Source organism: Neopelma chrysocephalum, unplaced genomic scaffold (genome assembly GCF_003984885.1).
Source record: "Neopelma chrysocephalum unplaced genomic scaffold, ASM398488v2 Primary Assembly neopelma1_59, whole genome shotgun sequence".
Taxonomy (NCBI): Eukaryota; Metazoa; Chordata; class Aves; order Passeriformes; family Pipridae; genus Neopelma; species Neopelma chrysocephalum.
In genome coordinates, this window is record NW_020897714.1 from 232,830 (window position 1) to 304,918 (window position 72,089).

Consider the following 72,089-nt stretch of genomic DNA (forward strand, 5'->3'; position numbering starts at 1 on the left):
AAACCAAAAAAGAGAGCAGTAGTACAGGGGAAAAACCTAAATCAAATATTTAATGAAAGGCTGGGCGAGCTGGAGTTATTCAGTCTGGAGAAGAGAAGACTCCAAGGAGACCTTATTGCAGTCTTCCCATATATAAAGTAGGCTTATAAGAAAGATAGAAAAATTTTTTACCAGGTCCTGCAATGACAGGACAAGGGGCAATGCTTTTAAAATGAAAGAGGGTAGGTTTATATTGAATATAAGGAAGAAATTCTTTACTGTGAAGTGGTGAGGCATTGGAGCGGGTTGCCCAGAGAAGGTGTAGATGCCCCATCCCTGGAAGTGTTTAAAGGCAGGTTGGATGGGGCTTTGAGCAACCTGGTCTAGTGGAAGATGTCCCTGCCCATGGCAGGGGGAGTTGGAACTCGCTGATCTTTAAGGTCCTTTCCAACCCAAACCATTCTGTGGTTCAACATTGCTCAATCATATTGTAAAGATGTTCAGGAACAGGTACAGAGACCCACAGAGCTTATGGTGGTCCCATAATTCAACAAAAATGCACTTGCTTCCAGAGGGTCAGTGTGCCCACCTCACTGGGGTTGCTGCCCACTCTCTAACACCAACTAGTGGGGCTCCTCTGGTCTTGGGGAAGTTCCTACTCTCACTGATATCAAAGCCACACAGAAATGAATAAAAATCCCAAACCTACCTCTCCCTGGAAATCCCTCACATCTCTTTTTCGAGTGGATTGCTGTAACTTGTGACATCTAAAGCACTCAGGACCCCTAAAGTGTCAAACTAGTTTAATTTCAAATACTATTGATTCCTTTTAAGAATAAACCTTGGAGGTTGAACCAGTACTACTGAATCAGTCTTGTATGTAATAAATACAATGAAAAATACAGTGAAGCAGTACAGTCAATTCCAAGTTTCTGGTTCAGAAAATACCCTCTTTATTGTGGCTGTAAAAAGGGAGAAATCTTTACTCCTTTACATAAAAAAGTGGTTTAAAAATTGGATTGTGCTGAACATTCACTCAACTTTTTTTGAAGTGGCATCATCTGGGAGATGTATAGGTGTGGCAATTACACTCCAGATAGACCAAGAGGTGATACCCACAGTGGCCACCCCCTTGCTGAAGGATGGAATTGTGCATGCTGAAATTGAGCACTCTGACATTCAGCAGGATTAGCCTAATTTGAAGCAAGCCAGAGTCCAGCCCACAAGAAGCTCCCACAGTAGCCAAGTCTGTCCAACAAAGTCTGGCAATTAGTAGTAGGAGGACTGGGGAAAATGCCAGCCCAGGGTCATGGCGGGGTCTGTTTGGGCAAGGCTGCTGCAAGCTAGAGATGATGGGTAACACAGAAACACGATGCATGAGGTATAAACCCTGTGGGATGGCCTTTCCAAATACTGCCTGCTGGAGAATTTGTGGAGTTCCACTGGTCCTTGCCTAGGTGTGAGGCTCACAGGGATCTCTGGGCAGGTAGGATGCAGTACAACTGGACCGTGCTGATTAAGGGATGTATATGATTAAAGGGTGTGTATTGGCTTAGGAACAGTGCACCAAGCACTTTGCATGTGATGAGCAAGTTTCTGACTTTTATTGGAACTGCTGGTAGGAAGAACTGTAATGAAATGGAATGGAAACTAGGAAACAGCAAGTGAAAGGAAGAAACTGGGTGTGCTGTTGTGGATTATAAATCAGCAATAATGAACAGTTGGGCACTCAACAATGTCCTTCATTTTTTTCTAGACCCTTATCAGTTTAACGAGACGATTCTCATGAAACTGATGGGGAATATGGGAGGAGATAAAGAATATGTATTTGTTTGTCCCAGAGTAGTGGTGAACATGCCAGAGAAGGGAGTGTGGACAGAATGTGGAGGCTGCATGCAGAAGACCATGCAGAGGTCTGAGGAGCTACACTGTCATGGTGTGCACAGACAGAAGCTGACAGCCTTCAGGGACACATGGGTCCTTGTATAGTAGGGACACCACTGGGGCACTGTATAGGATTTACGGAGCCAGTTGCCTCTGGCTGCTCTGTGTGTTTGACTTTAAAATGCAAGTGATGTTCTTCCAGTGCAAGGATTTACGTGTAAAATGTTGTAACCTAGGGCACAGAATTGGCAGGAGGATGGGTAGGAGCACCTTCCTTGCAGGCCAAAGATGCCACTCCAAAAGCGGGGGGTCTGCATGTGGAGAGTGGGCATGGCTAGAAGGAGTCTGGGGAAGAGTGGTGCCTGTGTGCAGTGACTTTGGACCTGCATCCTTAATCTTGCAGTTGCAATGGGTGGAGTGTACTAAAAAACATTCATTGAAGGAGTGCAGACACTGCAGGCTGATAGGATGCCACATTGGCCAGAGCAGGAGGAGGCAAAGACAGAGGTGTGACTCAAATTAAATACATCCTTTGCAGTACCCAGTGGTACAAGAAACATGAACCTGCGTTTTCCAGTCAAGTAGATCTTCAGTACAAGCGGTCAGTGTGCTGCTCCCCTGTAATGTCCATTATTTGTGGGATTTATATAAACAGGGTCCTAGAGCGAAGGGATCTGAAAACTCATCACTGTGCTGAGTGGGTTTAGGAGCTGGTGTACGAACTGAATCTGATGTTAGCATGACACACTGGTTTCCTGTTCTGCTTTTCAGGCACAGTGAGGTATGTTGAGTCAACAGGCAACATGAACTGCCACTGCAAGTTCAAGTAGTACCTTGTTCACCCAATAAAATCTGCTTGGACTTCAAATAGCTGAAATCTGCCTTGGAAGCACAGCTTCTCTTGAGCACAGACCTTTTTCCTTCTCTTGAGACATTTAGGTTTTTGATTTAGACGCCCTGACAAATATTTAAATGGTTCTAAAGAAAAGCAAGCTTTTCACCACAAACACCAAGAGGTGTTTGTCTTCCATTTCTCTTTTTGGGTACTGTGGGGCCTCATTCACTGCCATCTGTGGGCAGCCTCACCTACTCCTCTGCCCAGGCTGTCCCCAGGTAGCACCAGCAAGGCCAGACACTGAAGCCAGCACTATGTTTGACAATTTCTCTGTTGTTTTGGGGCACATGTGCCCAGGTGCAGCTGGTCACCACGTGTGCCTGACATTTAAGCTTATCCCTGTAGACTGTGTTGTTCCCTTTGCAAAATATGTGCTTAAAGCACAGACTGGCCTCTCCTCCCTCCCCAGCCGTAAGATCCCTCAAGGATATACCAAGAAAGAAAGTGTTAGAAAGGACCTGCGAGAATGTCCCTTGTAAGCACTTGAACTACTTATGACCTGTGGCTTGGCCAGAGAGGGTATGTGCGTTAAATCGTCTGAAAAATTCACATTTCCATGGAAAGATTTGTGCAATGAGGCTGTTCCTCTCTTCTGATGGGCTATGTGGAAAAAGATTAAAATGCAATTTCTGTAACTAATAAGAATAATAGAATAAGTCGCTCTAAGCCAAAAAATACAGTGGATTTTTTGTTTAACTTAAAATTGTGATGGTCCATTTAAATTAATATTGTCTGAATGTTGTTAATTTTAAAGACCCACAGATATAAGCAATAAATCTTCTCAGATGTGCATTCCTTCCTTTTTCCAAACTTTGCTGTACTCCTAACTCGTTTGTTCTGTGCCCAGCTCAGCTTTGCACTGTTGCTAAGTGTGGGTGAACTTGCTTGGCTGGAACTGGGCTGCTGCCTCCAGCCAACACCAAGGAGTGTGCACTCAGCTGTGCCCCAGGAGGAGCACCATCAGGAGCTGGGTGACTGGTTTGTAGCTCCACAGCCATCCCGTCAGAGAGCTGAAAGAAAAAATTAAAAACAACTGGGACTCATTTAACTTGAGATTTTTTTTAACTAGATGCTTTTTATAGCATCATGTGAGCTTGCAGGCTCATTTTAGGGCTGGAGAGGGTGTCACTGATTTAATCATAATCTTAAGGTTTGGCTATGCCCTGGCTAATCATAGCACCTTGCTGCCTCACTGAACATAAAGTCATATTCACACTGCAAGATCTGTGGGATTTAGTAAAATTAAATCCCTGTTATGCATGAGAGCACTTTTGGCTGATGCAGTTTCTCTAGGCTTGAGATGAAATGACTGCAAGACCTGGAGCTGCCATGAAGCTGTGGCTATGAGGGATGCCTCAACCCCCCTCAAAACCACCCTGAGATTAGCTCAGTTGGTTAAAGCATGGTACTAATAAAGCCAAGGTTGTGGATTTGATCCCTGTATGGGCTATTCACGTAAGAGTTGGACTTGATGATCCTTGTGGGTATCCGCCACCTCTCCCTGTCTCAATGCAATGCTGTGGGCAGTGCAGGCACCAGAAGAATCCTGACATAATTTCAGGCAGCTCCCACTCTGCCGCTGCCAGATCCCCCTTTAGTATCTGAAAGCAGGAATGTTTTTCTGTAGTAGGCAATCTCAGTAGAACAGGTGATGTAGAGAAGTGAAAAGAAGGGGAAGGTAACAAATCTGTCCAGCAGAAACAAAGCTGCCATTTCTGAATTAATAGCAGTAGGTCTGGCCAAATCTTTGAGCTTGGCATTTGGAGTTTGAATCTTAAAGGCAGCAAGTCATCTGGAACAACTCCAATTTTTTTATCATTTTTTCCCTTAATATTCCTTGAAATGCAGCTGAAGCTGGAAGAAGAACAGCTGGAGCATGCATTCACACCACATGGGAAAAGAGTGCTGAGTCCCAGCAGCCAGTGCTGCCTCCTGGTCAGAAAGACCCTGTGAGCTGCACCCAGTGTGTGCCGTGGTGCTGTCCCTGCTACTCCCCTTCTACCTCTGCTTTACAGGTTGTAACCAAGTCAGGCTGCTAATTCATGCATAGCACAAACAAAAAGGAAAAAATTCTCTCCAGCTCTGAAACAGTCAAGTGAAGAGGCACAGACAGAGCCAAGGGGATTATAACCTAAACTGCAAATTGCCAAAAAAAAAAAAAAAAAGCATGTGCCTCACTAATGGCAGCAGTACAAAAAAAAGGCAGTTTGCCCTTAGGGTATCTGCCTCTTCTTTCTTTCTGTACCTCATGTACTTGTTCTTTGAACTGTTGTGCACACATGGACATAGCAGGATGCCAATATTAGATATCCAAATTATCGAGCACTATTAGAAGAACTTTGTAAAGCTGTAATTTTGTCAGTTGCTTAAACCAGGATTTCTTGGGTAGTGCTATAGTAATTTAACACGTTTGCTCATTTTGATCACCTTACAGCTGCTGCTCACAAATAAAATGTTTGGCATCTCACTCTGGCTAACTACAAACTCTTCATATATTGTTAAAAAGGCAGTTTCTGTCTGACCTATTATAGTGGATTGGTAGTTTGACTTTTCTTGTTATTTTTCTTTGACTAATTTTCATCTCTGGTGTATAATTTTGGGTTTTTTAATGTGTACGTCCTGTCCAGTGAGAGACTGTGAAAAATTCTGTAGCTTATTTTCTAAAGGCAAAATTGCTTCCAACTTTCTACTGGACTTTTTCTGGAGAATTAATGTTTTCCTTTAGCATTGTCAGATATCATGGACTTTGACTTAAAACCTCTCGTACATCAAGGACTGCCTCTACACAGGAACCTTTGTGCTCACACTGGCAAAGCAGAGGAGATTTTGCATGTAGAAAGCTGGCGCTGTTTTAGAAAGAGTTGTGTTATAGTGTTCACCTTCTGACACTACTCTTCTCATGATTGATGTTACTTACAAAAATCAATGTTGAAACTGTGAAAACAAAACAGCAGCATTTAGTGTCTTTGGAACACTATTAAAAAAATTTACTTCATATAAAAATACACTTGCTATTTTTAAGGAAATGCTTTCTAATACATTTACAGGAACAGAAAAAGTTCAGCCAAAATATCTGAGGAATTTTAAGTAAGAAATTTCTGTGGTTTTTAGTGTAGTGTGTGACCAGTTACCTGAGTCAATCTTTCCAAAAGAAAGAGCAAAAAGCTAGCAAATGTGATATCTGTGTTTGTACACAGCTCCTGGGGCATCCCTGGAAATACAGAGAAGATACACATTTAATCTCAGCCTAATATTAATCTCCTTATTTCATAACTTTTAAGAAAAATATCAAAAATGTTTCCTTCATCAACACCTCCCCCCAGGTTTTCATCACCCAAGTGTTTTCTTCTGTGTCTTGGGCTGCCTGTTTTCTATCCGTTTTTGATCTGAAGAGGGTGCTTTTGGGACAGCACCAACTGTGGTCAGAGGCTGAGCACCTTTCCTGCCCACAGCTCCCCTTGCTGGCCCCAGTAAATGGAAAAGCCCCACTTTTCCCACCAGCGGCTGGTATTTGCCACCCAAAGGCCCCATGCCCCAGGCTCCTTACAGGCCCTTGGCTGGTCAGAGAGGTGCCAGGGGTCCCCTGGGAGACACAAACCTGAGAGCTGGGGACCATCACTTTGGAGCCCACCAGCCATAGGTGTTACACATCCATGCTAAGCAAGCTCCCCCTTCAGCAAGCCTGAGCTCTTTTACTACCATCATCCCAGAGAAGGGTATCAGGACAGGGAACAAACCACCTTGTTCAGGCTGTTTCTCATTACTGCCCTGGGTGCAGTGGGGACGGCCTGGCCCTGCTCCTCCTTCCCCAGTGGTGTTTCTCCCAACAACAGACCCAGAAGGCTGCAGACATGGGTGGTGATGGGGATCTGTCTCCTGTCGGATCAGGATTGCTGGGCAGTATCCACAGTCCCACTGCACAAAGGACAACAAAAGAATGGGTCCTTAAAGAGCTGTCCTCCCCTCTCTGGCCTAAGCAAGTCTTAGCTTAAGGGTCCATTGACTAAATAGACCACGAAGGTCAGTTTAATACACTGGACTTCTTCTTTGTAACTCAAAACTTCTCACTCATTAATTTTATGCTTACAATTATGTGTTATTTATTTATTTATTTATTGTCTCCCAGATAATAGGGTTGCCAGAACTGTAGTAGCAAGGGTCTGTAATAATCTGTTGTATATTTATTGCTCTTCTGTGCAAACATGGCTTCCAAGCCATGTCACATTACAAATTGTGTGACTCTCGACTGTCACAACAAGCAGCACCCAAAAACTTCTACAGTCCGATCACAACACAACATGGGAGCATCACCCTTGAACAGGAAACACAGCCAGGGCTGGACTATTGCCTGCTTGGACAGAGGCTCTGAGAAGAATATCTCGAGTACCTGAGGCATCATGAACAGGGCACACCAGCTTGGCATGGCTGACTGGCAGTGCCAGGATAAAAGGAGGATATGGTGGATGGCAAGGACAGGGAGAGAAACACCTGGCCTTCAGTGCTATCCCCTCCTTGGCAAAGGCACAAGAAGTTGCTCTTCTGAAATATTTTTAAGAACTGTGGTAAAAGCAGAGACAGGGAAACCAATCCCACTGTGCCACTGTTTGATGAGGGTGCTCTAGAAAAGCCATAGTCCCAACCCAGTGCTGATGAGACTGCAGCAGGCCACAGTGAGCAGTACTCGAAAAACTAAAGCAGCATCTTTATTTTATATATAACTGCCAGTATAAAAAGTTTATTACATAAAAGCTGTTTTCTTTACAATATATTATATTGCTTCAAGCTGATGCAGAAAGTTCATACATTACAGTTCTACTTTGTTTACAATATATTCTGTTGGTTAAATGGCACCACTACAGTGTATTTTTAATACACAGTATTTCACAAAACTGTAAGGCCAAAAATAACATTGAATTGAGTTATTCAGTTTTTAAATTAGGCAACTTACCTATTTATTTGTTTTTCTTAGGGAAAAGTCTAAATACACAATTTGTAAACATTTGTAACATGCACCCTTCTTTTTTCTTAAGCAAATTAAATCTGTAGCCATTGAAATTATTCAGGTTAGCATCTACAAAGTTTTCTGCTTGAATATTGTTACTTAAATTTTGGAGAATATTTGCAGCTATATAATCAAAAAAGAAGTTTAAATGTAACTGTAGTACAAAACACCATCAAAAGCACTGAAAGGAGGAGCCTATATAATTATCCTACAGAAGTATTTATAAAACTTAAAAGGAATACTAAGTGTCAGCTCAGTGGTTTATAATGAAGCTATTAAAATTCCAGCCAGTAATCTTAACTGTAATGAACAGCATTTTAACATTCAATCCATGAGAGGTTAATGAAGGCTATGCACTTTGTGTAACACAAATCATTTCAGATGTTGGAGTTCACCAGATATAATTGGATTCGGGTGGAGCATGCGTCTCCTCGGCCCTTTTCGGCGAAGGCATGTGCTGCCTGTGCTTGCTGCCTGCTGGCCTCAGGGTGCTCAAACCGCTGCCTCCGTACCCTGGAAAATCATCCAGATCAAGAAAAAAGAATCCACAGAAGTGGGCTTGTGATCCACAGCTAATATCTCAAGTGGGAAGTCTCCCACATTTGAACAAAGGGTTTTGCTATGCCTTACAGAAGCACTCACACCTCTCTGTTACCCCTCGGGATGAACGAGGTCCTGCCAGACAGAAAGATGCCCTCACCTGACCAGGGAGCCCAGGAGACCATCAGCACACCCAGGCTGTCACTCAGCCCTGGGTTCACATGTGCACTGCCCATGCAAGGTGGGTGACAGTCATGATGATCTGCCAGCAACAGGCTCCCTGGGGAAAATCTGCACCAGCTACCTGAGCTAGGCTTTGTTTTATGGCTGAATGCAAAGAGAAAGAACAGCAGTGATCATAAACACCTAGGAGGAAAAAAAAAGCACTCTGAAACAGGCTTAGAGCTGCTTTGTTTTGGAAAATGAAAGCGAACAATAAAAATGGAATCCAAAGTATTATGTGGTAATTCTTTATAGGTTCCTTTATCCATCTCATTACTTAAAGCTCATGGAAATGACTTTGAAAAACTGAGTCCCCCGTTCAATTTTTTAATTACTCCTTTTTAAGATAACAGCTTTACAAAGGAGCCATTAATTTGATGAAATATGAAACAAGTCTCTCAAATTAACTATAAATCTCCTTTCAAGATTGGGAGATGTTTGGTTTCAGTTCAAAGGAGTGAATTGCAGTGCATGCATATGTATATGCAATTGAAGCCCTACGCAGACACTTAAATGGGGATGAATTTTACCTAAATGTCCTATTCACAGTTTCTTTGCTGAATACAAAGAGAATTTTGCAGTACTAAACATAGCAGGACTGTACCCAAACTCCAAATAATGAAGGATGCAAAATCTTGGAGCTGACAATAATGTGTAACTATTTAGTTCTCATCACAAGGCACGTATGAGCTTTGGTTTTGTTGTACAGGTAATTACTTTTTTGAGGATGATCACTTAGAGAACATGGTTTTTTTTCACTTGCTATCTGAGTTCTTTATAAGAGGAGTAGGATAGGAAGAAAATAATAATAATAATCTGAGTTCTTTATAAGAGGAGTAGGATAGGAAGAAAAAGTTCATACTGAACTTATGAATTGCAGTTCATATTGGTTCATTTCCATGTATCTTTTTTCTAGCCATAACTTATGGCATTTCTCCTTCAGAGAATAGCATGAATAATTAAAACACAAATCCCCTAGCTAACAACAGAAGAGTAGACTCCCTAAACCTAATTTTCACAGCAAAATCCATTTTAGTTAGGTAATACTCAGTTTTAAATGAAAATACTATATTTATCACAATACATTTTGATATAATACAAATCACAGGCATCATCAGCTTTTATTAAAAACAAACATTAGGTTGATGCTGCAATATAAAATTTTGCAAGATTTTTCAGATTTTTTATTATTGACACAAAACACTAAATGTGAATTGGTAGCTAACAGTGATAAACATTAATACCTCATGGGAGTATATGAAGGTTATATATTGAAGATCTGCTGTTGTAGCACTGTGGCACATGAAATATAAAATTAAATCTGAAGTTCTTACTGGATATATCCAATTGTATTCCAAATAATTTTATGGTAACATTTTAAACCCAGTAAAATGATCAGTTGCTATAAGAGGTGGCAAATGGACCAATAAATACAATAGAAATTCATTTTAAGGACTTTAACTTTGCTTTGGGACAATATATTTTGTATGCTATGGATAAAATATTGGGACAATATTGGGACAATACATTTTGTATGCATGGGTGTGAAGAGGAGGAGAAAACTCCAAAGTTGCTAAGAACAGATCTTGCATAAGTCTTCAAGTCTTCCCCAAAGTTTCTAAAGGACATTTCACTTTTTTTCTGAGTTTTAATAATTTTTAAAACCTGACAGAGTTTTATTTGTAAAAATGCCTTCCCAACATTTTAAAGCTAGCTAATCACTGAGGAGTACTGAAGGACTTGTATCCCTTCCATACGATGGGTGAAAGACAGGCCAGGTCAACTAGAAATCTGATTGATACCAGATTTTGGAATTTCTAATACAAGGTTGATCTTGGTAAAATAGTTTCAAATGATTCTAAGTATTTTTTTAAGCAGTTAAAATGATGAAGTATTGAAAATCTTTGGTTTATTGTTCGGATTAAGGATTAGAAAAAAATGGAGTGTGGTATTATTAATAATGCTGGAAAGACTCATCATCGGGTGTGTAAGACCTCAGACATGACTCTCAGGTTTGTTTCTCACTTACTTTTATTGCAATGTCTCCCATGCCAGCCTTCTTTGCACTGGCACTTGTTGGGCTCCACGCAGGTGCCATACAGGCCACAGCCAGGTTCACAGACAGCTGTAAAAAAGCAACCACATATGCCTGACCTCTTGGCATTTCATCCAAAGACAGTCGCACATTTGCTTTCCCTGCTGTTCCACATGATGGGTTGGTTCTGGCATAGGCTGGGGATCTCATAATACATCTGCGCCTTTCCACCGAGTGCATGCCGAGTCCCGAAATAATCCTCACACTCCCCTTTACCTGCAAGGTCTGGCTCAGTCTCTGGCAGAAAGAATCAGATTGAACAGCAGAGCTGTTCCAGAGCATGCACCAGAACCAGTGGGAAGAGGGCAGCCCTCTCACAAAATGTTCCTGTTGGATTTTAATGTGGCGAAGTATTGACATTTTATTAAGCATTTCTCTATTACTAAACTACTATTGCTGAGCTGACATACTGATGGTTTTCAGAAACTCAGAGTACAGAGGAGACTGTGAGGAGACTTTAGTAAAAAAAATGTTTCTGGTTTCATAATTCCCTTAAGTCTGGTGTATGCTCTATGTCCAGAAAGTTAAATAACTTGAAATACTTTGACAACAAACAATTAGTGCTGATGTTATATAAACTGTATAGCCAGATCGATGCTCCCACAACAAGGACTGATGGAGTGGCTTTGGTACTTACGCTTTGAACACAGGTCTCCCTGGTAGCCTTTGGAGCACTTGCATTTATTCCTACCGGTACATTTGCCTCCATTTTGACAGGGCTGATGGCATTTACCTAGAAATTGAAAACACAGGGATAATGGTCTTAGTACCCTGTGCCTACTATCTCCCAGGGGCTCAGAGAAGGGATTAGAAAACTCTCCAGTCTAGTAAGGCCCTCTGATTACTATCCACTATTGGTTGTTCAAACTGGCAGTGACGAAATAACAAGGAGAAGTCTGACGACAATCAAAAGAGATTTCAGGGCCCTGGGATGATTAGTAGAGGGATCAAGAGTACAGTAGTGATTTCTTTGATCCTTCTGGTAACAAGGAATAATATTGATAAAAATAGGCAGATCCATCAGGTCAATGAGTTGCTCCGAGGTTGGTGTACTCAGAAAAATTTTGGTTTTTTTGACCATGGGATGATCTACTCAACACCTGTCTACTGACACCTGACAGGATGCACATATCTCGGAGGGGAAAAGGAGTTTTAGTGCCGGAGGTAGTGGGGTTCATTGACAGAGCTTCAAGCTAGCTTGGAAGGGGGAAAGGGACAAAACCAGGCTGGTGATGAGAGATGGGATGGTGTGCCAAAACTTGAGGAAAGGAGCACTTGAGGATTCTTCCATGGGATCCCTCAATCTGCTTCGCAAGGTGTTGGCTACAATGTACCACTCCTGAAATGTGTGCACACCAACGCACATAGCATGAGGAACAAACAAGAGGAGCTTGAAGCTTTGGCCCAGTCCCAGAGTTTTGATCATTGGCATAAGTGAAACCTGGTGGGATAAGACCTGTGACTGGAGTGCCCTGTTGGATGGTTACAGGCCCTTCAGGAGGGATAGGCAGGGCAGAAGAAGCAGGGGTTGGCACTGTATGTAACAGAAGGGTTAGAATGTATGGAGCTCACAGTTGGCAATGGCACCGTTGAGAGCCTCTGGGTAAGAATCAAGGGGCAAACAAATAATGTGGATGTCATTGTGGGAGTCTGCTATAGACCTCCCAGCCAGGATGCTGACACTGATGAATTATTCTTTGAGGAACTAAGGAACACTTCCAAGTCAACTGCCCTTGTCCTTACGGGAGACTTCGACTTGACAGAAATTAACTGGGAGCATCACACAGCTCGTACAACCTGGGCCAGAAGATTCCTAAAAAATCTGGATGACAATTTTATGGAACAGAACCTAAGGGAGTCGACTCAAAAGAATGCCCTCCTTGATCTGCTGCTTGTCAACAGAGGGGATCTCCCGAGTGACGTGGAGATTGGTGGCCCTCTTGGCCGCAGCGAACACGAAGAGACCAAGTTTAAAATCTCTGTTGACAGGAGGAAAAGTGCCAGCAAAACCTCAGCTCTGGGCACGAGGAGAACAGACTTCAGGCTGTTCAGGAAATTAGTGAGTAAGGTCTCCTGGGAAAATGTTTTTGCAGGTGCTGGGGTTCATCAGTTCTGGTCACTTTTTCAACATCACCTCCTAAGGGCACAGAAGCAGGCAATTCCCAAATGTCAGAAGTCAAGCAGGCGAGGCAGAAGGTCAGCTTGGCTGAGCAGGGATCTTCTCTTGGGGATAAGGCAAAAAAGGAAGGCGTATGCCCAGTGGAAGCAAGGTCAAGTGACATGGGAAGAATATAGAGATGTTGCTTGCCGCTGTAGGGAGAAAATTAGCACAGCCAAAGCTCAACTGGAGTTGAAGCTGGACAGAAATGTGGGGGACAATAAAAAGAGTTTTTTCAAATACATTAATGACAATAGGCAGTATTAGAAATATCACTGGTCCGTTACAGGATGAGGATGGTCACCTCACAAACAGGGACAGAGACAAGGCAGGGTCACAGAGCAGCAAGTCTGACAGAGTTCAAGAAGCATTTGGACAATACTCTCAGGCACATGGTGTGACTCTTGGGGATGGTCCTGTGCAGGGCTAAGAGTTGGACTTGATGATCCTTGTGGGTCCTTTCCAACTTGGCTGATTCGGTGCTTCTGTGATTCAGTGAAGTGTCTGAGAAGCTTGCCTTGTACCTGAAAAACTTATCAGATGCTGATGTAAGAGTGACCAGGAAGACTCTGCTGCAAGTCTGTGCTTCCAATTTATATGCATTCTTCTGCTTTGAAAATGTGACAATAATTTGGCATGGCCAAAGCCCATGTGACCTTGCAGCTTTTGCAGCTTTTTTGCAAGTTGTGTCACTCTGACTTCGCAGAATCCCCCATGTGACCAGTCAGTATTGCCTCCTGCTCTCCTCAGTCTTCATGGGGGAGGCAGCACTGCCCAGACTATGCAGGTGCAAGGAGTGGCATCCAAACCTGGGGGCACAAGCAGAAAAAAATCTGGTGGCATCCAAGATACTCAAGGACTGACAGGTATGGCCGCTACTTGCAGATAATAAATTGGCCTGGCCTGTCAGCTTGTATCAGAGGCTGTGGAGTACCGTAGTGCTGTGGATGGTGCAATGAGGGATGTTCCACATGGCAGCTCAGAAACCAAAGGCACATTAAAAAAGCATGCCCTTCTTTCCTGTTTGATGAGAACAGAGCAACTTTGCTAACAGTAATTAGAACTGGCAGATGTTTTTCAAGGCTCCTGGTCTGGAAATTACTTTCCCTCACACAGAGGCTTTGCCAAAGGCAGAGGCAGGGTCTGGTGATGCTGTTATAGGAAGGCTTATTTGGCCCTGATCGCCTGTGATGGAGGAGGCCCACGTTGGTGGAGGAGATCCACAGTCAAGTTCTTGCTGGGCATAGCTCACACCAAAGATCTTCCTCGAACTTAACAACAAGTGTCCCATCACTAGACTATCAATACCCTCTTCGAATTTGTCTGCATTACTTAATTAATTAAATCTTCATTCTAGGAAGGGGAGCGCAGAGCCCATGAGCTTAATCATTCCCAGGCTGAGGGAGGCTCACTGTCACCTCCCTGGGCACTCTCAGGCCACCAGGAACTGCACCATCAGTCCATTGCCTCCTTGATACCCATATGTACTAGTGCAGCTTTTCTCATTATTGTCCAAAACCATTTTTCATCTTTTCCAATGCCACTGCATTTTCTAGATTCTTCAGAAAAGAGACAAAAAAAAACCTTCCTAGATTTAGCACTAATATTACCTGGATCTGTGAGGAAACAAAAAGTGTAACCTGGAGTGGCAAACTGCTGCCTTTAATTTCGTTTCCTTTTGTTTTGTTTTGTTTTTTTAAGAGACTTGCACGTGATAATTTAAGCATCAACACTAGCTGGCTGTGCTGAAAATTTCATTCATGATCACAGACTGCCCCCTTGGGAGCTCAACACCCCAGGCAGTGCTTGATCTGCCCTCAACCTCTGCAGACCTCTGTAATGCATGTGTGTACTGTCAATATAAAGGAAATACTTGTTCCTAATGTACATAATTATTCAAATAGCCCTGAAAAACACTTCATAAACAGCTGATGGAACTAACTGTGCTAAGGAGAGTTTCTGCAAAAACACTATTTCCCTGCAGGAGCCTCTGGAGAAGGAACCTACAGGTCTTCTAATTTTCAAACATTTGCATTCCAAGTAATTAATGATTGAAAGGAGCAAAGCTAAGGAAATCCATGAATTTTCCCGGTTCTTGAAATAAATCCGGAAAATATGGGTCATGAGATGTGACAGCAACTTCCACTGAGTTGCATTAGGCAAGCATTTGGCTCAGTACAGCTCACTTAACTTCGGACTAAGATATTGTCACAGAATGAAGGAAAGAGTAATAATTCTCTCCATTATTGACTGAGAAATGGAAAAAGCAACAAAACAGCTGGTGACAAATAAGGGAGGAATCCAAAACAAAATAAAACTCTCTGGAATCAAAGTGAAACACTAATTAGAGACAATGCATACCTATCACTAGAAAAAATCTGGAAGACTGCGCATGCTTGTTGGTATTGTAGACATCCAGTACATTTCCCAGGAGTCTTACAGAGGGATTCAACTATTAGACAAACACTCAAAACCTTTACACAATATTAAAAAAACCAAACAACAAAACCTTTCAGTTTTCAGAAGATGGCTTTCTGCATGTCGAAAGGTTTTCTCCCCTTGTTATTTTAAGACCTCCATGACTAAATGTAGCTGGACCTGGATCTAAGAGACAAGACTGAGCTGTGTTTCTCTTCTGGTGTTTCAAAGCCCTGTCTAGCATTTCTTGCAGTCTTACGCTGTTGTGCTGGCACTGGTGCGGTGCCCAGGGGTGGTAGCAGCTGTCAATCACGACCTAACAATTGCCATCCCAGCTTTTCAAGAGCCCAGGCAAGTGCATAGCTTTCCTTGCTCTCGCTGACGTGACCCCAGTTTAACTCTTAGCACACTGTTATCCTGAATTTTTTTTTCTTTCTTTTGTACAGGAACTAGTTTACTGCCTGTATTTTAATTAATTTGAGTTTCACAGGTAAGCCTTTGCAAGAACTCAAAGCAGTCGCACCTATCCTGAGCATTGACAACAATGAGCTTCAGCTCCTCAGACAGACCAATTAAATGTACTGCCCTTAATTATACATGCTGTAATATCAGTTCTAAGAATTCTCTTCAAAAAAACACCATCAGCATAAAATAAGTTTCTCTCTTTGAATCAAACTTTAATCTTCATCTGAAAAATGTCAACAAAGTTGACTTTTTGGGGACAGAAGAAAGCAATGGGGTTCTGTTAGAGTGTCAAATTTGAACTTGATGTAAGTAAACCATTGTAAATCCAGTGGAAACCCACACTGTTGTTCTTGTGACATGTGATCCAAATTTATATCAAACTTAAAAACAGTAAAGCTTTGCTGCTTCTGTTTGACTCAAGTTATGATAAGGTAAAAAGGAGTTGCAGAATGCCTTGTAATGCACAGAGATATGGTGAAACATTTACATACACCTACTGTTTATCTGCACATAAATACTAAACTAAGTTTAGGTCTTACAGTATTTGTGTTCTTTCTTTGCACAGTAATTCACTTATTGTCCTGTATTGGCTGACAGCAAGTTAGAGTTTATTTCCAAGTGTTTCCAAAGTAATACAAATTGCCTACTTGTGAGAAGAGCTTGTCTTGATGCATATTAAGAAATCAGCATTTACATATCCCAGACCAAATGCTGGTCTCTATGCTCCTGTGAAGGTGCTGAGGAACATCGGTGAGGTTATTTTACAGCAGGGGAAGTGTCTTGCACAGTGTCCTGTTAAAAGCTCTAGAGTCCAGAAAGAACAAGATCCAATTGTACGTTCCTCAGTTGCCTTGTCAATGCAACTTAATATGTTACATGAAAGCTCTCAGCTCTTGTGGTTCAATCCTCCTTTTATCCCAAACCCTTTCATTCCCAATTTATAGTAGCCCTTTCAGAGTTGTGGGCTCAAACCTTGCTGTGCCCAAGAGTGATTTGCCATAATGTTTGAAAATAGATGCCTCATGTGGGTTTGCAGCAGCACATCTGTCTGTCACAGGGTATTGCTTGCACACTTTGAGGATTGTTACCAAGCCTGGTTACTAGTGAAAACAAAACAAGGCAGGAGATGAGATGGTCTAGTAATGAATCAAACTTACGAGTAGGAAGCTCTCTAGGAGGCACGTGGTACCTGACTCTGCAAGTCCCAAACTGCCATGTGAGACCCTTGCTGTGAGTCCAGAAGAGGCAGGTTGTATGTCATCATTCAGACATTGGCACTAGAAGAAGGTGACATAAGTGAAAGCAAGGACACAGAGATGCTACTCACTAATTTCACAGTGGTCTCCTTCATAGCCTGAAGGACAAATGCATTTTCCCAAATAGAAACATGTCCCTCCATTGAAACAGGTTGTTGTACAGTTTGCTGAAACAAATAAAAAAGGAATTAACTAAGTCATTAATATGAACTAAGCCTGACTTGGACTTAATGTTTTCTGCTGCTTATCATAAATAAACATCGAGTAGGTTTTAAAAAGTAGGATTAACCTCTTTTCATCTGGTTTACATAGAAAGATTGAAATGTGGTTATTCCTACATAATGCTTTACATGGGCACACACACAAGTCAATATAGTGAGAAACAAGTGAATAATACAGCAATAAGCTCTCTGAGGACAAGACTGTGACATCTTTATCAATCCTCACATATAAAGTTCCTTGAACGATTAAGGTCCTATTGCTATTAAAACTGCCAGTGGTTGATGAAAGGAGCACAACCTAGGACTGGAAGCTACTTCTACAAGAGGATACTTCGCTACAGTTCTTAATTTATGCTTTGACTAGAAAGAAACCTTTGTAAGTTTTCCTGTGTGGTGACATAGATGCAAATGCTCTGTCTCTCACCTGCCAAATTACTTGCACTGTGTTTTCAGCAAACAGCTGGGATTCACATTAATCCTTCATAACATTGGAAACATTTAATTGCAGTGCACTTTTGAAATGTTATTTAAATGTGGCAAAAGTCTGTTCAAAGACTAAATACAAGTGAGGCAGACACTGACAACAACAGCTTGTGCAGCATAATGGGAAGGTTTCTATTATTTTGCCAAAAAGTCCTCTAGGATCTTTTCACTCAGTCTTTACTTCATATAGTTCTGCAACAATAAATGCAGAATGATGTTCTGCTCTGCCATGCGCAGGTTAGTTATATTTCTGCAGGACTCGGTTTTTTTCACATGGTAGCTTGGACTATTCCAAATTCTTGTTCTGAACAACTGACAGTCCATTTTTATCCTTCGTAAGCCACAATGCAGCAACAAAAAATGAATAGCCTGCTTATTTTTTCACTAGTCCAGATGCAGCACATTAATGTACTAAATAATTAGTAAAACTAATTTTACTACATGTAACTAGAGTTCAAACAGAGATTTTTTTCCCCTCCTAGACATATGTGACTTTTGTGGTAGGTCCCACAGCTTTTCAGTGAATCAACTGAAGCAGTTATCTAAATTACCTTTCACAGAGCTGGAGTATATGAATGCCTTGAAATCCCTATATTTTTCCAGCAGCTGCCAGGCTGTGCTAGAGCATGTATTTGAAGAATCACAGAATTTTAAAAACTTATTTACCTGACTTTTCATAATCCACTCCTAGAGGGGAACTACCACAGGTGAATAAAGAGAGGCTGCTGGATGCAGAGCCTGGGGGGTTTTAGCTGGCACTTACCTTTATCGCAGTTGATGCCATAGAATCCTGGGGGGCAGATGCAGAGGCCGGGGGTGATGCAGAGCCCACCATTCATGCAGCGAGGGACACACAGTGCTGAGGAGCAGGAGGAGCAGAAACAACATTGCTGGTGTGATAGCAACTGTCTATTTAAATACACAGCACATCAGCTCCTTAAGCTACTCTTCCTTTTGCTGATTGTTCTAAGTCACCTTTGCAAAGTGGGTTAAATCTATTACATTTCTGGTTTGTATCTGGCAATTTGTGTACAGTGTTACTGAAAACTGAAGGCTAAATTAAGGTCAAATCCGATTCTGTATGTAAGCAGAAACTGCTTCTTGTACCGTTTAATACCAGACAGAGGAGCACAAAGTACCCACATACACCTACACCCTCTGGATATTTAAAATACCGCCAGACAAGTCCTCTCTGTAACTGGATTCTGGTGCTTCAGCTGAGAAGGCAGGACAATCTCAGAGGGGTCAGTAACAATGTAGGGTTCCCAGGCAGGCTTTACAGTGAACCTTCCCTTTTTCCTCTGCATACCTGAGCATAAACATGGGTACCTAATTTAGGCTAGGGAAGCCTGTTGCATGGCCAAACTCTCCTGTATGTTCCCTCTAGAGCCCCACTGGCTTCTCTGGAGCCCCTGTTCTCTCCCAAGAGCTCTCTGCCTTGTGGCCAGCCCACAAGGCTCTTCAGGGAGGCATGGCAGGGGGCAATGCTTCATTTTGTGATTGCCCACAATTGGAACATGCAGCAAGGTTGGGTCCATACTAGTGAGTTAGACAGCATCCAGGCATGGGGCCAAATGGGGGCAAAGGATCATCCATCTTGTGAAATTGTCGGTGCCACTCTTGGCTTGGTTTTGTCCCTGGCTGACCAGCAAGCCCTCCTGGGCATGGTCCTGGGATGAGCAGTGGCCACAGACTTCTCCCAAGAGGAAGTCTGTAGAGGGTAAGAGTTTGTTAAACACATGAATGTAAGTTGTGCCAGTTGGCCCCCAGGCCAGAGAACAGTCTCTGATCATTTGTAATTAATATTCTTGATATAGCCAAAGCATCTGGAAGTGAACGATTGTATTGGAGTAGGATGTCCATGGGGATGGTTTGCTCCATTTCATCACCCCAGAGATGGACTGCCACTGAGTGATGAGGAAGGGAGGGATAGGAAGAAGATCTAGTTTCCTTGACAAGTCACACCAATTCCCTGGTCCTCCTTTCCTGGAAATATCATTTGGGGCTATTATCCATATTGAAGGGGAAAGAGAAACTCTTTCTTTCATCTTCTTATATTTGCTTTCAGCCTGCCTACAAATCAGATCTTATCTCCAAATAAACAAATACAGAGCAACTAAAGTCCTGTGATTCATTTTCCAGCTAGTCCTCATTACCAGAAAATTTTATTTAATCTTTTTGCCAGATTGATTTCCTGTAATTAAAGATCACTTAACTATTGTGTCAGTTTTTGTTAAAAGCAATCTCTTAATGAGAAAACATTTTTCTTGTAAGCAATTCATATTTTCATTAGATGACAGATGACAATAGTAATTCTCTTACAGGTGTGGACTCAAAACATATGAAATCTTCAGAATAGGCCATTCTTAATTTTAGGAGAGATGCAGGAGATACAGTTTTGTTGAGGTTATAGTAAAGAAGAGAGTTGGGATTTTTTTTTAATTACCTTTCTCACAATGAGGCCCATAAAATCCATCTGGACATTCACAGACATGTCTTTCGTTGCAAAACCCTCCATTTCTACATCCTCCTGGACACTCCGCTTCATAAAATATAACAACAATCTTAATTAAATGCTGGCAGCCAGCTCTCAGTAGGATCAATATACTTCTTTGACACAACAGTAAAAATATTTGCTGACAGACAAATGATGAAGAAATAGAAATTCAGCTATAACTTCTTCATGACAAATTAGTTTCTTTTTTAGTAGTCTACAAATAGAGGTTTCATCTCATGTTCAAACACACGATGTGCTTGTTGACAGACTGTGCATTTTCCCCACTTTGCTATTCCATGAGTGCATGAACAATGTGGATGCTCTGCTTGATCCACTTTCTTTTCTTTGTGGAAATGAGCAGGCAACTCAGGGCAGTACTTGCATGGCTGGTTAGACCTTCCCTCAGTGTGCAGGATCAGTTTCAATTTCTGCAGCCTAAAGTAGACTGCAGTGCAACTTGCATTGCATTAATTACCACATCTGTTACTACTGGGGTGACAAAGTGATGAAATTGGTATTCGTATGAGAGTCAGCTGCAAGGCTAAATGAAAGAAGGCCAGAAAGGAAGATGAAAGCATTCCTGCACAATGGTCCTATATCATCATCTAGCTCTCATTCATATCTCAATTACTGATCAAATACTGGTAAAAGCATTTGGCAACACTGGCAGGATTATACAAAGATGACAAATACCTCTAGGTTCCACCACTATCCTCAAAACACCAGAGTCCATTGAACAAGACGCAAACTAAATCAAACCCTATGGAACCCTATGAAACCATGGCTGCTGGGTAGAAAAAACAATTACTCAAAAATACCTTCCTAGATACCTCACAGAGAACAAGGCAGGCAGGAGAGGCTGCCTACTCACATTAGAAAAACTTAACATTACTAGTGATCAGTGGTAGGCATGATCTCCTCATCTCCATACTCTGCCATATGACACTCCAGATGACAAGGTTCAAAAACTCTGAGGTAAAACGATATGCCTTACAAGTAAAGTTGTTTACAGCAGTAGTAATAGTAGGAGAGGCTTTTCGGTCCAACTGTGTTCCAACACCGTACTCTATGACTCTTTCTGGAAATGCTTCTCTTTTTTTAACTGAATGCAGAGCTGCTATTCATGACAAAGAATGCAAGCTTAAATACATACCATTTCAAGTAGAAAAATAGGAAAACATAACTTTTTGTGTGGCCACCTCTTAGCCACAACAAATCCTCTCTTATCCCACAAAATTGCTCCCTTGCTCCCCTCATTTCCTCTGGTGCAGGCCTTTCTGTATGGCCAAGAATAACTGGAAGCAGTGACCATGGCCCTGGCAGGAGAAATTGGAGCTCCTCACCACATGATGTCTTTCAGAGGAAGGAAATTGACCTCTACTCTAACATCAACCCAAAAGGACATTCTTATCCTTCCCAGCATCTGTCCCAAAACATTGCAATGTCCACCTTACTAGACACAGGGAAGGAATGGGAGTTATCCCAGTATGGGCTGGAAAAGATGAGGTGAGAAAGCTATTCCTCTGCACACCTCTAGAGTTTGGAAAATCATCCTTGTGTGTCTCAGCTAGCTCCAGGAACAAAGGAGTGGGACAATAATCAACCCCAGATTTCTTAAGAGGCCATAGGATGTAATACTGCTTAATTTTTAAATATTACAACTCATGTAAAAACGGTAACAACAACTAATAACACAGAAATGATAACTTGGACGAATGCTACAACTAAACTGATTTTGGAGCCCTTTCTGTTTGGAGCCCTGTTCCACAATACAGACCTGTAACTCTGCTGTTCCTATTATAATACCTCCAATGCTATTTCCAAAGTTTATTAAAAGATACTCAACTGAAAATAAAAAGATAATAAAAAAAAAATTAAAAGTTTTGTGTAGTATTTACCACAGACACACAACTTCATACATTAGATCTGATTGATTGATTTTGCTTCCTTTAAGCCTCCCTTTTCCTTTCTTTTTCTCTGCTCACTTCTTCTCCCCCTCCTCCACCTTCCATGGGCTAATGGGCAGCAGTAAGGCTTCAAAGGAAACAAGCAGCTTTGCTATTTAGGTGTAGTGAGGTTTCAAAGAATAAAAAGCTCCTGTTCCCACTGCTCACTCTTTGAAGCCACGCTACAGCCAATTAGAGAAAAGAGTGAGAAGAAATTGTGGGACTGTGAATGAAGACTTAATTGGAGAAGAATAAAAATCTTGTTCTATGTACATCAGCCCTGTCATGGGTTAATTTGACACAATTGCACATGATATGGGATAACTATCTTATCTTAGACACTGATTTTTCAGTTTCCACAGCCTCATTTTAAAGTGATAATTATAGTTGTTTGTGGTACATCAAATTAATCCAGAAAGTCTTATTACATAGTGTTTATGGTTCATAGATGGGTTGATTAAACAAGTGCTCTCCTTTCCAAGCAAACACTGCAATAACTTCATGACATTCTTAGTCTTCCAGTGCGTCCGCTCTGTGCTTACTGCTTGATAACTGCAAGTATTGAACACCAACTTCCACCACCTTACCTGTATCCAAAGCCAAGAGGTTGCATCTGAACTACAGAGAAGGTAAAGCCAACTTTTGCAGAAATTTTTTGATTTAGTATTTTTGTATTCAGTTTGGATGTGCAAGCTGAGATTTAAGGAACTAAGGGCACCAAGTTGGAACTAAGGCACTGACAGCATTAACGGACACCAGTGTCCCCACTACAGCTCCCAGAAGTTCAGTTCTCCAAATTATGTGCCATTTCTGGAAATGTTAACCTCAGCCTGCTTTCATAGGACCAGCTCTCCTCCAAGCATCTCAAATAATTTGCTAACAGGGGCTTTTCGTATGATACATCTCTATCAATGTCCTTGATGGGATGAAGGTGAACAGGAGGAGAGAGAAATGTCTTCAACCTAGTATAAGTCTGCTAAGGGAGTTCAGTAAGAAAAAGGTTAGTAAACATGTACTAAATAAACAGCAAATGCACACAGAGACAGAACAGCCTGGAATTCACCACAATTCCTACACTTTTTGTGAATGCTTTATTTCCATCCTCTCTAGCTCTTATCCTGAATGAAACATAAGACCTGGTCTTACAGATCTTACAGTTAGGTGACCTGGTCTAACAGCATGTCCTCTTTAGTGTTACCTTGCTGGCAGGTTTTAAAGAAGATGGCATTCTGAGGGGTCTGGAGAATAATATTGCCTTCTGAATTCATTACGATCACATTCACTTCAAATGCAGCAACCCCATCTTGTTTTCCAAGGCAAGGAAATCCAACCTGAACCACTAAAAGGGTAATAATAATAATAATAATAACAACAACAACAACAACATGTACACACACATACATATAAAAGCATACATTGAAATACCAAAAAAATAGATTATAATTGTATTTAAGCTTCAGAGGAATGCCATTGATGAAAACTTGTAATACAGAGACACACAGATCACCTTCTTCATAGGTGGCTCCAGAACTAGAAGTACAGCAGCACAGGAAAAGAGCCTGTGCTCATTTACTGATATAACCCAACAGTTTACAGCAGAGACAGAGATCATAACATAAACATACTTTTGCTTGCAGATGAGGCATTTACTTATGTAGAGCTATCTATGAATACACCAAAACAAGCCGGAAGCCTACATTTAATTTTCTAAGTTGAGCTGATCACTTCTGAGTCTAAATTTTTCAGGCTCTCATACAACTTCTGCAAAAACATCCTATATATTTTGGGAAAAAAGTGACTTTGGATAAGTTTTTCTGGTTTGAATATTGCGATAATACTTAAATAAGGTAGTACCATTAAGTGCAGGAAAAATGGTATTCTTGATAAAATAAGATCATGGGTGCAATATTTAAAAAGAAGGCATAGACACATCAGTCTGACAGAACTAGTTAAGTGTAGCAATATTTGGACATTGCCTTTCCAGGAAAAGCAATCAAACACTTTTGAAATACAAAGAGTCTAAGTAAATAATTAAGGCCAGTGAATCTGGAGCATTTTAATGACAAAGCAAACCTGATACCTCAGAGCTACGGAATTCTCTGCTGTGATTGTCACAAGTGATCTTAAATAATCTTCAATTTTATCTCTTTTCTTCAAAATTGGCTCTTCCTAGCAGTTTTACAAGTTAGATCCAGCTAATAGAAATTGTTTATTCATTGCTTCTGAAACTGGCCTGAGCTTTCAGAACCAAATACTGAGCTAACAGCCCTACATTTCATTTGTTTTAAATTCCTTATTATAAAAAAATTTGCAAGCCATAATTGAGCAATTTTTGTTTTTTGTTGCCTTGGTATAATACAGAATAATTTATTGCTGAAACACATTCTGTCTCTGGTAAGTCCTACAAACTGAAAGGTCCCTTGCAGTTTTCATTCTAAAGCAATTGTCAAATGGCTTTTACACCAACCTTTTCAAAGACCATTACAGAAAGCATGTAACCATTTGGTAAGAAGGAAACTCCTGTAGTGGATTAAATATATTTTAAATGCAGCAAACTTCTTAAACTGTAGTAACTTTCTTACAGCACAAGTGCAGGAAACCAGTGTGTTTCAGTTGAATGAATTGCAATGGGGAGGAAGATGTGGCAGACATTTAATGATGGCACTGTAGTTGTATCTAGACTTCACTGAATTGGTAGCAAAGCCCCGAACTCCCCTGAGATTTGGCTGTGGTTTAAATGCCTATGGCAAAACCCAGGAATGCATCTCTTAGGGCTAAAGTCTGAGGGGACAGGTTAGAAACCCCTTATTACAGCAGTGTTGAACCTGGAAGCATCTGAATCTTGGACTTACCATACATCTGAACAGCTAGGACTGAACACAGTAAAGCAGTAAAGGATGCTCCTGTGAGCAAAAACCACCTGGATCCTGTCTGAGACCTGTGGTGCTTCAGGGATGAAATAAAGTCCCCGAACTCTGCCTGAATCCTTGCATTTTTATGCCTGTTTGAACAACGCTAAGCATGCAACAACAGCACTACAGTCAAACCAAAGCACAGAGCAGAAGTCCCTTGCATCCAAAACCATGGCTGTGAACTCTTGTGGCCTATCATAGTGCTGAGCAGGGCTGGGGTAGGACAAACCTCAGTTCTGGTCTCTGCTTCCCATATTAAGGATGCAGTTCACATTTGTCCATCACTGGCTAAAAACAAGGAGAGGAAATCACAGCTCTGGACTTCTCTCTGCTAGCCCTTCTCCCACTGCCGGCCCACAGAACAGCCTCTGCTGCACATTTACAGTTCTGCATCCTCTGGAGTGCTTGCACCCAGGGCTGTAGAACAGATGGCTCTACCAGGAGTGATGAAAGTTAAATTAATTTGAAAAGGAACCTAAGGAAACCTAGTGACTTATACCTAATTTAACGTTAGGTGGTAATTAGAATGCTCTCCTGCGATGTGGAGGATGCAGGTTTAATCCCTTTTCTCTGGGAGCCCATGCCTTTTCCCTCTGTTCAGAAAGCAAAATTTTCTTCAGTAGAAACAGGCTGAGAGCAACTCTGTGTGTCTGCACAGCTCTTCAAGTTTGCAGGCAATTGCTTTACCCACTTTAGTGAATACGCCAAACCCACCACCAAAAACAACCTATAGTCTCAGGGGTGGGATTGTTTAAGGGACATCTCTGAATGACCAATCCCAATAGAAGCAGGCATGAAAGGTCTGGAGAAGAGTGGAGTCTGGAGAAGTGCACAGGAGTCTGGAGAAGTGCACAGCCCTGAAGCCCACTATTGCTCTTTACCAGCATGGCAGAGCGAGCAGAGCTGCTGCATCCAGAGAAGGCACCAGTTTCTGCCACCAAGCTTGGAGAGAGTTTCAGCACCTTTGGATGCTCAGCAGTTACATCTTAATGTCTCAACACCAGCAGTGGGCAGGGAGAGGAGGTCTCCTGAGCCTGGCCAGTGGGCTGGGTGGAGGCAGTGCTGTGCCAGCAGCCTGGCCATAGCCTGCACCAGCAGCACCAGCAAGGCACTGCACTGCTTGGTTCAGACAGGGACAGGAGGAGCCAACCCAGGTCACCTAAGGGGCCAGCTGTTTCTCAGTCAGAGGCCACTACATTACTTCTGGGCACAGATCAATAGCTGGTTTTACTTTCCTGAGTGTGGTGTTCAAGATGTTAATCACTGCCGCAACAACACCTCACTTTGGTTTCAACTTGCTGACCTCAGATTGAACCATTCAATTTTCACAGGGCTTCCCTGTGAAAGGAGCAGCCAGCTGCTTCTCATTGGGCAGGTACCCATACTCCTCTCAAACATCTTCTTTCGGACAAGCTCCAAAGATTAGTCTTAGCTCTTTAAGCTGCCAGTGAAAAGCATCTTCTACAACCTTCTTAACATTTTACCACATATCTAGGTGTAACAATACTCATGGTTGGGAGCACTGAATCAGGCAGCAATCCTGGGATTTGGGAATGGAATTTCAAATGAATCTAAGGAACCTAGGTGATTTAAATCTAATTTAAGTCTGAGGACAATTTGGTACCTCATCTCTTTAAGGATATACTGAATTAGAGAAAGCTGAGAGAAGGATAAGGCTGCATCCAATGAGAAACAATTGACTCTTCAGTCTGGCAAAGAGAAAAATTAGAGGGCACATAATAGGTATGACTTTCATGAATAGGACCAACAGTATGGATTGACTACTATCTCTACCAGTGCAAGGACTAGTGTCCATCACATGAAACTGCTGCAGCCAGACTTGAAACAACAGAAGGGGGATCTTCATGCAATGGGAGGCAGTGAACTCCTTGCCAGGTTGATTTGAGGTAACAGAAGATGATATGGACTCAAGGAGAGCCTACGAAAGTACTGGAAAGAAAGATCTGTAACCTGTGGGGGCTTATAAAAAGGACAAATCACTTAAGACTCAGGAAATCCTCTGAGCTGAAGCTAGTCAGAGCTAAGAGGGTAAACTAAAGTATCACATATGCATGTCCTTCTTTTGCTCTTTCACAGGTCTTCTTATGGTCACCACTGGCCATAAGAAAAAACACAGGCTAGACAGGCCCTACAGCACCAAAGCCATCCATATGCCTTATTTGGCAGCAGGCAAATATCCTCAAAGAAGTTTTAGAAGTCCACTGATTTTGACAAGAACACTCAGTTCAGCTACCTCTGAGTAAGGTATCTGTTAATCCTCATTCTTGTTTCCCACTCTCTTGTTTATTATAGCTTATTATAGCTCTTTCCTCTTTTATTTCTCCTTAATTGTCTAAAAGGACAATTAATTGTCTTTGGGCTAAAACACTTCTTCAAGAGAAAACAACTGTTGATTTGTTACTAAATACAAGCTTGTGATTGAATTTATTCTGACATGTCTGTGTAGAAAAATGATTTGGTAATGCAATAGATCCAGGCAAAATAGACTAGATTTGTCACAACAGTTTTGCGAACATATAAATTATAGCAATAACTACAAAGTAGCAAATATTCACTACTTTTATAGCATGTATTTATTTAGGACTACTTAGTTAATTTTGGCCAGCTAACAGGCAGTGTAAAAAACCCACCATCATACTAGTGTCTCACCATTTAACGGTGTAAATGCTTCAAATACCACACATGTACTCATTATCAATTGCTATTAAACACTGGAGGCACTAGAACACCAAACAGGACTTAAATACAGCTTATATACACACTAAGCACAGTGGTGCACTGCACATGATCCATGTAGGGGAACACCACAGACATGCCCGTACACTGAGGTACCAGTGCTGCCAACTGGGTAAGTCCTTTTTGGCTTTAATGAGACCTCCTATCATGATGACTAACAGACCTGCTGCAACTATGAGATCTCATCTCCAGCCTCCCTGCACTTGTAGATTATACTTTCCTAAACACAGTCAGAATGCGGTAATTTTGGTCTAGCCTTTCTAGATAGCTAAAATTAAAGGAGAAGCTAGGTTATATTAGAGAATGCTGAGTGCAGAGCTTCCCACACATCTCACCTGCTTTATACGGAGATGGAAATAATACTTAACGAGAACTTGACTTTCATGGCTTTTTAGTTGCTTTTGAATGTCTTTACTTGACATTTATCAGGCTTGCAACCAATTTAATTGCAGCAGTTGTGGTACAAACATCATAGCACCTCTCACCCAAATCTATTTTCAATATCATTCACTCAATCCACACTGAATGGAGAGACCAATCATTAATGTTAAATTCCAGGTGTCACAGCGAAAAGCTGTACTGAAGCATTACTTCAATGCCAATCTAATGCAATCCAAAAATGGAGAATATTAAACACAAAGTTTCAGAATGTATCCATTGAAAAAGAGAAGAGGAAGAAAGACTTGTCAAAGGTGAAAGCTTGTATATCAGTGCTCCATTGGCAGCCTGGTCCTCCTGTTTTGCTTCTCATTTCTTTCCCGTTTTATCCCACGTGGCCTTAGGATGGCTAAGGCAAATCATGAAACCGTGGTCACCAAAACAGTACTGTCATCCAGATGTACATTTCTGCCTTTCTACCAGAGCCTACCATGCATGAGCCCTGAAACAGATCACATAAATTATCCACCTCAGAGCAAAGCGGATTCAATAATCTCTCATGGAAAGCTTTTTTACTCCAATCAGCTCACTATGCTCCATGGTGCTTTTGGAGCACTCACACTGGCTTGGGCTCAGCCTCTGCTGTGGAGATATAAGTTCCAGTGAAGGACCAAGAATGTACAACTGAGGCACAAGTTTCTGCTGATTTATCTACACATAAAAGCTTCATGTGACTTGGCTCAGACAAAATATGCTGTTGTACTCAGGCAAGGCACTCACAAACTGTTCAGTGCCAAGCAGCATAGCAATAAACTTCAGAACCACAATTAATAAAAAAATTCATAATTCATAATAAAATATTCATACTTCATTGGCTGTAGAATATTTTTTACAGGAACACAATTTATATTAGCAACAGCACAAACCTGATGCTTTATGAGGAACTGTTCCAAGCAGGGGGATATTTATAGTTGGATCAGCCATTATGCCTTTATCCAAAGAGTGCAAAGACAGGAACTCGTAGTAGTACTCAGCCTATGACAAAATAAATGAAAAATCTATATTTATTTTAATTGCATTCACAGAAGCAAACTATTTAGCATATAAACTAGAGCAAAAAAATACTAAACTTTTCATTATGCCGTTCTATTATTTTTATTTGTTTCTATAATTTCCCTGAGTGCTTCTTCATCTAAGCATAATTTTCAGGTAATTTCCTCTTATTTCAGAGATTACAAGTGACTATACAGTAATCAGGATGCAGTATATCAGCAAGGAGAGTAGCCTCCATTTGGTGGACAACTGTTACTTAGAGAAGATATTTTTTTTGCAATCTGCAGTATTTATCTGGCAGACAACAAAAATATATGAACATTAGGCTAATTCTTAAGGCTGTTTTTTGTGCAGAATCCTCCTGGAACTGATGGTGAGCCTGGGTGACCTATCTGCACCAAGAGTGCAGTTTAAAGGGCATGCCCACATGCATGATGCAACTGTGGCATGAGATTATCCAAGCTTGCTTTTGGTTGATCTGCACAGCACAGGACATTGCCGTGGGCAAACGGTGCCAGGCAATGAGTCGCCACATTGCTGGAGTGCCATGCTAGGGCACATATCTTGCTTACAGCTCTGACACTGCCCTGTTCAACCTCAGTTCATTAAATTGTTCCAAGGGTGGAGTTGAGAGCTCTCCTACCAAGTTGGCTTCCTGCCACTCATTATTAACTGCAACATAAATGATTTGTTTTGACAGTTCCCAAAAGGTGTTGGAATGATTTAAAAGCTACTTTCCACTACCTTCATCCTACTCCTCATAAGCACCTGCATTGTGGCACAGAGTGTAGGCTTTGGTACTTTCTTTCATGGGACTCTGGTCTCTCTTGATATTCAATGCAAAGTGATGACATGTGTCTGCAGAGTCACTGTACAGACCATGCACACCTAAGATGTATGCACCTTAGCAAGTCACTGGAGGTTTACATTATTGTCAGTGGCACAACTGCTGGTGTGCAGAGCAAGTGGAAATGAACCTTTTACGCTAAAGTGTGGCTTCTCACTTACCAAGAAGCATTAAAGGAATTACAGGTAATTTTACCTGCTGTTCTCAGAAAAGTCCTAGAGGTCTTACCATGGGCGCTGGCAAAAATGTGTTTACATCCAGCAAGTCACTGACAGTAGACGGTATTGTTCTGCCTACTTTTTAGATAAAATAGTGAAATAAAGAGAGATTAAATAAAAAATTTTATGAGAAATTTGGCCTGATAAATGGTAGCTAATTTATGTCTACAAGATGTCTGTCAATGTCCTTAGCCAGAAGACTGTCCTTTTTCTCCTGTAATGACCTGGCTCCCTAGTACAAGGAAGACATGGACCAGTGAAGGTGATCAAGGGTCTGGAATGTGTGATGTACGGGGAGAGGCTGAGAGAGCTGGGACCATTCAGCCTGGATAAAGGCTGAGGGAGGATCTAATCCATGTGCATAAGCAGCTGATAGGGGGTTGTAAAGAAAATGCTCAGTGGTGTCCAGTGTCAGGACAGGAGGCAATGGACACAATAAAGAAAAATTTATCGGAACATGAGAAAACACCTTTTTACTCTGTGAGTGACAGAGGACAGGTACACGTTGTCCAAAGAGGTCGTGGTACCTCCATCTGTGAAGATATTCAAAACCCAACTCAAAACAGTCCTGGTCAAGTGGCTGTAGGTGACCCTGCTTGAGTAGAGGAGTGGACTGGATCATCTTCAAGTCAGACTGTCTAGTCTCAGATCAGCCTCAGCCCTTCTGTGGTTCTGTGCTCTGCTAACTTGAGCAAAAGCCCTGGCAAGGTGTGAAAGACCATCTCCCTTTAGCTCCTGATGACACCAGCAAAGCCCTCATACCTGAGTAGAAAGGTTGTTATGAAATTCCTGATCAGCCGTGGCAGCACATCCACTCACTCTGTGGGAACATGTTGTAAGGTGATCCCAAACAGCATGAGGGGCTACACTTGTACGTGGACAGTCTTCGGAGGGTGTTGTGTAGGCACAGAGATGTTAGACAAGGACTTGCAAAACAATAGGGAAGGAAGTAATGAGAGGTTTTAAGGGTGAGTTAAACACATGGAGTAAATGTGAGAGGGAGAGGGGACATGGAGAAAAGCAGTAAAACCAGAGATGAAAAATGAAGTCTGGGGTAATGTTCAAAAGGCTGCTTTTAATTATAGATTTTTTTTTCCAATACAATATACCATGCCAAAATATGAAAACAAGCCATAAATTCAGATTGGGAACATTTTTGTTTTCACATAAAACTTTGGTTCGGAAAAATAATTATATGTCTCTACACATCTATAGAATAGTGCAGTGAGTGAGTCAATGCTGCACTGTCTGTTTCTCATTGTTTAGCTTTGATGTTTGGTTATATCTAAACCAGGTCATAATGAGTTATGACCTGGGATATTAAAACATCATGTTCTTACTATTCTAGTAAACAACAACTGGTAACTAGACCAAATAGCTCCACTCCCATATTTCCATTGAAGCCGCACTGTTGTAGCAGGTCAGCCTCTGAGCCAGAGCCCCGATTAGTAGGAAAAGGACTGGAATTTCATTTTCCAGAGCCAAAACGATGCCTCAGGATAAAGACAAAAAGAAAGTCCCCTGTGGGAAAGGGGGCCGATTGCTGCATGAGCCACAATATTCACTGCCTTTTGAGGAAGTAGTTCCTCTAACCAGAGTAGAGATGTAGCAGCGATTAGCGCCTGAGGCAAGAGTACATTCTGATCACACCTTAAAAAGATGGGAAGAGACATTGCACAAGCAAGAGGCTGCTCAGGAGGAAAGCCACACTGGGGAGAGATACCTGCTTTCATCATTTCTGTACAAAGGTCTGTACATCTGCTGAGTTGACAAAAAAACAAACTTCTTGAAATTATAGTATCTAAGAATACCTGAAACACCTCAGGTAGATCTAGCTGCAAAGTTATGGAGCCATGTGATGCAGAGTACATTTGCAAATCTTGTGCTGGACTGAGTTGGTTAAATTTTGACATAAAAGTTATGCACAAAAATCATAGTCTAGAGAGGCTGCACAGTAGCAGAAGTAGAGTAGTTTAATTCCTCAAACCTGTGAATCTGAAACAAGATTTGACTGCCGTAAATCCTATCTATTTGGAAAAAATCTGTCTTGACACAATCTCTACATCCAGTCTCCAATATAGTCCTGCTGTAAGTGGAGTTGATTGCCAATTAACTTGCATTAATCATCATGACTGAAAAGCAAACAACATGCTCTCAGCAAATATTTACCGTGCTTCAGCCTACCATGAAATTTAGTCATAATGGTTAATTGAAGATATAGGTCTGTGCAATTAAAATATCATCTAGTGACTACCATAATTTATGCTGTAAGTGGCCACTGAGAGTGACCTAGTAGTGAGAATCAAACTGCCTTGGATATTGTTGAGAGATAAAGGGGAAAAGTCCATAACCTGTAATCCCTTTTTCATTATAAAGATATTCTCATGTTTTTTGTGTTTGTTTTTTTTTAAGCCAGCCTGTAAACTCTCTGGTATGTGAGGGTCAAAATTTGGTAGTGAAGCTAAATGTTAGAGGAACGCTGTTGTCAGAGGTGATGGAGGAAATGGGGTTTTCATTAATTTATTGATCTTTGACAATCGCACACTCTGCATGCACAGAGGACTTTTGGCTTGACTTCATGAAGCACCCGAGGAAGAATATGCTTTATGTCTGTGTAAAATCTTTGTTTGATACCCTCAGAAATTGAGGCAAGGGCCCCTGCAGACCTTGTGTGAACAGTCTGGGGACTTGGTGCTTTCAGGCAGCAGGTAGCCCAGTGCAGCTGCCCTTTAACAGTTCCCCATATGGGTAAAGCCCTCAGCAAAGGGAGGAAATTTCACTTTAGGCAAATAATTCCATGGTTGGGATTAACTTTTACGGATTTTAAATGGCTGTTTTCTATAAATCAGAGGAATTTAAAAGCTTATAAAAATAACAAAGCCATCTTACAAGTATTGTAGCAAACATCTGTCGGCAGTTTCGTTTTAAATGATATACAGTTAAAATTCCTACAGAACTCCACTCCTTGGTACAAGATCCACTGTGCTGAAGTTCTCTTATCAGTCAGATGCCATGTTGTATCTGACTTGTTTTTTGTTTCATATATTATCAAAGAATTCACAATACTGTGCTTTATGTTTTCTTCATTTTACATGAAAAATGTAGGATGAGAAGTAACGCTAGTACCTGAAGCAAAGGTAGGTAGCTTCAACTGTTGTATGTCACAGCTCAATAACCTAATAAAAGCTATATCCTTTCTAATTATGAAGCGAATGTATGTTAGCTTTGGAAGTAGATATAATAAATTAACTATATTTTCTTCTCATTATTTTAAAGAGATCAGTGCTAAATGTTCTGTTCTGTTATCAATTAAATTACAAATATACTCTAATGCCAAGTTTTTCATTTAAAGAAACATATAAAAAATGTTCCTTTTTATCCCAGATCCATGAATATTTCTGGCTACGCACACACTAGAAGATTCTACTGTGCATTATCCATAGCAGATGCTCACGGCTGCGTATGCCATAAATAAAATCATAAAGTGAGAGAATGTATGTGTTTGTTAGGTGTTTATAGCATGGACCATTGCTTCTCCAAGATATTAACCACATTAGGTCAGAGGAGTTGGTCTGTCTATGTTCCAAGATGAAACACGAAGCAAAGTGAGATGAATTCCAACAAAGAGTATCCATACTGTGCATACCAGGCTATTGCAGGAGTCTGGCCACAGTATGAGTATATACATATATATGAACAGTTTGTTACTGTGGTGCAGTCTAGCCACTGCTGTAATGAGCAACATAATGGTGCTTCCTTAGACAAGCAGATCATACACTGTCTGCCTACAGACTGCCTCTTTTTCTGCTAGGGACAGCAGCTTTGCCTAACTTGTTAGTTGGTCCTGTCACAGAGTGGGTATACCATTTTTTGCACTTCAGTGTGACACCCAGAGACTTGCTGTCAGCCTCAAAAGACAGACCCAAAATGGGAGGCATACTTAACAATATGAAGTGATACAGAAACATGCTTTGAGAAAAACAGTTTACACAGAAGACAGGATAACCTGTTTTCCATTACTGGCTGCTAAGGGTATGGGAATGAACCAAACAGCAGGATTAAGAACCGCAGAGATACACACAGAAGGAAGTTCGGTGTTTCTAAAAAAAAAGGACACAAATTAGAACTCAGTGAAATGGGCAATCTCAGAGAAAAATACGTTATGTGATAGTGGTAACTAGGTAATGCTGTGGTGAAATGCTCACAAATCTGCAGAGCTTGTTCTGTGGTTGCTTTTTTCACATTAAGAAAACCGTGGCAGACTGAAGAAAATCCATGTGTGAGAAGGAAGACTTTTTTAACAATGGAGTGAATCCTTGCATGAAACTTTCAAGAATAACCACTTGTGGTTTTAATGGTTTTAGAAGAATGGTACAAAAACTCTCAGATTTTGTCAACGGAAGATGGCTAACTGGTGTTGAATGTTTCTCATGGCATGCAACTGTGGATTGCAGATCAGATCCTCCAACAGCTGGAACACAGTTAGAAAAGAGAAATTTCTTGTTTGCTATCAAAAGAAGCCTCAGATTTTGAAAGGTGACACTACAGGCTTCAAAAAATGCTTTGCAGTGGAGAGATAGACAGAAATCCTTGCAGAATACATTAGCTTTTGCTCCAAGTAGTGCAAAAGGAATTTCAGTAAAGATAAATAACATGAAAAAGTCACTGTCAAGAAGCCTGGTGAGGTCACAAAACATTAGATTTAGATTATATTTAGCATGGTTTCTGGCAGTTGCCTGCTCTTTGGGAGACATGGGAAACAGGACAGCTACTTAGTCACTTTGAGCTGATATTTTCTCTCACCAGACCCTGAGCTCTGGAAACCCTTTAGCATTTGAAGAGGTCCTTAAAGCCAATCTGAGACTGGAAGCTGAAGGGCTTGGCAGAAAGAGTGGGATTTGAGAGAGAGAGGTGAAAAAAAAATCGAAGTATACCAGCAGAGCATTAACTCTGAAATTCATCATCATGTGCAGAAAAAACAGGCTACCTGAGACAGAGGGACAAATAAAAGCCTATTGCACATTCCTGCCCATCATTAGCCTGCTAATGGAAATATGGTTTTGGTTTAGATCAGAGGCAAGCCCTTGATGCAGTAGGTATCTGCAGTGGGGACAGTGGGGCCATTACACAAGGCTAAAGCCTTGGAAAGCAGCATACAGGCAAACAGATCCATGCTAAGTAAAAGCACACCGATACAAAGGCATGTGGCATGCAGGATTTCTTAAAAAATAGTCATAACAAATCTACAGCTCCTTGTTGAGAAGAGTCTGGGAGTTTCTCGTTCATCTACCTTGCAAAAAGAGTACAACTGCACACTTAGACTTCTTTTGTTTAAAAGATTTTCTGTAATGTATTTTATTATAGCTTCACTAGAGTTAGTTTTGAAAAAATTAAGCTAAAAGGAGACAAAATCATTCAAGTTTTGATAAATATGCACAGTTAATTACAGCTTGAAAATCTCTAGCAAGGAATGATATTTCTCAGCAGGAACCAGGCCTGGTGCACAAGTTTCCCTTAAAATGTTTTCTCACATATCTTACAGATGAATATTAAATACCTCTGCTTTGGGGAAGGGGAGAGAAATAAACAGTACAGCAAAAAGAGAAACAGCATTAAGAGTTCAGATTTTAAGTAAGTAAAAGATACGCAAACCTTAGTTATCTTGAAATATTTAACAAAACTTATTGTTCTGGTATCCTGAGAATTCGTAAAAGCTATTTTCCTGAAAAGTTAATTCTTGTTCCAGGACAGCAAGGGCTAATTCATTCTTTGGTCCCCCAGCAAAATATCAGTGCTCTCTCCAGTGGAGATTTCATGATTAGCGATGTTCAAAATCTCCCAAAGCTAATAAAAAAGGGGAAAATTATTACTGCTCTTAGAGAAAAAAATAAAACACTGTCTCATCAAGTTAGTTCCTAACAAAATAAGTCTCTACAGGTCTACTACTGCCACCTGAAACACATCTGTGTGGCTCTATCTACATTGAGAAAAAACTGCAAGGTTATTTTCTCCCCCTCACAGCTTGACAAGTAAGTAAAAAGCTTGCCTGGCTGATCCTGGGAGTCCATCTTTACATAGATTACAGACTGTTTGCAGTTTCCAGCTTTGGATAGATTTACTTATATTAATACTTACCCTGAGAATTCTTTTCAGAGAATCTCAAATAATTTCAATAAAACCTTTACAATTAGGGAAATGATTGCACTAACAACCATTTAGACTAGTTATCACGGAGATCTGAACAGACACTACATTTAATTAAGCAGAATAGTTTTAAAAGCACAAATGTAAACCTTAGAGATGGTGGCTCATCTGATGTGACGAGGAAAAGCTCACAGATGAAGAATACGTTAATCCACTTCTTGAATAGTGGTAAACATGGATAATGCACACAGATTCATTTTGGCCATGCTTCAAACTTCCAACCCTTTGTTCTTAAGCCTCACAGGATGGCTTTGAAGTTGAGGATAAAGCTCCTCTAGCACACCATTACCAAAGAACAACCTTCTGATTATGATCTCATGAAAGTGTAATCAATTACTTACACAAGTTAAAAGCCTGGCAAACAGCAAAGGTCACGTAACTGGGCCTTTATTGAGTCCATGTGTTTCACTCTTGGCTTTAACTGGCAGTCCTTTATAATAAATATAAATATCTCTTCTCAAAATGTAAGCAGTGAACTTAAGTTATGAAATCTCACAGCGGCTTTTGTCAGACTGGAGTCCTTCAAGAGTGTCAAAGAGGGATGCTTCCACTTTCGTGTCCCCACGTGACAGAAAGTTTGCAGCACCTCTGAGTGAGAGTTTCTTTACTGCTCAGCACAATTGTTTTTGCCTTGTTTTCTAGGCAAAAGGTTTTGAAAAAAAATCAACTCCATCCTGACTAGTTGTTAGGAAAGACTTCTTTAAAACTGCTCTTTTGACATCTGCTGCGTTCATTTTCAAATGCCTTTTCTGTGTGAAAATGCAATTTTGTTCTTGTTTTACAGTCTGCCATTGACCAAAGCAAATTGTAAATACTACCATAAAAGAACTAAATTAGCTATAAAATATTTGATAAGTGTATCTGAAAAGGAACTTGTGTTTGCTATTGTATCTGAAATCATACTGATTTGTCCACTGAGTGAAGACTCTGCTAAGTGCACATATATTACCATGTAATATTTCCATATACCATACAGGCCTCCACATAGTTATGTCCTCTGTAACTATACACTGAATTTTTCAAAGCAAGATGGACTTATCTTCAGAGTAAAGCAGGGAAGTATAATCTTATACCCAGTTTCTGACAAGAAACTGAACAATTTCTGCCTTTTGGGCTGTTTCCATAGGCAGGGTGAGCACAGCTTCATACCTGGGTTACAGTACCAGCCTTACAGAATCCAGTCTTTTGAGTTAAGGCACAGTGTATTTCCCAGCATTTAAATTAAATATCTGCTTTAAAGCCAGCTCATCTTTGACTTCCTGTATACTCAGAGGAGAGAGATCAGCACTTGCAAAAGAAAATTCAGCCCAGTCAGAGTCTGATTTACCTGCTGTCTTGAACCACCTTTCTCTCTCCCTGGGTGCAGATGGAATCTATTCACAGCATAGGCCTGGACTCTGCTGACTTGACTCAGGGTCAAGTTGAGCTTCCAGATGAACGTTTTGAACACACTTGCAGGAATAAGTCCTATTCAGAAAGGTGGGAGGTTTATCTTAGGAAAGCTGCATCCTTCTGTTGTGTTTTTGTTTTTTTTTTTGCTCTGGACAATGTGACCTATGTGTCAGTACAAATCCTGACAGAGGACCAGGAGCTGAAAATTCCCCAGAATAATGTATTGAGAGACAGAGACCTTAACATCATTTTTATTAAAGAAAATGCAAGAGGAACAGTTTAGCCTCAGACATGAATGCGTGGACCTCCCCAAGCCAAATTTACCTCTGATGAACAATAAGCAGGAGTCTAATAACAGCAGCAAAAGTCTATACTCTGCTTTGAGATCACTGTCCCATTTGGGATTCAAGACTTTTGCTAAGATCAGAGATATAATTTATTCCTTGATGCACAGCAATGGCAAATCTGGTCTGCTCTTGCAGACTGAGACCAAATCGTCCTTTTTGTCATTCAATACATCCCAGATATGCTGGCAATCCCTAATTTCTGCTGAAGTCATAGGCTGCAGGAGATTCCCCAAGTCCCGCAAACCAGCCTTTATTGACAGATGAAGTGAGTAGTTCTGGGTTGAGTGTGGTCCACAATACTTTCAGGAAGAAAGAAACACTGGAGAAGATCAATGTCCAATACCACAAACCTTGCTGAGCTGTCAGGCCTGCTCTCTGCATCACCGGTTGATGTAATCTTTTTGAATTTCAATAAAGCTTTCAATACTGTCTCTCACAGGATCCTTCTGGACAAAATGTCCAGCACACATCTGAATAAACACATCACATGGTGGGTGAGCAATTGGCTCATGGGTAGAGCACAGAGGGTAATAGTGAATGGGGTAACATGAGACTGGTGACCTGTCACTAGTGGGGTTCCACAGGACTCTATCTTCAGCCTTGTGCTCTCCAACACAGGGCTGGCTGACTTTGACACAGGACTGGAGGGGATACTAAGTTTGCAGGTGACACAAAGCTGGGAAGAGCTGTTGCCTCCTTGAAGGCAGGGAGGCCCTGCAGAGAGATCTTGACAAATTAAAGGACTGGGCAGTCACCAACCATATGAAGTTCAACAAGGGGAAATGCCAGATTCTGCACCTGGGATGGGGCAACCCTGGGTGTTTGTACAGGCTGGGGAATGAGATGCTGGAAAACAGTGCCACAGAAAGGGACCTGGGGGTCCTGGTCAACGGCAAGTTGAATATGAGTCAGCAGTGCCCTGGCAGCCAGGAGGGCCAACTGTGTCCTGGGGGGCATCAGGCAAAGCATCACCAGCTGGTTGAGGGAGGGGATTGTCGCATTCTGCACTGGGGCGGCCTCACCTTGAACATTGTTTTGGGAGTCACAACATAAGAAAGATATTAAGCCATAAAGAGTGTCCAAAGGAGGGCAATAAAGATGGTCAAGGGCCTTGAGGGGAAGCCGTATGAGGAACAGCTGAGGTCACTTGGTGTGTTCAGCCTGGAGAAGAGGAGACTGAGGGGTGACCTCATTTCAGTCTACAACTTCCTTGTGAGGAGAAGAGGAGGGGCAGGCACTGATCTCTTCTCTGTGGTGACCAGTGAGAGGACATAAGGGAATGGCCTGAAGTTGTATCAGGGGAGGTTTAGGTTGGATATTAGAAAAAGGTTCTTCATCTAGAGGGTGGCTGGGAGCTGGAACAGGCTCCCCAGGGGAGTGGTCACAGAGCAGCAAGCCTGACAGAGTTTAAGAAGTGTTTGAGCAATATTCTCTGTCACGTGCTGTGACTCGTGGGGATGGTCCTGTGCAGGGCTAAGAGCTGGACTCCATGATCCTTACGGGTTCCTTCCAACTCAGCATATTCTGTGATTTTATGATTCTGTGATCACTCCAGGGCACAGAAATTGTACTTAGCATATCAACCTGTGGGTCAAACCCTCCCTGTCACTTTCAATGGGACTCACTGTGATACCAGTCAGCTGAGTTCATTTGTTTGGTTCTGCTTGAATTTCTGCCAGTTAGAAGATGCTTGGGGTTTGGGAGTTGATTCTCTGTTTTGATTTGATTTGCCATATTTCTGGTAGCTCAAGGCAGATGTTAAATTTTATTATCCTTTCATTATGGTGAGGGGAAGAAGCCAAGCTGAGAATCATTGCAAGAAGATGGTTCCTCCAATGGACTGCTGAAACCAACCAAACCTGCACCCCAATACAGCACATGCATTTCCAATGGCACTGCCAGAGCTGTCATGGGAATATAAAGCTTTTTATCTCTGTGAAAAATGAAAAATCTAAACACATGATCCCACCCTCAGAAATATCTTGTTATTGCTCATTAATGTTATACAGCTGGAATAACTCAAGCTGACTCAGGTTTGTCATGTTTTTTTAGCTTTAGGTTTTCAGCAGTTCATGTTAATGGTTTTCTTTGCAGCAACCTCAGACTACAAGAACATGCCTGAAACACGACCACAGAGCTGTATTCTGTAAATGGAATATGACACACCTCTCAGAAAGGTGAGACAGACGCCGAGTGCTGTCTTTCTAACTGTGGCAGACCACATAGGTGTGCTGGGCAGCTGAATTGAGAATAGGCTGCACATCTGTTTTCAAGTGGCTTTCTTGCCACATCTTAGAAAAATGTCATACAGAGTCTTATGGAACAGATTGGACAAGGATGCTGCACCAGGAGGCTTTTGTGACCATAGCAACCATACATACAGTCTCCCAGTGAGGAAATCCACTGGTCAGGATATGACTTGTCTCAGCTAAGGATGCTGCTGCTCTGGTGTAAAAGCAAGGCCCATGCTCTGCTGCTTTTGCCCATGAAGTGCTCAAGCAAATCGCACTGGAACATGGACCCTGAACCAAGTGAGCCCAACACTCCAACAGCCTTTGCCATTAGGATGGCTCACACAGCATAGGGCTCTCTCCTGTGGATCTCCTATGATGTACAAGAGAAGGACTGTGCAGCAGGTACAGCTCAGGAGGCTGCAGCTCAGGAGGGTGCCACATAACCAGCTCTCTCCAGCTCTGTTCAGACAAGGGGGTCTCCCACACCCTCCCCAGTGTGTAGGGAAGGAGATTCAGTCTCTGCTCCACTCTAAGTGCAGAGACATGCTGCATTCAGTTCATGCAACATGCAACTATTTTCAAACTTAAATCTCTGAGGAACAAAGCAGCTTTTCTTCCTAACCCTTCTACCTTTCAATCTGCTTTTTTTCTTAGGGAAATAGAGGAAGTGCTATACAAAACCCACTTGTTTTAATAAAAAGTTTCAAGAAGTCTTATGGCACCCAGTTAAACAGTCAGAAACCAGGAAATACCAGTGAATAATGCTGTATGTACAGACTTAACTCTGGTTTTACAGGACATTAAAACCTCATTAAGAACATGAGCCCATACTAATTCTCATATATGAGACATAACTCGATGCAGCTTCTTTTGTAACTGTGAATCTTATACAACCAAAGAACTGCTCCTGCAGATTTCCTCAGAGTGAATGGCTGTTATAAGTGTAGAGTAATCTTTGAAAATTTGTCTCTTTCAGTCAACTGGACAGCTTAATATGCAGATTCACAATAAACCACTTGGTTGCAAGTTGTGTAGCACAAGACACACAGAGGTTAGGGGAAAATATGCTTCCACATGAAGGCCAACTACCTTAATGTAATAGTTTGTTGCTGCAACCTTTCAATTGTATTTAATAAACTGAAATACATATGTATTAAGGGTGGCAAAAACTGGAGTACCACAACTTGCTGACTACAAGATTCATTAGAAATGTTTTTTGGGGAAATATGTATGGAAAAAAATGTCAGACCCAAACCATGCTGGTCTTATGCAAATATCCACATATATTTCAAATGCAGATTTTTAAAGTAGTGGAAGTCTGTTTTCAGAAAAATTATGATTTATATGTAGGTTATTAACATACGTCTGCAAGACAACAGGGGAACAATGCATTTCAGTTAAAACATCCACTTTCCTTGATATACTGAAATGTGTGTTTAGTTAATAGTTGAATTTCCAACATGCAGGTTGTTCAAACTTTAATCCAAGGCTTTTGCTTTTTCAAAGAAATGTTCTCAGATATTCTCTATGCTTTGAGAGCAGTCAGTAGCTCATCTTGTGCTTGCCAGAAATATAACTTAGACTCTACCACAGGAACTAATTTATGTATAGCATTACTAAAATCTGACTTATCTGGAAGCCTATAATCAGAGATGAAAAGCAAGCTTCCCCTAAACACCTCTGCTGCTTGATTATCATCAGATAGATGCTTATGCACTTAAAGTAAACTGTCCTGTGAATGTGCCTGGGGTAAGAAAAACCAGATTTGATGTCAAGGCATAATAATAATGTGCAAAACAGTGTTGGAAACTCTCATAATTGAGTATCACTTCAAGCAGTTCTGCTCAGATTATAAGAAAAGCTCCAGCCCTCCTTTCTATGCCTCATCACGCTTAGGGGAGTTCCTGCAGACTGACTCCTTCCTCCACCTTCCTCTCTCCTGAGTGGAATAACCAGACAGAGTCTGAGCAGGATACTGGCACAATTCTCTTCTGTGCAGAGAGGATTAGTTTGGGGATTTTCTTCTGTTTAAATGGGGAATGGTTATAAAGGAATCAGAGAGGGAAGAATCTCACAATACCACATTCGCAGAAGGCAACGGCCATCCCTTTCTTTCCATGTCTCACAAAACTGGCTTTCTGCTTCCTGCTCTTCATGAGACCTCTGGACTGGGGAAGGGAAGAAATCCTGAAGAACCTGGGTATGCTCCATCACCTGCTCTAAACCACAAAGGGGAAAGACCTCACTGCAATTACCTCAGTCTTTGCAGAGAGGAACAAGAATATATAAATCAATATAAACCTACAGACAGAAGTTTCTGTTGAGGTTGTTGGGTTTGGGAAGAGGTGGAGTAATAAGAGAATTTACAATAATTTGCAGAGATGGTGAGCTCTATGCCTTCATGTCACCATTCCTCCTGTCAGCAAACTTTCAGATTACTCATCCTTTTAAATATTTCTCAATAATTTATTTTAATGAATTTATACTGCTTGATTATATTTTACAAGATGAGAAAAACACTATTTTTGGATTAATAAAAATATTATATAAAGATGTTACACACTTAGAAATGTTTTAAATCTTGTAATTCTACTGTCAGGTTTCAATTCATAGAATCACAGAATGAAAGTAATAGTGGCATCATGACACTAAAAAAATTATGAAGTTTATTTGACTGTAAATGTTTGGCAAGACAACTAAAAAGGGTCCATAAATTAAGCAGGGTATTCACACCGATACAATTCAAATGTGAACTCTGTCAGCAGGCAGGATAAGATACAGACTTTGACCCATCAAAGGAAAGTTGCTGTTATGTCAAGTATAAATGTGAAACCCATGTGGCTCTTGATGTGATGAAGGCTTCTAATTTCTGCCTGTAAGAGACAGTATAAGCTTCTCCACCCTGTTTCTAATACCAACGTGTCACAGTTCTGACCAGAGGGAGGAAACCTCTTGGGTCACAAGCTTTCAGCTACGCTCCTTTGCCAATATAGAAACCAGATCACGTCTGTGCTATCTAAATAGATGTTCCTTTGAAAAACTGGAAGGAAGGAGATTAAAAAAAAGCACAAGCATAAACAAACAGACAAATCAACCAAGGCAACTGCCAATATGCCCTGTTGGCAAATTATTTCCCAGCTCTTAATATGGCCATGCATGTCATCTGTTGGTTGTGATTACAGACCCAGGTAACTGTATTTTGCCTCTCCTTCCTCTCTGACAGACGACAGAGAGTGCAACCTGCCTGTTCTCCCTTACAGTCCCTGCAAGGAACACTGCAGGCACATAGCTGCTTGCAGCAACTTTATGTATCTCTGGCTTCAAGAGGGAAAAATAAATTTGTTTCAACCCGATTACTCAAATGGACTCCATTTCAACAGTTCAATTTACTTCCCAGAGTCTCTGCAAGGAAGAGAACTGGCTAAGGCTCAAACTTGGAAAAATGAAAGCAGTGTTTACTGCAGTTTAAACGGAACAGGTTGAAGTTGGTACTTGCACTCCTTACTGAAAGTGTTCAGTGGACTTGATTATTTGCCTATGTAGTTTTAAGTGTCAGATTCTTACTGGCTGTATCAATATTCACATATTTGCAAGTTGAGGGCAAGGAGAAAACATTATAGGGAGAGCCTATCTTCTGCTCATCAACAAGCTGTGATCTCTCCATGTCTTCCATGTGGTCTGAGGAAAAATAGGTTCATAATCACAGTACTGAAGGCTCTGAACTCATTCTCTGATGGTCAGGATGGTCCAAGAGCCTGCCCTCTTCTCCTCTGGCCAGCCATCATTGCACAGGCTGCCTCTGTGGCTCTTGCTACTGGTTTCTGTGCTTCAGAGCTGGAGACAGATCTTCTCATAAGTGGGCTGCTGTTTGGGGAGTTTATTTTCCCTGGTGATAGGCCAAAACCTTAGACTGGGAGACTGCCAGGTCTGATGTCAGTCATATTTATTTCCTTTAGGATCAGATGGGTTTAACTAGCTGTTTATCCAGGCAAAGGGGTAACTTTGGAGGATTTGTGGGACCAGGTCTGAAAGCAGGGTTTGACGTCAAGTTATTTACTGAAGTATTTGGCTGTGATGGCAGTAAGTGCTAAAGCAGCTCAAGGTAATTGCCCACTTTTCCCTGTATGGTCAAACAAGATGAACTCCACCAGTTGGTTGTAAAACAAAGCAAACTTTCATTCTCCATGTAAAAAAATCCAGGCGTCTTATTGCTGTTTGTCTGAAAAAAAATCCACTCCAAAGCTTTGCAAGCCATTGGATTTCAGGTATCATAGCTGGATAAAGTCTTCTAGTGCCTCTGTACAAGAGTATGTATTTGCTTTATTTATATTCCTTTCTTTTGAGGCAGATTTTGGTTTGCTGCTTCACTGTGATTGTACAAGCCAGTCTCAGTTTTTTGTTCCTGGCTGGCTCATTTTTCATTAATGGCTAGCTTGGGAGAGGAGACCAGTGGCTTTTGTGTACCTTGACTTCAGTAAGGCCTTCAGCGCTGTCTCCCACAACATTCCCACAAAAGAAGCAAGGAATTGGCATTACATAAGAAAGGTGGACTGCTCCAGTTGGAGGCCAACTGTTAGTGGTGTACCTCGGGGTTGATATGAGGTCTCATACTGTTTAACATTTTCATTAATAACCTGGACTTTGTGACAGAGTGCACCCTCAAAAAGTTTGTAAATGGTACAAGACTGGGAGGAGTGACTGATACACTAGAAAGTCCTGCTGCCATCCAGAGGGACCTCTACAGGATGGAGGAATGGACAGAGAGGAACCTCATGAAGTTCATCAAGGGGAAGTGCAATAACCTGCACCTGAGGAGGAACAACCCAAGGCACCAGTATATGCTGGGGGCTGATCAGCTGGAAAGCAGCTTAGTAGAAAACTGCTTGGAGATCCTGGTGGACACCAAGTTGACCAGGAAGCAGCAATGTGCCCTTGTGACAAAGAAGGTCAACAGCCTCCAGGGGCTGCAGCAGGCAGAGCCCTGCCAGCCTGTAGAGGGAGGTATTACATTTCCACCATGTCTGGGCTACAGTTTGATATAGTGAAGAGCTTGGCCACAAATAAAGAGTTAAAAAGCAAATAAGCAAGCAACAACCTCTGAGCATAACAAAAAAAAAAACCAGTATGGTAGAACAGCAGAATAAAAGAAACAAATGCAAGTAAAATAGCATCTTTCAAAAGGTGGAATTTGTACACAAAAGGAAAATAAAAGAACAAACCCTGGCAAGCCAAGTGTAAAGCCACAGGAAGATAAACTAAAAGATATTTTGAGATGCATTTTCTTGAAAGCTTTAAAAATATTAATCAGGAACTCATTGTTCTGAGCTAAGGTATACAGTTCTGAAAACTCTGTTCAACTTGATACAAATATCTACTACATATCAGTTTTGAAAGCTCTGGGTAACATCATATTCCTTACATATCTGCATACCTTAGGAAAAGTGTGGTCTCTTACATTTGCTTCATATGTACGTAATTTACTTGGCTAGAAGTAAGTCAATCATTCTTGTAGCTACCCAAAAAACCTCTTTGGAAAGCATGATACCAACAGAAGATGTTAAATACATGAAAAATTCTTCTAGTTAGCTCTTTTTACTCAGTGGCATTACTCGTAACGGCATTAAGTTTAGACCACTAAGAACATACCTGTGAAACTGTCTGTAAAAGAAGAAGTGACATTGACAGAAAACATTTTCACTTCCACAAAGAAGAGGAAAGCAACACAGCCTGGATTTATATTTCAGAAAAGCTGTTAGTAACACAGGGAGTGAAATCTGTACATTTTCACAAAACACAGTCTTGAAGCTTGGGGTGTCCTTGTTAGTTCCAATGCTTTTCAACAGTTATGTTGTACATTGCAGCCACTACTGTAAAAGTAGTGAAAATATTTTATTACTCTAGGGTTTTTTTGTTAAAACTGTATTAGAATATTTATAGAAAGGATAAACAATGAAAATCTTGAAGAATGGTTTACTTAACACAGCTCTACACTGCTGTGTAAAAAGAATAATTGTGTAGTTTACACATATACCATGTAAATTACTATGGAAACCAGATGTAGTTTACACTACAAGGTGCTTTGTAACTCATCTCTGCTGAGCAATAAATCCCCCCCCCTTTTCTTCTTGGCAAAACTTTGAGAAACTTTACTGCTGTTTTCTATCAGCAGATAGAACAGATGGCTGGCACATGCCTGCTTTACTAAGAAAGTGGGATCTCCACAGTATTACTTTGATCCCTGGTGGCATGTCTACAACACGGAGATGCAAAATACCACAGTTGAGCAGAATCTAAATATTAAAGGTTTGGTGCTGTGCTCTTGATATGAGAACCCCCGTCTAAAAATCATGCTCACAATATGTAAACATCTTCACATTCCACATGGAAATTTTGGTACAGAGCTCAGAAAACAAAGTATTTCCCCCGTCTGGTGACAAGAAACCACAGTGAAGGTACTACTGTAAATCCCAAGAGTGCGAGTTTATGCAATTACTTTGATCAAACTTTGAGAATAGCCATACTTTTACTGGGGAAAAAAACCCCTAAATTTTGCATATGAGACATTTTTTAAACTGAAAAGCATCACTGTAATCACTGGGTATGAATAAGATATTTACAAGAAATTCAGCAGTTTCTTTCAAGAAAAGTTTCCTTTGAACAATTACATGTTTTGAAATTCAATATTTTTTCATTTCTTTCAGTTCATTAGGGAAATAGCCATGTTTGAATGGAGCACTCTATTGCATCACTAATGCCTTAAAACTGGTGATCTGTTACTTTTCTCTGGGCAGGAAACAAATAGTTTCCTGGCATAGCTGGATATTCCATTTTACCTTCGCAGTTAGGCTACACCTCAGCCATATAAGCCAATTCCAGAAAACTCAACTGAGCTATTCAGGGTTGATGAGGTCAGAATTAGCCTCCAGGAGCTGTTAATTATATAGCATTCCTAACCTTCACTTTACAATATAGAAACAATACTAAAAAATGCACTGATGACATATATCCCCTTTTTCTAAGAGCTGGGCATCTTTTTGCTTTACTCAAGGTTATCAATTACTCTTTGAGAGTTATTTCAGATGCCACATCGTGGGCATGCATTCAACCATGCACCAGGAGAGGAGCTGTGGCATACTCATAACAGTGGGGAGTGGGAAGTGAGCTGCTACAATAATTCATTTGACCTCAAATACTTCTCCAATATCTGAAAGGATATTGCATGGGCAGGTTGTGGCCCAGACTGACTGCTTCTGTGGATCAGACCAGTGACTGCTACAGAACAAAAATTCCAATTTGCTTTTTGGTTTCTTTTTTCACCCCTTGTCTATTAAATCAACCTGGCTGCTGCTCTGTCACTGAGCACTAATCAACTTTTTTTTTTTAATATGGTTCTCTCCCACCAATGCTCACTCACATGTGAACTTCATTTTATTGCTGTCAGAAGCCTCACTGGAAGTTAAGCATACATACTGGGTTTTGTGGATTTGGAGCTTAAATACCTGTCGTAAGTTCCTAAATGCTGTAGAGATGATGTTATCACTGCAATCTTTGGAACCTTCCACTGGTGGGCACAGTGAAACATTCCACAGCATTAGTCAGCATGATAAGGTCTCACTGGAAAGTTTATAAGCTCAATCTTCTGCAGATGACAACATCACCATTTGGAATAAGAGCAAGAAGCACACCAGTGAGCTCTAGTAGTTACACAGATGCCTATTGTATACTATATATTAACACTGATTTTTGCTTTTTTAAACCTTTTAAATCAAGGAGCAATCTTTGTAACTGTCAATTTTACCAGATTACTTTTTTTTTTTCTAAAGAGAATATAACATCTGTAACCTTATGTTGAAATTCATAGGTAAAAGCATAAAGTGCATAAAAACATGACAATCCCATTTTGCAGTATTTTAACCTTCTTGTAACCCCTGGCTCATCCTGACTTCGCTAGAAAAAAACCTATTTTCAGCACCTTCAGACCCTTAAATTTTGGGGTTCCTTTTATATTTTCTAATAATTAATTAGAAGTAATGGACTATGAACTAGAAGCAACTAATGCTTTTCTTTGGATAATATTTTCTAGCGAAAATGGTTTTAATTATCATACAAAATCTTTCTCACATAAAATGTATCCAGAACACAGAGGCCACTGTATCAGAAACATAGTATCTAAATTCAGAAGGCTTTTGCCACTTCAGTTTACACAGAGTATGGGTATAATCTAGTCCTTAAAATGTGCCTTTCAGAAGACATTTTTGAAATAGAATATTCAGCAATGCAGGACTGAGAAGCATTGCCACTCCCTGGGTTGGATTTTTACTCGCCTAGAACTTGGATCATTATTTGTCCCAGGAGCAGGCAGATGGAATCTACCCACATGATACTTACACGCACTTTCCACAGATGTAAACAGGGATGCAAGGTGCCCTGTTGGAGATCGCAGGTGTGGTGGGTTGATCTTGTCTGGCTGCCAGACACTCACCCACTTGCTCTCTCACTCCCCCATCTTGTGATATCAGGGCTAGGAACTATGTAATGCCATCTCCTGTACCTACTCAGAAGTCTATCTATAGATCCAAAAAGGGTCTAGTCATTCCTAAAGGCTACTGAGAGCCACCAAAACCTTGCAACCCCAGAGAAACTTCTTCAAATTTCAAGTGGGATACAAGGTTAAGAGGTCTCTAAGGCAGAAGACTCACAGAAGAAATATTTCAGTTTTACCAAATAGGAGGCAACTGTATGTTAGTCAACAGCTGTTTTACAGAAAGCAGGCTAGTACTTCAGCATCTCAAATGCCTTCCTTCTTTCAAAAAGGACTAGTTTCTATTTCTTTTCCTTCTTCCTTTCTTGTTCCTCTTTCCCCTTTTCCCTTCTTTTCCTCTTCTTCTCTTCTCTCCTCCTCTCCCCTCACTTCCACTTCCCATTTCCTCTTCCCTGACTTAAAAAATTTCCAGAAAAAAGTATAGGTAATAAAGGTAGCAAGTATTTAGCACTTTCCTGGATGTGTCAATGGAAACTTTTAAGAACGTGTATACTTAAAACCAAAATAGAACATTGGAAAAAAAAAAAGTAAAACTGTACTCATTTCTTCCTCTCATAAAATATTGGAAGTTCTGGAGAAACATAATGTTAATTTAACCATTTAGGTATTTCACTTAGTAATTATGCTCTGTCTATGAGGTATTCAGTAATTCAGAAAACAGGAAGAGGACTAATGGGTTAAACTAGCTTCTGCTAGTGCTCAGAAGGTATTTTGTCCTGCAAGTTGCATTAAGCAGAACATTTGCCTATACTGTCTTTAAGCCTGTGAGTCTTCTCACAGACATCAGTGTCAGAACCATCTTTTCCTAATGACCTACATGTAGGCAGCAAAGGAGGGATAGGAGAGCACAAGAAAGAAATAGGAGAGAAGAACAGGGTTCAGTCTAACACCTCAATTGCCCTTTCCAAAAAGAGCTAGTTTTATCATGAACATCAACTGAAGCTGGCAGAGAAATGAAGCAGGATATACAGTCCCCAAAAATACTCATTATTTCTAGGTACCTAAATGCCAACCCTTGGCGTACAAAGTTGTTTTCTCTGTAAAGCTGGATGGGAACGCCAAAGACCTTGAGCAAGTCACTTAGGCTTTGTGAGCAAGTTTTGTCACTCCACATTCCCCTCCCTCTCTATAGAAGGGGATGAAGCATTTCCTAAACTCAGAGGCTTTGTGAGGACAGCAAAAATTGCAAGGCCTTGGACAACACCTCAGACAATGCCAAGTTCTGTAGCTAGAAAGAGTATCTTCAAACAACCAAAACCACAACCAAATTTGTGAAACTGCAATTAGCTAAATTATACAACCAATTTTCACTGAGTAATTAAATGTAAATATTGTTTAATCACTAACAAGTTCTTTATTGTATAAAATCAATACTCAGCATTGTAAAAATGAATTAATTTTATCCATGGTTTTTATGTCACCATGATTTTTTCTGTATCCATGATAATGTATGCTAACAAGTTTCAGCTTTATGCAAACTCAACATATGTTGTCAGTGCATCAAATCATGCATATGTTTCTTCACGAAAATATGTCACAAATTCTTACTTTTTCAACAAAAGAATCCAAAGAGACTCAATATATGGCAGATTTACATAGGTTTGGAACTTAACTTGATAAAATGAAGTTTACAGAAGAGAATTATTATTTACCAGAACTACAAATTAAGCCTGCACATTTAGTACATAGACAGCAATGAATAACCTGTAGTGTATGTCCATAAGCCAAAGAAAGTCGAAAGAAAACTGCATCCCCGTAACTACAGTCCGATATGAAATTTTATGACAAGTACAGGCAACTGGGGTCTTCCAGGTGAACTCTGGCTCACGCGCCACCAGCCTGCAGGTTCTCCAGGGCCCGAGACACTCGGCTCTGCCACGCACTTTACAACCCCATTTCCAGCGCATTTTCCCAGCCATCCGGCCGGTTTCTCGCTGCTCCCCGAGCCCGCCCGCGCCCCGGCGCCCCGCTGGGATGGAGGCGATGCCCAGCGGGGCCGGCGAGGGGCACGACGGCCGCTGATCCACATCCAGGGCCGTCCCGGCACGCTTCGGAGGGGGTTTCCGCCACTATTCCAAGGCCGAAACACCTGCCCGGCTTTACAGAGCCGCCCCCGCCCCTTGCCGCGGCCCCATCTCGACACCTACCCGTCCTGTTGCCTGCCAGGTGAAGTTCATGGCGTGGATGCCGACGGGGATGGCGGGCATCCTCTGCTGGGCTTTCCTGAAGTCGTGTGTGAACGGGGCCATCTTCCCCTCGGACACGATCAGAATGTCCTCCTCGAAGCCTGCGGAAGGCAAAGGGGTGCGATGGCCGGCAGTCCCGCCGGGCTGGGCTCCGCTCTGGGCTCCTGCCCGCCGCTCGGGGGAAGCGGCCCCACTTACCGATGAGGACTCGGGCTTGCTGGGCGTCGATCCACATGTAGAGGGTGTCGGGCTGCCGCGGCGCGGCCCGCAGGCTGCAGAGGCTGAGTGCGCCGCAGAGCAGTGCGGCACAGCACAGCCGTCCCGCCGGGGCCATGCTCCCGCACCGCCCGCCCGGGGCTCGCCGGCTGCCGCTCCGGCCGCGCCCGTCCTCCCTCCCTCCGTCTGCCACGGGGCGGCCCCGGCGGGGCGGGCACGGGGAGGGCGGCGCCGCAGACAGCGAGCAGCGCGGACCCCGCACACCCCTGCCCACGCCGCGGACCGCGGGGTAGTCAGCGCTCCGCTCCCGGGGCTGCGGGTGGCCTCCCACTCCTGCAAGGCGTGTCGAGTGTGGAACAGCGTGCGTGACCCACGCCCCCTCTGTCACAGGAGACCTGGGGCACGGCGTCCCGCCCCTCTCCCCGTGTTCACCCTCACCGCAGGGGCACCCCGGCCGTCAAGGTGGCACCACCACGGCCACAAATGCGTCGCTGGAGATACTCGTGTCTTCGTGAAGAAACGAAGTTTGTGCACAGCCGTCCCCTGGCACACGTGCGATCTGAGTCAGGGGCTGGACGGCATCACCGAGAGGGCAGCAGGGTGCAGTGGGGTAGGGCCTCCCAGCGGGGTCCCGCGAAAGTGGGCGAGGCGCCCACCCGCGCTGGTAGGTGAGGCCCTAGGGCGAGCCACCAGCCGGACAGTGCCACAGGGACAGCGCTGCCCAGCCCCGGGGAACGGCGGGGTAAATGTGCTAAAGGGAGAAAAGGCTTTCACCTGCCGTTTGTCCGAAGGTGAGAATAGTGGAGATTGAAAAGCACTAAAATGTTGCCGTTCACAGAGAAACTGGAGCTGGCTCAATATAGAAACTTAGTAAAATTGAAAGAATTTTCTATTCAAAAAGTTAGTTAAACAGAATCATACCTTTTAAAGAAATAAAAAATATTGTTTCTAAATTTTCTGGATTCTTCCATAAGAAAAAGAAAAGGGGTTTTATTAACAACAACAACAACAAAAGCGGAAACTAACAAGAATAGATAAAGTTTGAGTAAAACCCCCAACTTTCTGTCTGTAATGTTCTGCCAGGAGCTTGAGGGTATTTTCTGCCTGTGATTACTGCTATAGATACTACTGGTGCTGCACCTCATCCTGTAAGCGTGAGTGCCAAAGTTAACTTCCGGGAATGGAATTCTTCATGTGATGGAAAACAACATGAAATTGGTCTTGCTTTTCCAGGCAGATCTAATCAAGCAGCATTCTTCATAGCAGCTTACACACAGGAAAGAGGTACTGAGCTGTATTATTATTTTTCTTTTTCCTGTTTGAAGGGCAAAGGTAAATTGATAACAGTAAATTGATAATGGCAAAAGGTTTGTGGTTCAACATATGAAATAATCTCGCTGTCCCACTAACGTGCTGTACTCTGAGATTCCTGCATCTCCTTCTGAGGAATCTTCTGCCACTGTCAATGGATCACTTCAGTAATCTCATAGTGCTGTTCCTGTCCTGGAACACAAATGTGTACTAGAGAAAACCACACATAGTGACTTGTTGTGTGTAGGTGTGTGTGTACATATATATATATATATAGGTATACATTCAGAAATACCTGGTGATTGTGAAGCACAGTGTTAAAACAACATCTCCACATGTTTCATACACAAGTACATGTAAGGCACCTGTGCACCTCCCAGCACTTTCTAACACTTTTACTCCCAGCTTCACTGCATTTTATGGGTGGGAACCTGGGACATGGCTAGTGTCTTGTACAAGACTACCTGAGGAACATATTTGTGGGTAAAAGTAGGCTGGAATAGAGTTCTCCTAAAATCTCTGGCAGATTCCTAGTAACTTGCCCAGCCGGAAAATCTTAGGCTCCAAAAGCCGGAGTCAGTGTATGTACTCTAACAGAAATGCCTCTCCTCTAGATGCTTGTTAGATAGTGGTGATAATTTACTATTTTTTTGTTATTTTGTAGTGTGACCAGCAGGTCAAGGGAGGTGATTCTCCTCTCCTACTCTGCTCTTGTGAGACTACACCTGGAGCACTGCATTCAGTTCTGAGGTCCCCAACACTGGAAGGACGTGGATCTGTTGGACTGAATCCAGAATAGGGCCACAAAGATGATCAGAGGGCTGGAGCACCTCTTCTCTGAAGACGGGCTGAGATAGTTTGGGTTGTTCAGCCTGGAGAAGGCTCCAGGGAGACCTTATAGCAGCCCTCCAGTACCTAAAGGGAACCTAGAAGAGAGGTGGAGAGGGAATTTCTACAAGGGCCTGTAGTGATATGAGAAGGGAGAATGGCTTTAAACTGAAAGTGGGTAGGTTTAGATTAGGTATTAGGAAGAAAATCTTTACTGTGAGGGTGGTGAGGCACTGGAACAGGTTGCTTAAAGAAGTTGTGGATGCCCCATCCCTGGAAGTGTTTGAGGCCAGGCTGGATGGGGCTTTGAATAACCTGGTCTAGTCAAAGATGTGTTGGAACTAGATGATCATTTAAGGTCCCTTCCAGCGCAAAACATTCTATGGCTCTATGTTTCTATGATTATCATTTATTTTGTGTTAAATATTTTTTTATCTCGCACTCTCCGCTGTGGCTCCTCTGACTGACTGCATGCGGAGAAGGAGAGCTGTGGGTGAGGTGTCCCTGGGTGTCCCGCGTCCCGCCCGCTGGGAGCGCCAGGCCGGTGCTTTCCCGATTCCCGAGACCCCAGGACACTGCCGGTGCGAGGCCGCCCTCTGCCGGCTGCCGCAGCCCCTGCAGGCCCCGCTCCAGCACCGTGATGGGGGCCTTATCCCGCGGGATGAGCTGTCAGGGACCTCCCTGAACGATCTGATAAATATCTGATCTGAGAGATTCGCTTTCAATGGATGTTCAAAAAAACCCCCAAAGCTGTATCACCTCCATCTCAGAGGTTTGAGATATGTGTCAGAGAACAGCTAATAATTATTTTGGAAATCTACTACTAAGGGATTTCATTTTAAAAGGCAGAAAAATATTTTGGTTTTAAGAATTTAATACGATTAAACCTTCTTAGTTTCAAAAAATACAAGCAATTTTAATTTTGCAACAAAAGAGAAATGCAGAGAGGAAAAATAGGGTCTGAAACATAAAGCTTTCAGGCAGAGGTTAAAATAGGACCTCAATATAGGTAAGAATTTTTTATATTCTAACACAATGATTTACATGCTTATTTATCTCTCATAGGGGCTTTTTTAAGATCAAGCAAAGGAAGATAATTTAATTACCAGTTAATAACTCTGGAAAATAATTTCTAAAACTGTGATGGTACGATTTAAACACTCCTCAGTCAACAATGCAGTAGAAATCAGCTTACTTTCTGCAGAAATTAGTTGGTATGTTGTGACTGAAGGACTGCTCAGTGGGTATGTGTTTGTTCTGGCAGACTAATCTAGTCCATAGACACCTCTGTATGTGTTTGAACACCACGTGTCTCTCTTTCTCTCCTCCAACATCTACCAAAGCTTAGGTGAGTCCTGTGTTAGCATTGAGACTGACCTGTTGTAATGCAGTGTCTGTTCTCCCCAGTTTCTCTCTTTTATAGTATTGTAGCACAATGGGATTCATTGAGGATAAAGTTTGCCAAACTTTTGTTCATACTGCCTGCTTGCATTCAATGTGGAGATCTAGGTAAAAGCTTGCTGTATTTTTTCCTGATCCCTTATTTAAATGTCTCTTTGTCCTAACTTACATGACACAATTCAGGGAAGAATGGTCAAGAGAGAGGATTGGAATATACTTGGGAAAGCAAATATTTTGTGGTTCTGTGTTTAATGAAGTGGAAAACATACATGAAAACAGAACTGTGTTGTGAATGTGGCTTCACTAACTTTCATAGCAATGCATATATAGTGCATTTGTGGCCTGCTGTGACATTCATTGCAACTGACAGCATCCCCCTGATGACAGCCTTGGAATGAATGAATGAATGGATGGTTTGAATGATGATACATCCAGGGGAGGATATGGAAATCAGTGCCTGATGCCCTTTGATCATCAGTTATGAATAATATAAAAAGATGGAAAAAAGGCATAAATAATAACAGTACTGGGCATAAATATGGCCTAAGGTGATAATTTTCATTCCAAAGGTTATAGATGCTGCTTCACCTCAAGTCTACAGAAATAACAAATACATATTTTATCATTTTTTTTAATGTGGTGAACACTGATAGATAATAACTAACACCTGCACAATTTAAATAAAGAAGATGCCAAATTGCCGCAGGATTTTCAAAAATGCTCAGTCTTCACTGGGTTTATTCACTGAAGTGAAGCACAAAATTCCTGCCAGTTTCAGCAGAAACAAAGCTTATGCATTGGGAATTAGATCCCTTTAAATTTTTCCTGCCTAGGCCAAAACAACTGGCATTAAGCACTGGCAGGAAAAAAAACCCAAATAAAATCATAGACTTATTTTTTTTAGAAAAATCAGTTTTTTCTGAAATTGGAATACATTGAATTTTCTGAGATTTCAAATGCGAAATTACAGACTCAACCTTTAATTATTCTGAATATAATATACCAATGATTTTTTTAGAACATGTGCTTTATCGTAGTTTTAAAAGCTATGTTAAAGTAGCACTGAAGGTTGTAACATTACCTACTCTAGAGACAGAAGTCTCCTATTTTATATCACTTATGATACAGTTCATCATCTGTTCTGTTTCTTTTCCTACAATATTCTTGGTTTATCCATTGGAGAGCACAGAATTAGTCTGGCTTTGAACCAGTCTGGGTACTGAAGAAGACAATTATTTTTCAAGCCGTTGTCTCATTTGTTGCTGTAGTTGAAAAGTGTAGCAAACGAAAGCTTGAGAAGTAAAAATTACCACATTGCTAAAGAAGTTAGAAAGAGATGTCCCTGTCTGACTTGCCATTCTGGGGATGAAGAGTAAATCTTCTCCTAGTTTTGAATTGCCTTATTTTATTTTTCACGAGCATTCCCTTGATCTACAGACTAAGGAAACTGTTATCCTCCTTCTGTCCACTACTTGGTGCTCTAAATATTATCAGGATTCGAGTTGCTTATCCCTTGCCTACTGTGCACATCTTTTCTTTCTCTTTATATCAGATCTCTTCCCTGTTCCTTCTTTGCTTTCTCTGGCTATTCATTACCTCAGCAATACTCTTTTTGGAGATATGTTGGCAAACACTGTTCACAAGGCCACATCATTCATTTTTCTTGAGAACACAGTTTTATTTTTTAGCTTGTTTTCCTATGAAAATGACATCTATACATCGTTCACAGTGAACTGATTAGTTGATTTCTACCATTTTTGACAGATTAGTCTCAAACCATATTTAATATCTTATTTTAAGTAGTTAGTAGTAGAGGAGAAAAAAAGAGACATGTCCTGTCTGTATTATATTCTACATAAAATAGAATTACTTTTCCCTAGATGTGCCCAAACACAGGGGGAACTTGAGTCGATGATTACACCTTCTCAGACAGAAAATCAATTAGTCATGAGATGCAAACTCTAGTAATTCAGTCTGTGTTAGATTCAGTACCCTCTGAGATTGCTAGTACTGTTCATTATCCTATTTCTGCATAAACTAACTGTCTTTTAGCTTTTTTGTTTGGTTGGTTGGTTTGTTTTGTTTTGTTTTGACAGTCTCAGTTACGTCTGTTTGGGACAAATCTTCTTAGATCTTATGAAGAGGTACTGGGATTTATTTCTACTCTAGTGGACACATTGTTTTACACTAAGCAACATTGAATTTAGTGGGGTTTTAGAGAAAAAGCTAGAAGATTTTAGCAAAGTAAAAATTAAAAGGGAAGAAGGAGAGAAAAGTGAATGCCTTAGAAAAGCTTCTGCCTTGGAATTCACAGAGAACATGAATAACAGCTGATAGCAATTAATCCTTTACAAAAATTTTCTTATATTGTCCCAAATGAAGCATTTTCTTTTATCAAAATTACTTACCTGCAACATCAGCTTCCATGGTGTCATGGTTTGAGATTGACCCCCCCTCGAGAAGAGGGGGGCTCAGAGGTGATTGGGTGCCAGGGCAGTGTTCCCTGAAGAGTCAATCACCACTCATGTTGTTCGCTTCTGTTCAAAATCATATATACACAGCCCACCGGAAACTGTTGGCAAGAGTTCTGTTGTTGGTGTCTGCTGCGTGTAGGTGTGGAAGGCCAGGGGGTGGCTGGGCTCCCTCTCTCCCCTCCGGAGGGGAGGGGGGAGCCCTGCAGCCCCCCCAGCTCTGCCTAGGCCAGAGCAGAGTTAGAGGCAGCATTTTGAGTGTGTGCAGTGAGGGAAGAGACTCACGTGAGCACCTGAATCTGACTTGAGGTAAGAGGAGAGAGGCAGGCTTTTGTAGCCAAGCCTTCTCCCCCCTCCTTTTCTACAGCTAAGCTGTGGAGGGGGGCTTTTCCTTTCCCTCCGCTGGAAAGTGGAGGAGAGGCTCAGCATTGAAGCTGAGCCAAGGTGACGGGCTGTGGAGGTAGGCCCGGCGCTCAGGAGAAAGAGTCCCAAGCGAAATTGGAGACGGACCCCGCCCAGAGAGAGGGAGAAGGGGCCTGGAGGATGTCTCTGCCACGCAGGACAACCGAAATTCTCTGAGGAGAAATCTACATGCCAGGACATGGACACTTGATAAGCAGGACCACACTGCAGCAGCCTACGAACCAAGGTATGAGAGAGAGAGATCACACAGCAGCAGGAGAGCAAGGACTCAGAGCTGTCTTCTCGGACTTTATGAGGAGGAGAGACTACAACAAAACAACTGGAACTTGGTGAGGGGGGAGCGTTCAGGCCCAGAACACTCCCACAGAGGGACTGGTTACTTTCCAGCCTTGAAAGGCTCTTTCCTGGACTAAACTTAAAGGAGGGGCTTGAAAGGACTGGTTGATAGAAATGTAATATATATATAGTTGTCTTTAGCTTGTATAGTATTTATTTGTGTAAATAAATGTATATACTTCCCCTTCCCCTATAGAAGCCTCTGGCCTGAAAGTTTCTCTTCAGTAGTGTTGGGATAATTGTGGGAGGGGGTGGAGAAGCCTGAAAATTGGATTTTTTTGGATTTCTAACGTGGCTCAAACTGCCACACATGGGTTTAACATCTACATCTATTGGAGGAGACAATGGGCAGATTGGATAAATATTACTAGCTGAAAAAGAATGAAATGTATGACAGCTGTATGATTTGTTGCTGAATGTGGCTGCCCACAAAGCTTTTGGTGTTTTTGTCATAGACTGGATATTAAAAGCTCAAATTCTGTGACTACAGGATCATGCAAGCTTCTTTGATAACTGATCAAGTGGTCTGTGACTTAAGAAAAGTGCTTAAGAAAATCTTAAGCACTTACAGAAACAAGATCAAAACTAAATATAGCATTAAAATTTCTCATATGAATAATAATAAAAAAGCACCTCAAAATCTTTTAGGAGTATTCGTGGAAAATTATAGTCAATTATGGCCGAAACCATCAGAGTGACAGTGCCTTAGGAGCAGAAAGACAAAATATATGTTGTCCATACTGTGGTAGGGAAGAATAGGCATGGGAGTGATTATAGATGCTATAGCATGAAATAATGCCTCACATATGGTAAAGAATATTATGGTGAATTGTAAAGTGGGAAAAAATCACTTTGAGCCATATGTTCCCCTCCGGCATTAAACTGCGTGAGAAAACAAAATAATCCAAGAATCATGTGATTTTTGAAGTGCAGCCATTGAACTATGTTCTCCTGCTGCCTTTGTACACTACCCAGAGTGGGTATGAAAGTTACACAACACTTTGAACTATGCTGAAGAAAGAGGAGCATGGCCTCATTCGTCTCCTGGTTCAAACCTTCCCCGTGGTGGAACTGGGAAAGAAACAAAAGAGCAAGGGTGGGCAGGGCACAGATCCTGATACTCAGTTCAGAGTTTCAGTGGAATATGAGTCAGGCACATGGGATGCCATCCTAGCCTAAAAAAAGGCAGTGATAAAACTGCTATTGACCTGACTGCCCCAGAATTTCTGTCTCATTATATCTTGAAGCCTCCTATCTTCCTGGAAGTATTGTGCAGCTGCTGCTATTGAGGTGTTGCCCTGGGCTCCCTGTGCAACTGTAGTGGCAGGTAGTGACATACAAAAGATTTATACTGCTTGGAGAGCACAACACTAGGATTTCTCTTTGTCATATTAATTCCTGGAGATTAAGGTTTTCTCAATAGCCAGGACCAGAAATATTTTCACACAAGTGGTAGATTGTAGAGAAGAAGCAAGAGCCTTTTTGGTTCCAAACTGCACAGGCAGCACCTGAAGCAGAAGGAGAACAACCATCCTGTAGCATGTTTATCAACAGGTCAATGTACTTCTTTATACACAGCATGTTCTTGAATCATGTAGTTCCTTTAATACCAAGTACCCCACAGTCAATACCAAACAGGCAAAACATATTGGGTGGTGTATTGCTAATACAAACAAATTCAATAAAGAAACCCATACAAGTAAGAGATTCAGTGGAGGGAGTGATGGAGTAGCTGAATTTGTACATATCTTCAGCAATCCATTCATTACATAAGTTCCAGCACTACAACATTACCAGTTGTCAAAAGGAGAAGAAATAATGTGAGATTATGGAAAAGCTAAAAGGAAAACATGAAGTCTGAGAGCAACAGATGGATAATGAGAGCGTTAAATCATGTACATTATTTACAAGATGTATTTATGGACTTGTCTGGCATGAGTTCTTAAGAAAATCCTAATGACAACTGCAGATAGATTTAAAAGGACCCTGACTTCCACAGTTAACGGAATGAATGAGGGAACTTGTACAGCCAACATAATGTCAGGATGAATGATGTAAAATGATATGAAAAATGCTGAACTGTGCATAGTAAAATGTTTCCTAGAGGAAGTAATAGGTTCTGAAGCATTGCTTAGGCAAAAGAAGTTTAAGTAGGAAACGGCCCATAGAGTTAGTAAAAAAGCCTTGAAAAGCAAATAAATGTTATAAAAGAAAACTAAAATGAAATTACAAGGCAGTGATATAAAATAAATGCCATATCATGCAAAATACATGGAAGCAATTGAAACAGTTACTGTTTTCATAGAACAATTCAGCTTCATACATGTATTTTTATCCTTTCACATGATAAAAAGAGGTCTAGGTGTATCTAGGAATGGACATGGAGTTGTCCTTGAGCTTAGGATAAAGGAACATGGAAAACTTGCCTGGGTAAAAGCATTTACAAAATTATGGTTTAAGACTTATTGGATATTGGTTTCGCTGAGATTGAACAATATTGTCAATGTCAAAAAAAAATTTTAGAAATAAAATCAAAACAATTTCTAAATTATGTGCACTCAGATGCATATGTAAACTGTAGATTTAAGTATTAATTTGAAGATACCATCTTGGTCAATATACTATACTGCTGGCTTTTTCATATGGTTATAACAAATGGCAGGTGTACACTAGGTTGCAAATGTACAAATGTATGATATTGAAAACTCTCATTCAAGTAAATAATAATAATAATAGCATTGTGTTCTGGCAGCCAGGAGGGCCAACCCTGTCCTGGGGGGCATCAGGCAAAGCATCACCAGCTGGTTGAGGGAGGTGATTGTCCCGCTCTGCTCTGCACCGGGGTGGCCTCACCTTGAATATTGTTTTGGGAGCTACAATATAAGAAAAATATTAAGCTGTTAGAGTGTGTCCAAAGGAGGGCAATGAAGATGGGGAAGGGCCTTGAGGGGAAGACATATGAGGAGCGGCTGAGGTCACTTGGTCTGTTCAGACTGCAGCAGGAGACTGAGAGAAGTCTACAACTTCCTCATGAGGGGAAAAAGAGGGACAGGCATTGATCTCTTCTCTGTGGTGACCAGTAACAGGACCTGAGGGAATGGCCTAAAGTTGTGTCAGGAGAGGTTTAGGTTGGATATTAGAAAAAAGTTCTTCACTCAGAGAGTGATTGGGCACTGGAACAGGTTCCCCAGGGAAGTGGTCACAGCACCAAGCCTGCCAGAGTTCAAGAAGCATTTGGACAATACTCTCAGGCATATGGTGTGACTCTTGGGGACGGTCCTGTGCAGGGCTAGGAGTCGGACTTGATGATCCTTGTATCAACTTGGCATTTTCTGTGATTCTTAGCTGAAAAAGTTTTCCTCCTATATTTTCCTAGATGGTTTTCCAATTAATTTCATTTAAATCTGTGAATGATTAGCGTTTCTAAAAGCTGGTCTTATGTGCAACTCAACTTGGATGACAAGGAATACATTACAAAAGGCTTCTTTGAAAACTTTGCTTAGTCTATCTCCCCCATTTTACTTCTCCTGAAGAAAAGACAATGCAGAAAGAATCGTGTCTTGCCGATACCATCCAAGGAGTCTTTCTGCTGTGCCTTTTGCAACCAGACTTGTCTGTCTCACATTGGCCTCTTTAGCCACCAGCATGCTTGCAGCAAATGTGAGTAAAGCCCTTCCCAAATCTTCATTTGCGAAGTCTAGCCATGATGATGACTTCTCCTGAATCTTGTAGCAGAACTAACTAAGTTTCCCTGAGTACCAACCACAAAGTAAGGCCTATACTCCTTTTTATCCTCTTGTAGTGCCTTAACTGCTATATGTTTTCTTGTTTCTCCTGTAAACAAGATTGTTGACTTTAAAATTACAATCTTCCTTTTATGATCTAACATATTTTTTGGTTAGTTTTTATATCTATGCCTGTTTCAGGACACCTCTAAGGGTGTCATAATACATGCCTACCTTATTTTTGCTTATATTATGACAAATCTTAAAATTTCTTGGTCACATACTGCTTTTGCCTACAGATTGAGTAGTGAATTGGCATTTCACTTTTTGCCTGACTGACTCTGCAACACAATTTTCTTTTAGCACAGCTTCTGTTTGTTTACAGCCTATCATAGAAGGCATTCAGCATTTAATTCATTAACATGCTTTTGCTATATAATTTGCAGATTTATTATCTCTAAGAAAATATTATTCACAGTAACAAAGACATCATTCTTCAAAAAATCCAACAAGAAGAGGACAAAGGATGGCATGGGGAGAGCACTGGAATGGAATTTGTACTTTATTCTTCTATAACATTTTCAATCTTCATTCTTGAAGTACTTCTACAAGGATGAATCACTGTTTCAATTTGTCTTTGGGAGAAACTGAGTCACCTGAAGAGGGAGTGATTTGCCACGCAGCAAGTCAGTGGCAGAGCCAAGGGCAAAGAACAATGCTCTTCCATTTCCTGTCTTATGCCCTCATTACATTAATTCAGTCTACAGCTCTGCTACAGTCTTCTTTATGACCTTAGGTGAGTCACTTGGGTCCTTTATTCTCCTAACACTGAAGTGCATGTTTAATTTAAGCTTTTTTTTTTTATGATCACAATTGCATGAAAAACCTCTATAGTACATCAGCCATACTCAGGGATGGTTCATTCTTTCTCACGATAGTTACTTTGCAGGGGAGAATTTTTTTCTTTAGCACACTTCTAATTGGGTAACATTTTATTTTTCCTGTTGTGTTTATTTTTTCCCAAAAAGTTTTCACAAAAACTAATTTTAGCCAAGTGGAACCTGTGTCTGTAGATGATAGAAAGTGGTGCATTAAAGGAGCCTCTATTCTGTTGATCAAAGGGTACAATACCCATGGGTTACAGGCCCACAGTTCTTCAGATTTGCACATGCTATTTTCCTTTTTCATAGGCATCTGGAGGACAACTGTCTGCACTCCAGACAAACTCATGGTGTGGATGAGAGGAGAATTCACTCCTCCATCTACTGCTCCCTACACAGTGTGGATGAATGAAAAAACCCCATCTTCTTCCCCTGCCATATCCATATGCAGATAAAGCTCCTCCCAACATTTCCTTTAGGATTCCTTGTAAGAACACCTCTGCACTGTCCTACAAAGTCTCATGGGATACAAAGCAGTCATTTCAGTGTTTGGCTTTTAATTTTTTGTGTATTATTACATTCCACTGTTCTCTCCACTTTCTTCTGTTCCCTTTACCTTTCTTACTTCTTTTTTTACGCTTTCTCCTATTTCTAGGAGAAATAGTGTCTCTCTGCTTCATTTCTATGAAATTTCTATCTATATGGTTTTTTTCCCTTTTAATGCTTCTTTTCCACAAGAAAAGGGAGGTGTCCCACTCTATGTCAGCTCATCATAGAGGCATGGAGAGAACTGGCAGAAATCATTGCTCATGTCTGGCTATGCAGAGGGAGGACTAGGGATTTGCTGCTGTGAGGATTTCCCAGAAGCGATATTGGAGCTGTTCCAACAGTTTACAGTAAAAGGACTGCAGTTCTAAGTTCAGCAAGGTGAAGGCCATCCTTTTTCAGGTCAGGTACAGTAACAAAGAGTAGCTTGTCAGATGTGTCTCTGCTCTGAGAAATTAAACCTTTGAACAAGATGCTGCATAGTACACTGTGGAGATGAAGGATCCAGCCTTCATAAGACGTCTGACACCAAGGAGGAGAGACTCATCTCTGGCCTGTAAGGATCATACAGAATGAAGAACAAAAGGCCCTGTAACTGGAGTGCATTATTGTGGGGCCAGGCCATTAGTTTTTAGGTATCCCTACTTCCATTCTCTTCTAATCAAGGTGCTCTGCAGAGTTGGCTCTGAAGAACACTGTATTTTGTTACATTTGGGTCAACCTAGGAGTAGTAGTAGGGGAAGAATGTGTATTATAGCCACTTTTTCCTGAGCAGAAGGGTGATACCCTACACACCTTTCAAAATGGTGAAATCTGGTCCTCTCTGCCATGCACTGCCCGTGTTCCCTGCTGAGTATCCAGGCATGGGTTCAGCACCCTTGAAGGATGAACACAGTACATGGTTTGCCTTGCTGCCATGTCATACGCCACAGAGTAGAGGCTGAAGAAGCCATTAGCAGCATTGTCTGGAGAGGACAGCAGAACATTGTGAAGGAAAACTTTCAGTGTCTAATTCTCACAAAAGGAAACTGAGTGCAGTGATGACATCCACATGTGTTAGACAACCAGAGTGTATGGTGAGTGCTCCCCAAATCTTTGTTCGTGAAGCCTAGCCATGATGGTGCGTGCTAGAGACTCCCCTGATGTGTGTCACAGAAGCTTCGCTTCAGGTAGGACCAAGCTGCTTTTAGATGGAGATGTTTGTATAGGTCAAAAGTTGATTGTTGTTAATGCTTCCTAAATGTACTTGATTTTTACAAGAGCAAACAAAGTTCTAGAAATCTGGCATGAACTTTGAGCAGGAAATGGTAGTCATAGGGCCAGTGGTACTTTGTTCCCATTGTCTGTGAGTAGTTCTTATGGAAGTTCTCTCTCTTGGGGAGAAATTTTCTGTGTTAGTGGAGTTACTGACAGTGGAAATCACACAGTTTAAGGAAATCTTTAAAATGTGCCAGGACCACACCACTGAGCAATAGAAACAAAACAATTGATTCAATACTCAATAAGAAGTTTGAGAGTAGGAGAGACTGAGATACTTGTGGCAGTCTGCACTGCTGAGATGTACAAGCGCTTTCCATAGAAACACAGAATTTTCTAAGCACTGTTGGCTTCCTGCTTATGTACCTTGCCTGCAGTTCAGGTGGGAAGTAATGGAGGCACGTGTGTATTCAAGAGGCAGGGAATATCTTCTCTTATGTTTGCACAGAGCCAGTTACAAACGAGCAATGAAAATGGGTCAGATCTCCAAGTGTTAACCAAGCATAGACAGTAATACCATTACTTGTTTGGAACACACTGAATTTAGTGCTTTGCAGCAGCAAATAACATGGACTAATGACATTGACAGAAAACAGAATGGTGGACCTATTCTGAACTTCTTGGCTTTGATTATTTTTGTTTATTGTATGACTTTATACTCTGCTTAGTTATTGGATAAATTGAAATTAGAACTTTGTGGCACAGGAAGGCATTACACAATTACCCTTGTATGAAAATGTAAATGTAAACTTCATTTTTTCTGTTCCATGAATGATGGCTCTTCTTTTTAACATTATTAGATGAATGAAATAATCATAAATTTTTAAGACATTAGCTTTGGATCCAAGTCAGGGATGTAATTGTAAACAGTGAGCTCTTTGTGGCTACATCTACATGGCTTTTCACTGTAGCCTACAGTGCCACACCTACAGCCATATCAAAGGTTGTTTAGGGCATCGCAAAAAAATTTCATCAGGTATAGTCAGCATATCTGCATCCTGTATGGCACTCACAGGCATTTCCTTATGTAAGAAAGATACAAGAATGTAAGGAATTAGGCATCTCCAGGTTTTTATGGTTCTATTGATTTCAGAAAGACAGAATCCCTTTCCTGTAGTTCTTCTCTTTCCTCAGATCTTGGAAATACTTGCAAGGGATACCAAATCATAAGAAAGTAGATGCTCAAAAGCCGAATAGTGCATTGCCATAACTTTTGGCCACAACTGTGCTTTATATACCTAGGGCATTATACATGTACAAGCACCTCTGCCAATTTCACATGGCAAATATGTGCTTTACTCATCCAGAGTTTCTGTATGTTAAGAGTAATGAACTATTAATAAAAATACTCTGCCTGACTACCAAGCTCAGCTTCACTTTTTGCTTTTCAAATTTAAATAAAAAGCTCTGCATGTAATCTATGCTTTAGATAATTAATTACTCAACCGATTTGCCACCCTTCAAGAACTGTCGCTTACAACATGCAGTAGTCTTCTAGCAACAATTACTGAGATATGAGATAGCAGGGCAAGAAAGTTTTATGGACCAATGGCTGTGACATTTTGATACTGTACTACTTAGGAGATTTATCCATTCTCTCTGAATGGTTCAGGATGGTGCTCTCAACCATTCATCTGCATTCATGATTTCATCCATCTGCCTCTCTATAACTACATTTCTCCTTCCTGAAAAGAAGAGGCTGGAGGGTACAAATTGACTACCATAATAAGCATCAGCTTTTATCCACTATTATTTCTTTGTTTCATTCCTAAAGCCCTTGTCTCTATTGTTTGGGGGAGGGGTTTAAATCTTATTATTTTTCACACTTTGTCATGAAATCTCTTGTCTTCTGATAGCTGGCATTCCTGGCATTCTTCTTTAAGCTTGGTTCCTGGAGAGTTGGACAGCTCAGGTTCAGGTTTTAAAACAAATATACTTCGCCATTCTGGTTCCTGAGAAAAGAATTGAACACAGAAAGCAAATTTAAGTGAAAAGTTCATATGTAAATAAACTGTCCTTTTAAAATAAACACAGTTTTTTAAGCCAGTCTTTAGGATTTGGAGTTCTGCTTTGTGTTTTTTTGTTTTGGGTTGTGTTTTGTTTTTTTTTACAACATACAGCCAGTAATGCCTCCAACAGTCTCATGGAATTGGCCAGTACCCAGGGATACAGGCACCATAAAGTGAGCAGGAATTATAAGACCTGATCAGGGATGACCACCCAATTGAGAATATGCTACACTATGGGTCAGGACAGGTTATATAAATATTGAAGTAGTAACTGTAGGAGGGGATTCTGTTGCCTTTATGAAGTCTCAGAGTTATGAACTAAGATGGTTCACTTTTAGCAACAAGAACTGCACAGTCATAGCACTCTTTGGGGGAGTGGAACTACTGTGGGACATTTAAGCAGGAACTGTAATCTGGAAACACAAGGCCTCTTTGCAGGAGGTAGGGTATCCAGCACACTGTGCTCACGCTGCTGCAACATGCAAGCAGTCCAGTACCACATGGGAAGCGTGGGCAATAGATACCTTGCGCATGCCCACATCTTAGCCACAGTAGCAATGCAAAGGCAAGAGACAGCATTAAGCCTTTTGAACATTAACAGGATGCCCACAGGAAAGAAAAGCATATCAGCAAAAGATATACTAGCAAAATATATAGGCTCACATGCAGAATGGCATGATAAATACATAAACAAATGGTACGTATTAGTATTGTCATACCACTATTAACTTTAACAAAGATGGATTCACTCTCATTACAAAAACTTATATGGAAATTGTAAGTAGGAGAAATAAGAAATTAAGAGGGATGTGCAGGTGAGTCTGTTCACACACCACTAACCTGGTGACAGCAACTCTAATATTTCAAATGAGTTTTCTTAGTAAAAAGCCCGTTTGGTTTTATAAGCAAAAAGTTATTTCATGTTCATCATGCAGTATTTGAAACAACTGGATAAATCAGAGTAAAGAGGTTTAAAAATAGGTTAGTACAGTTTGTTTTCATAGCAAAGAGTGATTTCTTCCTAGGCATACTGCCAAAAGAGTAACTGTACTAGTTCTTTGAGGCCCGTGATTGTGATAATCTCCACTTTTGTTAAAAAAGAAAGGAAAAGCACGTTCCTACTCTTCACTAACATTCACATTCATTAACATCACATTCCTAAGAGAATGTGATCTCAGCATACCTTAAGGCTCAAAAATCAAAAGCTAAGTAGAAATACACCAGAATTTAAAATATTGGGAGTTTTACAAGAGGATAATATTAAGTTTAGATGTGACTCATGATATCTAAATGCTTCAGGTATGCAACAGTGATTTGTATAGAGACTGGGTTGCATCAATGGAAGAGGCAGTTGCAGTGAGAGACTTGCTAACACTCAAAAGGCAGCTGACATTCACAGATTCTAAGAACTTACAAAAATGCATAAAAATGACACAAATTTGGAATCAGGAAAGAAAGATAAAAGAAGTATTAAGATACAACTTCAAGACCCAGTCTAATGATATCACATAAGTATGGTTGCTAGTTTCCAGAAGAACACCTTTTCACCCAATGGAAGAACTGGCAGTTTCCTGAGAATACCAGTCTTTTAAGGATGACAAATATAACCAAAAATGTCTTATTCAAAAAACAACCACCATTTTTTCCCTGATGAACAGTCTCCATGCTCCCTGCAGTCTACATTTACCTTTAGAAAAGTCTGGGTGCATTCCTCCCATTGTGGGGTTCCATTTCCGAAGGCTTGAGGTGGATGGGGAAGGGGTTACTCCAGCTCCAGGGGTTTCTTCAGGGTCCTGGACGCATGGAGGGGTTAGGTGCTCACCCCTCCCCCCACCCACGAGGTCCCATGGCTCCCAGAGAGACAGCACACAGCTCGTGGAGAGGAGGCGAGAGAGAGAGTTTATTGTGGTGAGGGGTTTATAAAGCTCTTGGGAGGGTCAAAAGGGACCATGTAAGGTAAGGGGTCTTACAAAACACCAATCAGGCAGGGAACAGCCAAATAAGGAAGGGGTTAACAAGAGACCAATGAGAAGACTTCTTGATATCTTCTCAGGACATTCCTGAGACAGAGATAAGAACTGGCCATGGGGGATTTTGGGAAGAAGAAACATGAGTTAGCAGAGACCACAAAAAAGCCATTTTAAAACATGCTTAAACCACAGTTTTCCCATATAATGCAGGTTTACTGCTACAGAAAAGTATCTACTTTCAGTATTGACTTAAAAATTGACTATATGGAGGTATTGATAAAAACAAAGCATTGATACTATTGATACTAACATATATTGTTAAAGAAATGTGGTGATTTTGGGTTGGTAATGGAAGTATCCTTACTTCAGTACAACCAGAAGACATATTTTTTAAACATTTCAAAATATTTTGGCACACAGATCTTACAGAATGACTTTGAATATGCAGACTTTTCAGTCAGCTGTTCTGTATCTACATGCTATAGTTTTGCAGGAGATGATTCAATTGTTAATAATTTATAGCATTTACTGCCCTCCTGCTGCTACGTAAACAGTTTTATAAACTAACTCATGCCCTTGCTGTAATAAACAGAGAGAAGACAGGAGTTGTATTAGTAAGAAGACAGGATCTTCACTTTCTTGCAGGACAGCACACTTTCCTTCTGCTAATAGAAAGAAGGTGCCCAAGCAGGCACTTGGCAGAAGTGTGCTCGTCAGAATGGTACCTGGTCTAGGACTGACTGCTGTTGGTTTGGCTAGTGTCACAAGCAGCTGGAGGCAAGCACTGAATGTGGGGGAGCATGTTTAAACGGGTATCCCAACTAGCTGGTGGAAGGTGTGGGTTTCTTCTCACAGAGGAGAAGGAATGGAATGTCAGAAGCATTTCTCATGGCATTTATGATATCGGCTAGTATAGACTGGGAAATAGGTCAGAACAGGTACATTTGCGTTAGTGGCTTAATGTGTAATGGAGGTCATGTTGAGTGTAATCATCCTTACAGCTGAAGTTCTGTGCATTGTTCCAATGCACTATACTGCTGTATGTGAAATGGCACCTCTGCCAGGGAAATAAGGAGGAGGCTGTACACAGTGGTGCCACATAAAGTACACAGTAATACAGACCCTTGTTTAGTGCTTCTCAGCCTCAGAAGAGCTGTGTTAAAGTATGCTTAGATGAACAATACCATGGGGTTTGCATTTCCAGGTGTGGTTGGCCAGAAATTGAGGGTGGGGTACTTGAGTTAGTCATCTCCATTCATCATCATCACCACCACCACCAAGAAAGATGGCTTCAAGCCACTCCTCTAGCTGTGTAGACTTGGCTGGATCTTCACACATAGCTGCCTCACAGCTACCTTAACTCCTGCTCTGCAAATGTTCCTCAGTAACAAAATTAGCAACTTCGGTTTTGATATCAGCAGGGCACATCCACATTATCCTCACTGCAGCAGATTGTGAGGGGGAAGGCAAAGCTGTTTCTGCAGTTGGATCTTGTTTCTGGACCACTTTTGTAAATGATGCTGCAAGACCAGTCAGAGTTAGGTCCAAACTGGAACTCAGCCTCCTTTGTTTATGATATGATACACAGTAGCTGAGCCCAGGGTTTCATCATTCAGGCTGGATAGGTAGAGACAGATGGGTCAAAAGGAGATTTTGAAGCCTCCATATGAGGTTCTGTGGCCAAAGGGCCAATCTAGACAGGCCAGTGCACACCAGGATGACATCTCCTTACAAAGGCACAACCATTTTGACAAGACCACATTTCTGTATACAGTACAACAGTTTCAACTGCAATATATATGAATGACTGTATTTTCCAAAAGAAAAGCACAAAATACATCCAGGTAATTACAAACTTAATCATACACAGAATCACATAGAATCAATTAGGTTGGAAAAGACCTCTGCGGCCATCGAGTCCAACCTATGACCAAACACCACCCCGTCAATTAGACCACGGCACTAAGTGCCACATCCAGTTTTTCCTTAAACATTTCCAGGGACGGTGACTCCATCACCTCCCTGGGCAGCCCATTCCAATGCCCAGTCACTCTTTTTGTGAAGAGATTCCTCCAAATGTCCAACCTAAGTCTCTCCTAGAGCAGCTTATGTCCTCTCAGACGTATGAGAGGCTATGTCTCCTCACAGCCGAGATGTCCTGATGGCCGGGACTTCCGAGAGCGCATCGGGAAGGGCTCGCCAAAGGTGCACACGCGGCCTCTCCGAAGTTCTTAGGCTGAATTTGAGACGTGGAGATGGCATTAAAAGAGGTTCAGTCTGACGCCGCTCCCTGCAGCGCATTCCCAGACGCTTCGCAGCCGCCGCGGTATATTGTCTGCTCGCAGGCGGGCCTGAGACAGCGCCTTTCCGACCAGCGCTGCCCTTCAGCTCCGACAGTGGTCGCCGCGTCCCGCACCTCCGGGCTCGGCGCCCCCAGCCCCTCCACCTCCCCGCCACCGCCGGGAGCGCAGGACACCAGCACGATGCCGGGGGTCGCTCGTTCGAGGTGCCCTCTCCGCTCACCGCTCCGCCCCGGGACCCCCGCCGCGAGCCGGGGGGCGAGCGAGGGAATCCACTACCCCGTTTCCCGCCCGAACGCTGGAGCGGCCCCGCCCCGCTCCCCCCCGCGGGCGGGCGCCGCGGGGTGACGGGCGGGTCTCGGCCACAGCCGAGTGCGGCGTCAGTTCCGGCGGGGAGCGCGGCGCGTGGGTCGGAAGCGCCGCGGCGGTGGCGGAGCGGAAAATGGCGACGGCCGCGCAGCTCACGGACGAGGAGCTCTTCTCGGAGCTGAGGCGCTTCGGCTTCTCCCCGGGGCCGGTCACCGAGAGCACCCGGCCCGTCTACCTGAAGAAGCTGAAGAAGCTGCGCGAGGATGAGCGGGCCGGGGCCCGCGGCGGCGGCGCCAACAAGACCCGGAACAGCAACAACAATAACACGGGGGCCGGAGCGGCGCCGGGCGGAGGCGGCGGCCGCGGGCGGGCGGCCACGGCAACGCGGCTGGCCGGCGCCGAGCACCCCTTCCTCCCTGGGGCTGCCGCCGGGGGCGGCCGGGGCCGCGCCGCACCCCCCGCCGGCGGTGGCAAAGTGCTGCTGGGCTTCAGCTCGGACGAGTCGGACGCGGAGAGCAGCCCCCGGGGCCAGGCCGGCGGCAGGAGGGAGCGCGCTGCGCCCCTGTTCCGCGGCCTCAGGCCCGCCGCCCCCCACGGCGTGAGCAGCAACTCCCCCCCGGAGGAGGCGGCCCGGCGGAAGCCCAGCTCCTGGTGGGGGGCAGCGGCCAGGAGACCAGCGGCGACTCAGGGCGCGAGGGAGCTCGGGGACGGCGAGGAGGAGGGAGGAGAGGAGGAGGACGACGAAGACGAGAAGGAGGAGGAGAGCGAGCAACAGCGGTGGAAGAACCGGACCGTGAACGGGAACCGGCTGCTCTCCTACGGCGGCAGCAGGGACAAGTACTCGGACTCGGAGGAGGAGGAGGCGGCGCGGGCGAGGGCCAAGCAGCAGGGACCGAAGGAGGAGTCTGCAGTTCGCCGGCCCAGACGGAGCCTCAGCAAGTCGCCTGCTCCATTCATAACAAGCAAATGTGCTGC

At 42.0% G+C, this 72,089-nt stretch overlaps 2 protein-coding genes across 4 annotated transcripts in view; one reads left to right on the top strand and one right to left on the bottom strand.

Moving 5' to 3' along the window:
* Positions 1 to 7,439: 7,439 nt before the first annotated feature.
* On the bottom strand, positions 7,440 to 51,510 carry WIF1 (WNT inhibitory factor 1). Of its 2 annotated transcripts, XM_027680612.1 has the most exons (10): positions 51,330 to 51,510; positions 51,093 to 51,232; positions 29,035 to 29,143; positions 23,260 to 23,400; positions 20,065 to 20,160; positions 18,382 to 18,477; positions 16,986 to 17,081; positions 11,255 to 11,350; positions 10,552 to 10,647; positions 7,440 to 8,273 (listed from the first exon to the last, which is right to left on the bottom strand). In XM_027680612.1, the coding sequence occupies exons 1-10, from the start codon at positions 51,463 to 51,465 to the stop codon at positions 8,152 to 8,154; spliced, it is 1,128 nt and encodes a 375-aa protein (XP_027536413.1). In that variant the 5' UTR covers positions 51,466 to 51,510; the 3' UTR covers positions 7,440 to 8,151. The 2 variants fall into 2 exon arrangements, with proteins under 2 accessions (XP_027536413.1, XP_027536414.1); XM_027680613.1 differs by lacking the exon at positions 23,260 to 23,400 and having other exon boundaries at positions 51,330 to 51,469.
* Positions 51,511 to 71,189: 19,679 nt separating this feature from the next.
* Positions 71,190 to 72,089, top strand: part of LEMD3 (LEM domain containing 3) — a 42,485-nt gene continuing 41,585 nt past the window's right edge. For both annotated transcript variants that reach the window (XR_003533635.1, XM_027679638.1), the window contains exon 1: positions 71,190 to 72,089. This exon is cut by the window's right edge and continues 665 nt beyond it. Coding sequence is in view for 1 of the 2 variants with exons in the window: in XM_027679638.1 (XP_027535439.1) it covers positions 71,248 to 72,089 (842 nt within the window). In the remaining variant the exon portion in view is untranslated.

Excerpts from the sequence above, each read along its gene's own strand:
- WIF1 (XM_027680612.1), bottom strand. The coding sequence starts at position 51,465 with ATGGCCCCGGCGGGACGGCTGTGCTGTGCCGCACTGCTCTGCGGCGCA. Across the intron at positions 29,144-51,092 it reads CCTGGCAGGCAACAGGACGG|GCTGAGTACTACTACGAGTT; the intron begins GTAGGTGTCGAG and ends ATTTTGTCATAG. Across the intron at positions 18,478-20,064 it reads TGGGCCTCATTGTGAGAAAG|CACTGTGTGTCCCTCGCTGC; the intron begins GTAATTAAAAAA and ends CCTGCTCCTCAG.